Consider the following 72,089-nt stretch of genomic DNA (forward strand, 5'->3'; position numbering starts at 1 on the left):
TCTTGCTAAGACGCCTACTACATTTGGATAAGGATTGTGCTTAAAATTTTGTTGTTTAAGCTTTAATTAGACTTTAGAACTCTCAAAAATGAGTCGATTGGCCCCTTAAACTCAGTGTTACACTTAGAGCTACACCCCATTGAGTGGCTACAGGGGCTCAAAGTCCTAGTCGTTTTCTTAACGTGAGGTTCCACGAAGTGGTTATGGCTCTTAGAACGCTCCACAAATACGCTATAATGTAGACATGTAGTAGTGTTAGTGTGTATACGCGCTTCACCAGGGGCACTTTTCTCCCACTGGGTTTTTCCCCCTGGACATCTGGTATGAAAGGACACCTTATCTCTTAGGGTTTCATATAAGCTTTGTAGCTCTGAGTTTGTAAATACACTATTATTCTAATACAGAGAGAGAGAGACTACAGAGATCTCGTACGCAAGCTCTGTGTCTTCTCCTTCTCCATCTTCTTCCTACTCTGAGTTGTTGTCTTCCTTATGTTTTCTGTTTCATCATCTTCAAAAATTGGTATCAGAGTAAGGTGATTTCCAGAGCCTCTACTTGTGTTTTCGCATCCGCGCGCACAATCGCAGTTTTCAGGTAGTTTTTAGAAAATTTGCTCGTGGGAGCATCCTCGACGTTCCGGGAGTATTCTGAGCAGGTGACCTGCGGTTTTACCCCCCTTTCGAAGCCGTTCGAGCCCTCAGAATTTTGTTCTGAGCAGCGTAGCAGAAGTTACTTTTCGGAGGTGTTTAGATCAAGAGGGTGTGCTTTTTGACAGATTTTCTTCAGGTAAACAGTTCTTTTGGGAAGCAGCTTGTCTTAGCTTTGTGCTGAGATTTTGTGTAGAGTTTTGCTTGGATTGGAGAGGAGATTTGTGAATCTCTTGGAGGTTCTTTTGCTCTCTTGTGTGCATCCACAGTATGGCTCAATCTACGGAGAAAGAGATTTTTGGTGCGTTTACATCCGAAGACAAATTGGATGGTACCAACTATTCTCTTTGGTCTTTTATGGCCAAAAATGTTTTGGTTGGTAAAGGATTGTGGGATTATGTATCTGGAGATGAAGTTCGTCCAGGTAGCATTGCACCTGCCACGCCTGGTCGTGGTGCAGCTGTTGGTGCAGGACCCTCACAAGTCACTCATGAGCAAAAGAGATGGGATACTAAAGATGCACAAGGTATGGCTGTGATTGCCTTAACCATAAAGAGGACAATCACACCACATATCAGATCTTGCAGAACTTCTGAGGATGCTTGGAACACTCTGCAAGCTATGTTTGGAGGAAGAAACGCTGCTAGAATAGAGTTTTTGAAGAAACAACTTGACAAAATACAGATGGACGAAGGTGACGATATCGTCGAGCATCTTACAAAAATCAGGGATCTTAAAGAGCAATTGCTTAGCATTGATGAAGTGATTCCAGAGAAGGACTTGGTTTCCAAAACACTCAATTCACTACCACCATCTTATTTGACTTTTCAGACTTCTTTGACTCTGTCTTTGCGAGCTAATCCTGAGCCTCTTCATTTTGAAGAGTTAGTGGCTTTGCTATTGCAGGAGGATCAATCACGTAAGAACAAGTCTTTACAGGTGGATGGTATGGATCATGCTCTTGTTGTACAGAACAAAAACAAGGGTAAAGAGAGTGCTCATCACTCCAAGTCTAGTGCAGGACAATCTTCAGAGAAGTCTAAAGGTGATTCCGACAATTCCAAGAAGAAAGGTAAATGTCACTACTGCAAGAAACCTGGTCACTACATTAGTGAGTGTAAAAAGCGAATTGCTAAAGAAAAGAAGAAAGAGTCAAGTTTGGTTGTTTCAGCTTCTGGTGATTCTTCTACAGCTAAAGAAGATTTTGCAAACTTTGTGCAGGATTCTTATGCTTTTGTAGTATGTTCAGATTTTTCTGCTTACAATGTTGACAAGACACAAATGATTTGGTACTTTGATAGTGGTGCATCCAGGCATATTACTTCAAGGAAGGATTTGTTTTGTTCATTGGATGCAGCTCCAGCAGGAAAGAAGGTGACATGTGCAAATAATGCTTCTTATCCAATCAAAGGCGTTGGTAAGATTTTGATTACCATTTCAGATGGTTCAGATTTATGCTTGCCAGATGTCTTATATGTTCCAGGGATCAAGAAGAATTTGTTAATTGTATCCTCTCTTGCAAAAAATGGTATGCGGGTCATTTTTGAGGATGACAGATGTGTTTTACGAGATCGAGAGAATGGTTATTCTCTTATCACTACAGTTACGCTGGAAAATGGACTATTTGTGCTAGATCGTTATGAAAAGCAGATTCAGGTATGTATTGCAGAAACAAAGACTCAGGCCATGCAGGATGCTGAGTTGTGGCATGCTAGATTTGGGCATGTTGGTTATGGTAGTTTGATGACTTTACAACGTCATAATATGGTGCATGATTTGTCTTTATTGGAGATGCCACCAAGACATGTATGTGAAGGTTGCGTTCTTGGAAAGATGCACAGATTTGCATTTTCGCAGGATGGTTCAGTTAGAGTGACACGAAAGTTGCAGCTTGTACACAGTGATGTATGTGGTCCTATGAGGACGCCATCTATAGGAAACAGCCTTTATTTTGTGACCTTCATTGATGACTTTTCTAGGTTTTGTTGGGTGTATCCACTCAAATCAAAGTTAGATGTGTTTACAGTTTTTCAACATTATGTCGCCATGGTTGAAAATGAAACAGGTTGCAAAGTACAGACTCTTCGTACCGATCGAGGAGGTGAATACATGTCAGGTGCATTTAAGGATTTTTTGGGAAAGAAAGGCATTAAACACCAATGCACTATGCCATACACACCACAACAGAATGGTGTTGCAGAAAGGAAGAACAGGTCTTTAATGGAGACGGCTAGATGTATGCTCAAGGCTAAGAGTTTTCCTCATAAGCTATGGATGGAGGCAGTTGCTTGTGCAGCACATGTTTTAAACACGTGTCCTACTCGTGCCTTGAAGACCATTACTCCATATGAAGCTTGGTATGACAGAAAACCTTCAGTCAGTTATCTTCGTGTTTTTGGTTGTCTTGCTTATGCTCACATCCCTCAGCAGTTACGTGGGAAGCTTGATGATAAGGCAATCAAATGTATATTTGTGGGCTACAGTAGTGGAAGTAAAGGTTATAGACTTTACAATCCTGCTACAAACAAGATTTTTGAAAGTCATGATGTAATTTTTGCAGAAACTATTGCTCAACCTATGGTTGCTTTTGATGTACCTCATATGCAGACACATGATGTATTTGAAGGTTTGCTTCCTTCTTTTGTGGAGAATCAAGAATCACAACAGGTTGATAATCTTGATCAATCTTTTGATCAGCATGTGACACCTCATGATGTAGAGGAAATTGTGCGTGAAGAGCAAGAAGTTCTCAGGGAAGAAAAAACCTTGCCTAAATGGGTTCAGAAAACTTTGCAGAATAGCAAGTTGGATGCACCGTTGCCACGAAAAACACGTGCTGGTACTACTTTTGGCAGAGAGCAAGTAGATTTGGCTTACTTTAGCACTCTTTGTGATGCAGATGAGCCTGATTCATTTGAACAAGCTTTAGAGTGTGTTCAGTGGAAAGATGCTATGCAGCTAGAAATTGATTCTATTCATAATAATCATACATGGGATCTAGTGGACTTGCCTACATGTAAAAAGCCTATTGGTACAAAGTGGGTTTTTAAGGTAAAAAGGAAACCAGATGGTACTGTTGACAGGTACAAAGCAAGGCTTGTGGCAAAAGGCTATGCGCAACAGAAAGGCATAGATTATGATGAAACCTTTGCTCCTACTTCTCGTGCGTCCACAGTTAGATCACTAGTTGCAATTGCTACTCATCATGGTTGGAAAGTGCATCAGTTGGATATCAAAACTGCTTTTTTGAATGGTGATTTGCAGGAAGAAGTTTATGTAAGTCAACCCAGTGGTTTTATTGTAAAAGGTCAAGAGAAAAAGGTATGTAGATTGCGTAAAGCTTTGTATGGTCTCAAATAGGCTCCAAGAGCATGGTATGAGAAGATACATACTTATTTGATTGGCCAGGGATTTCAGAATAGTCCAACAGAAAGTACTTTGTATGTCAAAAAGAGAGATGGAGTTCTCATTATGCTAACACTTTATGCTAACACTTTATGTGGATGATATGCTTCTTACAGGCAATACTGCAGATGAAATTGAAGCGTTTAAAGATGCTTTGAGAAAAACCTTTGAGATGTCTGATCTTGGTTTGCTACATTATTACTTGGGTATTCAGTTTGTGCAATCAGAGGATGGCATATACATGAAATTTTGGACAAGTTTGGTATGCAAAATTGTAAGCCAATCTCTACACCCGTAGAAACTGGATCAAAGTTGAGCATGCATGATGTTGGAGAACCTTTTGATGTACATACTTATGCAGCAGCGGTTGGTTGCTTGATATATTTAGCAGGCAACACTCGTCCAGACATTCAATTTGGGGTTTCACAAGCAAGCAGATTTATGCACAGCCCAGGTATGCATCATTGGCAGGCTGTGAAGCACATACTTCGTTACCTTTCAGGTACCCCTAATCTTGCCATGTTCTTTCCAAGGGGGGATATGTATGGAAAGCACAGTTCTATGCAGCTTCCTGGTTACAGCGATTCAGATTGGGCTGGTGATTTTGAAACATGACATTCCACAAGTGGCAATTGTTTTTTCTTGGGAAATGCATGTATATCTTGGCTAAGCAAGAAGCAACCCACAGTGGCTACATCCACTTCTGAAGCTGAGTACAGGGCAGCTTTCACGGCAACAGTTGACTGTGTATGGATACGCAAGTTATTGGCAGATCTTTGTGAGTGTCAACAGGCACCCACTACCATTTTCACTGACAGTCAGAGTGCTATGGAAGTTGCAAGGAATCCAGTATTTCATGAAAGAACAAAGCACATAGAGGTTCACTACCACTATGTCAGGGAAAGGCTACATGCAGGGGAGATCACACTAACTTACTGTCCTACACAGGATAACATTGCAGATCTATTTACAAAGGCGTTATCACGAGAAAAGTTTGAAGCTTTCCGAAAAGCTTTGGGCTTACTCTCATACACATGATGATATGCTACCTTGTACGGATTCACACTATCACTACAGGGGGGATTTGTAGACATGTAGTAGTGTTAGTGTGTATACGCGCTTCACCAGGGGCACTTTTCTCCCACTGGGTTTTTCCCCGTGGACATCTGGTGTGAAAGGACACCTTATCTCTTAGGGTTTCATATAAGCTTTGTAGCTCTGAGTTTGTAAATACACTATTATTCTAATACAGAGAGAGAGAGACTACAGAGATCTCGTACGCAAGCTCTATGTCTTCTCCTTCTCCATCTTCTTCCTACTCTGAGTTGTTGTCTTCCTTCTGTTTTCTGTTTCATCATCTTCAACATATAACACCTACAAAGTGGTAGCTTTTTCACAAATTTTGCATCACAAGCTACTAGTCCATCTTAGCGATGCACTTTGTAACCCGTTGCAGTCAAAAAAATACCTAAAAAGGGTTGAATGTTCACTTTCCTTCGACACCATCTCGATAAAGTGCCTTTATTTAGCTTGTAGCATGCGACTGTTTAGACTGTTTGTAGCTCTGTGGGATCACCCCCTATAAAACCAAACAAAGACTGCTTTGTCTTGATCAACTTAAAAAGCTTATTACAGCTATCCATGCATGCACTACACGTGCTACCTCCCTCATTGTGATGTCATTTGCCATACGCTTTGACTATGCAATGGTGATGCCTGCTGCTCAATCATGGATCGCCCTTTTTGTAGCCCTTGGTTCATAACCCCTATGTCCCCTACGACATTCTTCCCAATTAGGTGGTCATGCAATTTATGGATTGAGGAGTAATTACAAAGACCACTTGTGTTGTTGTATCTTGCGTTACCTATTCCTAGCTATGGCAGCCTCCTCCCCTCATCCACACATACCACATTTTTCCCTTGGTCTTCCTCTTTCTTGCATTGGTGCTTTTGATCGTGGGTCTTGAATCACATGTAGACTCCCTCTCTCCAGATGATCGTACTCTCTTAGCATTTCTCCACACATAATACAGAACCCCCATCTGAATCAGCTTCCAAGCAGTGCTCATTTTTCCAAACATAAGAGAGAGAGAGAGAGAGAGAGAGAGAAAGAGAGAGATCCTTGCCTTTTGTCACATACACTATATATGTTGCCAATCCATACCCTACGGCCAATACATACAAATTTATTGTCGTTGTGTATCCTGGCTTGTTGAGCTCTAGCAACGGACAAAACGACCCGATGTCCACCGACCTGCCGTTCACTCACGTCAGAACCTGCAGATTCCTGATGTTGGCCATTTCTCTGCTAGTTCTGTAGAAACAACCACAAAGCACTGAGTTTTTTGACTGCAAGTTACCTGATTTAGGTGGCACTTCGACATAGCCAATCAGCCATTGACTACAGACCTTCCGTCAATTGGTCAATCATTTTTGTGTATCATCTCTCTCTCTCTCTCTCTCTCTCTCTCTCTCTCTCTCTCTCTCTCTCTCTCTCTCTCTCTCTCTCTCTCTCTCTCTCTCTCTCCCCCCCCCCCCCCCACACACACACACACACATAGGCACACGCACACGCACGGTGACAATGCACTGCCATGCCCGTTCCTGTTCGAGCTTGGAGCTTTGTCACACACACATAGTACAATTCTTCTATTCTCTGATCACAACTTGGATGCAAAGAGAAAAAGAGAGGCGCTACCTCTCTGCATGTCTCAAGAAATAGGGCAGGTAGCATGGAATGCACCTGTAGTCCCAACTGGAGAGAGAGAGAGAGAGAGAGAGAGAGAGAGAGAGAGAGAGAGAGAGAGAGAGAGGATTGTTGAGAGTGGAGTGAAAGAGCATAGGAAAGAGTGATGGTGTTCAGATGAATTGTGGAGAGCTTAGATGGGTCATGGGTGCAACTCTCTCTCTCTCTCTCTCTCTCTCTCTCTCTCTCTCTCTCTCTCTCTCTCTCTCTCTCTCTCTCTCTCTCTCTCTCTCTCTCTCTCTCTCTCTCTCTCTCTCTCTCTCTCTCTCTCTCTCACACACACACACACACACACACACACACATAATTGTAGTCTTACAACTGTGAGCAGATAGATACTTTTGCAGGATAATCATTTTGTAAAGTTGTCGTTGCTTCTCACAAGATCATGCAGATCATGCACAGACTCCCGTTTGTCCCATGGACACTACGTGCATGAACACGCACACACATTGACACTATATCTGTTGTGAAATGTGCACTAGACAACTTCCTCTCTCTCTCCAGTTTCACACACATGCACACTGCATGAGATGATGGACAACAAGACTTTTCACGCATGCACACACAGTATCATCTACAGGTCGTGACTTCTCTCTCTCTCTCTCTCTCTCTCTCTCTCTCTCTCTCTCTCTCTCTCTCTCTCTCTCTCTCTCTCTCCCCCCCCCCCCCCCCCCGCCAAGTTTCGCACACATGCACTCCATGAACATGATGTACAACAGGTTTCTTCGCATGCACGGACATGGATAGTAGGCGCAGTCTCTTCCCCTGCAAATGGTCGAACTCGTTAAATGGGAGCAGATCGTGATTGTTGTTGTGCAGTGCTCCTTGGGGAAGAAAGCAGAGATTGACACGTGGGGGGCCTCTTTGAGCTGAAAATTTTAGGCTCAATTACATATAATATAGAATATAAATATAGACAAAGCTTTCTCTTACAAGTCAAACTTAAGAACTTGTATTGAAGAGGGACTATGATGACCAATCTACCACACTCACAGCTTCTTATAATTTCCTCTTCTTATCATTGAGAGAGATCCAAACATTTCCTCGACAAGTCTAGAAATTTATGTGTATGTGTATGTGTATGTGTATGTGTATGTGTATGTGTATGTACATGTGTGTGCATACGTGTGCATAAATGCGTAATTGTGTGTGTGTGTGTGTGTGTGTGTGTGTGTGTGTGTGTGTGTGTGTGTGTGTGTGTGTGTGTGTGTGCACGCGAGAGAGAGAGAGAGAGAGAGAGAGAGAGGAAAAAGACTAGAAGTCTAATTGTCATAAGAACAGTCCAAACACACAAAAGATCTCAAGGTCTGATGTGTGTGTGTGTGTGTGTGTGTGAGTGAGTGAGAGAGAGAGAGAGAGAGAGAGAGAAAAAAAAATTATCTTTTTAAAGTGAATATAAGGACTACAATATCGACTCTCCTAGCTTGTGCATTCACGCACCCACACACACATACAAATAATTAGAGCTCTCTTTGAGCCTGCATTTTCACATAGGGAGATAAAGATTGATGGAGGGGGATAAAAAGGGTAACCGAGGGGCTTAAGCGCCTCTGTGTGTGTGTGTGTGTGTGTGTGTGTGTGTGTGTGTGTGTGTGTGTGTGTGTGTGTGTGTGTGTGTGTGTGTGTGTGTGTGTGTGTGTGTGTGTGTGTGTGTGTGTGTGTGTGTGTGTGAGAGAGAGAGAGAGAGAGAGACTCTGAGAGAGAGAGAGAGAGAGAGAGAGAGAGAGAATTCCAACCCACTAAATAAAAGAACTCCAACAAAATTCAAAGATCCAATTGACGAACACTTGAAACTATATTATATATATATATATATATAGAGAGAGAGAGAGAGAGAGAGAGAGAGAGAATTTTTTATGTCATAAGAACACATCAAAGATCTATCCCAAGTATTCAAAGAGGGATTTGTGATAACCAAACTTCCACACTCAAAGCTTATATAGTATCCTTTCTTCTTCACTGCGATAGATCCCAGAGGTCTACCTAACAAGTATTGAACTCAAAACTTTGTGCGTATGTGTGTGTGTGTGTGTGTGTGTGTGTGTGTGTGTGTGTGTGTGTGTGTGTGTGTGTGTGTGTGTGTGTGTGTGTACATACATGCATGCGAGAGAGAGAGAGAGAGAGGAAGAAGAAAGAATTGTTAGTTATAGACTCAATCCAAACATATATCAAGGATCTACTCTACGAGTCTTGATCTCAAGATCTAATGAAAAAGATCTACTCTATGAGTCGATCTTCTCTACGAGTCTTGATCTCAAGATCTAATGAAAAAGAAAGATAATTGCTATCTTCTTGGAGTGATTATAGGGACTAAAGTACACTTTACTTTCTTGCGCACACACCTATGGATATGTGTGTGTGAGTGTGTGTGTGTGTGTATGCATGCGCGCGCAAAACAAGGTTGTTTTTTTTTTGCATTGTGGTAGTTGCTCCTTTCACCCACACATACACACATGGAGTGAAAGCCTGCATTGTCAGTGAAATTAGCGTATGACACATAGGGTAAATACCATGTTTCCAATGGAAAACTCTTCTTGCTCGACATCATATTCCACCGCAGTTACTCCTTCCACCCACACACAAACAAGAAGTAAGTAGGCCTATAAGGAGTCCTAAACTCTCGTTGCATCACCTTACTCATGATTCATTGCCCACCATTTGCGCATTCTTCACTTGGCATTATCTCTAAGGTATTAAATCTAGTCAATCCAGTAGCAAGTGTTCCATTTGTTCAAACAAGTAGAGTAGAGCTTTTAAACCCTTTCCCAATTATTCATAGCTGCCACTATTATGCATGTCAAGCAACACAAATTGAAAAAGAGAAAAAAGTGCTAGCCAACTAAATTTTAGAAAAACTTTATGGATAGACACAGTCTAGCTCCATCATAATAAAAGAGATCTAAAACAATTAAAAAAATCACTATTAATAATTAAGAGACATTTTTCTAGTCCGGAGAGATGAGTACAAGCCCCATTGAACATGCTTTTGAACTACAAACCACCTTTTTGTCCATGACTACATAAATACAACTAGTGAGTGATTAATCCTTGTTTTAAAATATATCAAAGCTCAATTTCAATAGCCCTAATCATAAATTTCAAGTAAGAACCTATCATTCAAAAAATTGCACCTCTCATACATTCATGTGTAGAATAAATTCATCATGATTTATACATGTAAGCAACCTCTTGTGATCATCAGCATCCAAGTTCCAATCAAAAGCTAATTAGAATAAAGTATTTGTTTAATAGTCTCATGCAACTTCAACTAGAATTACCTTTAATCAAAAAGTGCATGTTTAAGATGAGCATAAGCTTCCAAAGCTCCTATATCCATGTACTTAAGACTCAAGGTAATTCAAATAGTGAAGGTTCAAGACTAAAAAACAATCTCAATCATTCAAAAGAGACTGTTGAAAATTGGTGTTGGATGATCCTGCAAGAGGTATATTACATTGTGTTTATTGAAAGCAAACTCACTAGTCAAAAACTGAAAAATAGATGAAATGCTTCAAAACATAAATACATTTTTTATTTGATTTTTAATCAGTGATTAAAAAAATGTGCTAAGATCTATTTTTTATAAAGGATTAATCACTCACTAATTGAATTTATTAAGCCAATATTAACAAAAGGATCGAAGTTATTTTCATATATACATTCATCAAATCCACAAACCCAAACATCTATTTTCCATAGTATTCGATTAAAATATATCATGAAACAAACGTGGTTTTTGATTTAAAATTTTTGCATGCATGCTAAAGTTAGTAAATGGTTCAAAATAGCGCAATCTATTCGAATTTATATATTTTTTAAACAATATTTTCTTACAAGGGATGTTTTATTGCAACCCAAATAGGAAGCTAAAAAGGAAAACAAAAACCTCATAAAATTAATAATCAACATATATTCATAGAGGAAATTTTTTAGACGATTGGACTAGCTAAAACAGAAAAAAACTAATTTGCTTGTGCTTAAAACATAAAGGCTACTGAAAAATGAATTATAACACAATAAGATCACTTCATCTACTTCATTAAACTTTGTTGTCGACAATGATAGCATGAAATATCACAATGAATAGTAGAAACGAGACATACTCACACAAAAAATCTACACACGCACACAATGAATCAATCTCTCTCTCTCTCTCTCTCTCTCTCTCTCTCTCTCTCTCTCTCTCTCTCTCTCTCTCTCTCTCTCCACACACACATATGGAGTCAAAGCCTGCACTATCAGGCTTTGCACTATACGTGGTGATTAGTGTGTGACACATAGGGTAGATACCATGTTGCCAATGTAAAAATCTTCTTCCTCGATAGCACATGTCATCGCAGTTGCTCTTTTCACCCACCCACACACATACACACATGGAGTGAAAGCATGCACTGTCAATGAGATTAGCTTGTGACACATAGGATAGATACCATGTTTCCAATTTTAAACTCTTCTTGCTCGATATCATATGTCATCGCAATTGCTCATTCCAGCCACACAAAAGAAGAAGAACGCAAGCCTATAAGGAGGCTTAAGCTCTCAGTCCATCACCTTACCGATGATTATTTGTCCACCATTTGCGCATTCTTCACCTGGCATCGTCTCTGTGGTATTGGGTCTAGTCAATCCAGTAGGAAGTGTTCCATTTGTTCAAACAAGTAGAGTAGTGCATTTAGACCCTTCCCCAATTATCCATAGCTTCCACTATTATGCATGTCAAGAAACGCAAATTGAAAAACAGAAACAAGTGCTAACCAACTAAATTTTAGAAAAACTTTATGGATAGACACAGTCTAGCTCTATCATAATAAAAAGAGATATAGAACAATAAGAGATCTAACACAATGAAAAAAACACTATAATAAATAAAAGACATATTTCTAGTCACAAGAGATGAGTACAATCCCCATTACACACGCTTTTGAACTACAAACCACCTTTTTGTCCATGTCTACCTAAATACAACGAGTGACTGATTAACCCTTGTTCAAAAATATATCATAGCTCAATTTTAATATCGTTAATCATAAATTCCAAGTAAGAACCTATCATTCAAAAAATTGCACCTCTCATACATTCATGTGTAGAATAAATTTATCATCATTTACACATGTAAGCAACCTCTTGTGATCATCAACATCGAAGTTCCAATCAAAATCTAATTAGAAGTAAGTATTTGTTTAATACTCTCATACAACTTCAACTAGAATTATCTTTAATCAAAAAGTGCATGTGTAAGTTCAGTATAAGCTTCCAAAGCTCCTATATCCATGTGCTTAAGACTCAAGGTGATTCAAATAGAGAAGGTACAAGACTAAAAAACAATCTCAATCATGCAAAAGAGACTGGTGAAAATTGGTGTTGGATGATCCTATAAGAGGTATATTACATTGTGTTTATTGAAAGCCAACTCACTAGTCAAAAACTCAAAAATAGATGCAATGCTTCAAAATATAAATACATTTTTAATTTAATTTTTAATCAGTGATTTAAAAAAATGTGCTAAGATCTATTTTTTATAAAGGATTAATCACTCACTAATTGAATTTATTAAGCCATTAACAAAAGGATCAAAGTTATTTTCATATATACATTCATCAAATCCACAAACCCAAACATCTATTTTCAATAGTATTCGATTAAAATATATCATGAAACAAACGTGATTTTTGATTTAAAATTTTTGTATGCATGCTAAAGTTAGTAAATAGTTCTTAATGGTACAACATGTTCAAATATTTGTTTTTTAAAATAATATTTGCTTACAAGAGATGTTTTATTGCAACCCATATAGAAACATAAGAAGGAAAACCAAAACTTCATAAAATTAATAATCAAAATATCTTCGTAGAGCAAATTTTGTAAAACACTTGGACTAGCTTAAACAAAAAAAATATTAATTTCATTTTGGTTAAAACATAAAGGCTAGTGAAAAATGAATTATAACACAATAACATTACTTGAATAAACTTCATCTACTTCATCGAACTTTGTTGTGGACATTGATAGCATGAAATATCACAATAAATAGTAGAAATGAGACACGCACACAATGAATCTCTCTCTCTCTCTCTCTCTCTCTCTCTCTCTCTCTCTCTCTCTCTCTCTCTCTCTCTCTCTCTCTCTCTCACACACACACACACACACACACACACACACACACACACGAGAAGTGAAAGCATGCACTATCAATGATTAGTGTGTGACAATAGGATAGATACCATGTTGCCAATGTAAAACTCTTCTTGCTCGACATCACGTCACTGCAGTTGCTCTTTTCACCCACACACACATACATGGAGTGAAAGCTTGCGCTGTTAGTGCGATTAGAGTGTGACACATAAGATAGATACCATGTTTCCAATGTAAAACTCTTCTTACTCGACATCATATATCATCGCAGTTGCTCCTTCCACCCACACACAAACAAGAAGCAAGCAGGCCTATAAGGAGGCCTAAGATCTTGTTCCATCACCTTTCCTATGATTCTTTGTCCACCATTTGCACATTCTTCACCTGCCATTGTCTCTAAGGTATTGGGTCTAGTCAATCCAATAGAAAGTGTTCCATTTGTTCAAAGAAGTAGAGTAAAGCATTTAGACCCTTTCTCAATTATCCATAGTTGTCACTATTATGCATGCTAAGCAACGCTAATTGAAAAAGAGAAACAAGTGCTAACCAACTAAATTTTAGGAAAATTTTATGGATAGACATAGTCTAGCTCTATCATAATAAAAAGAGATCTAAAACAATGAAAAAATCACTATTAATAAATAAGAGACATATTTCTAGTCACAAGAGATGACTACAAGCCCCATTGAACATGCTTTTGAACTACAAACCATCTTTTTGTCCATGTCTACATAAATACAACTAGTGAATGATTAACCCTTGTTTAAAAATATATCATAGCTCAATTTCAATATCCATAATCATAAATTTCAAGTAAGAACCTATCATTCAAAAACTTACACCTCTCATACATTCATCTGTATATTAAATTCATAATCATTTACACATGTAAGCAATCTCTTGTGATCGTCAACATCCAAGTTCAAATCAAAATCTAATTAGAATAATATTTCTAGTTGCGAGAGATGACTACAAGCCCCATTAACCATGCTTTTGAACTACAAACCATCTTTTTGTCCATATCTACATAAATACAACTAGTGAGTGATTAACCCTTGTTTAAAAATATATCATAGCTCAATTTCAATATCCCTAATCATAAATTCCAAGTAAGAACCTATCATTCAAAAAATTGTACCTCTCATACGTTCATATGTAGAATAAATTCGTCATCATTTACACATGTAAGAAACCTCTTGCGATCGTCAACATCCAAGTTCCAATCAAAATCTAATTAGAATAAAGTATTTGTTTAATAGTCTCAAGCAACTTCAACTAGAATTACCTTTAATCAAAAAGTGCATGCATAAGCTGAGCATAAGGTTCCAAAGCTCCTATATCCATGCACTTAAGACTCAAGGTAATTCAAATAGACAAGGTACAAGACTAAAAAACAATCTCAATCATCCAAAAGACACTACTGAAAATTGGTGTTGGATGATCCTACAAGAGGTATATTACATTGTATTTATTGAAAGCCAACTCACTAGTCAAAAACTCAAAAACAGATGCAATGTTTCAAATATATTTTTATTTATTTCTCTATTATAGTGATTAAAAAAATATGCTAAGATCTATTTTTTATAAAGGATCAATCACTCACTAATTGAATTTATTAACACTAGAATGGTAACCTAACAGGACATAAAAGTGTCCTTTCAGGGTTTTGGGAAAAAATTCCAAAACCATAGTAGATCCACTCATTTTGAAAAATTCTTTCATGAGCTTATAGTTCAATAACTACTACATATGAAAAAAATGAGAAACTTGTAATTTTTCTCATCCCTTGGTCACTACAAGCCTCCAAAGTTGATGGACCAGTGCATTTTACCCAAAACAGCAATTTCTTACGGTTGATTGCATATAAATAAGACTAGGGATTTTTGTAGGAGATGAGATAAAATGTCCCATCAACTTCAATGGGTGGGTGACCAAAACATATGGTTTCTTTTACCTCACTAATTTTTTTTTTGTCAAAAAAATAGGTACAAAAAAGTTGCATTTTTGCCATTCTGAGGACCTATCATCAAAGTTTTTATAGTGACGCTCAATAAAAATACTATATACATGTTTTCTTAGTTTCCTTTGGGCCTTTGAATTCAAAAGGAGCCATGGAGCATGTCAAAATGATAATGGATCTCTTACAATTGGAACCTTGGGGGCAATGATAAAGTGCTAAATACAGCAAACATGTAAAAACTGGGTTTAGCATTATGACCTCTAGAAACCCATAAAAACTACTCAATATCTAGCCAAGTTTGTAGTCTGTGATTAGATATGGTTACTACCTACAAAATACACACAATTGGCCTAAGAAAATAGCAATATTGAGAAAGTTATACTTGCTACTCTAAAATGTATCGTATTCTTCGGCAATCAAAAAACTCAACCATCATCATATACTATGCTATATAGCATATTAGGTCCCCCAAAACTCAAGGAAGATTAGCTTTATGTTGTACATTACACTTACACAATCAAAATTGAATTTGGATATCAAGAAAGCAACCAAAAAAATCATAAAAGTGCTAATTTTGGCCAAAAAACAGGATTATGCAATTCTTATAAATTGGTCATAACTTTCAATTTTAACACTTAGCTCTCCCTACAAGCATCAAAACATGTTGACAACTATGAAGGCCTAACCTTTAGCCATCTAAACCTCACAAACACGAAGTTTAGAGTGGTATAGTTGCAAAAATTTGAAAAAAGGCAAAAAACAGGACCCGTTTTTTTACATAGTTTAGGTTCAGAAATGTTGTGCAAGAGTAAGGTTAATGGTGAGATCGATACTCAAAAAAAAATGCTAAGTTTTTTTCAGCTCATAAGGCAACTTTGTGGATATATATAGCACCTGGAAATTCATTTTCATACTCTTCAAATAATTCAAGCAAAATGGTCACTTAACAGGACACAAAAGTGTCCAAGGACATAAAAGTGTCATGTTACCATTCTAGTGTTAAGCCATTAAAAAAAGGACCGAAGTTATTTTCATAACCGCATTCATCAAATCCACAAACCCAAACATCTATTTTCGATAGTATTCTATTACAATATATCATGAAACAAACGAGAATTTCAATTTAAAGTTTTAGCATGCATGCTATATTTAGTAAATGGTTCTTAATGGTACAACATAATCAAATATTTGTTTTTTAAAACAATATTTGCTTACAAGTAATGTTTTATTGCATTCCATATAGAAAGATAAGAAGGCAAACAAAAACTTCATAAAACTAATCAAAAATAATCTTCGTAGAGGAAATTTTGTAAAACGATTGGACTAGCTAAAACAAAACAAAAAATCATTGTGCTTAAAACATAAAGGCTAGTGCAAAATACATCATAACACAATAAGATTACTTGTATAAACTTCATCCACTTCATCGAACTTTGTTGTGGACACCGATAGCATGAAATATCACAATGAATAGTAGAAATGAGACACACACAAAATGAATCTCTCTCTCTCTCTCTCTCTCTCTCTCTCTCTCTCACACACACACACACACACACACACAAAGAAGTGAAAGCCTGCATTATTAATGATTAGTGTGTGACACATAAGGTAGATACTATGTTGCAAATGTAAAACTCTTCTTGCTCGACATCACATGTCGTTGCAATTTCTCTTTTCACCCACACACACACAAACATGGAGTGAAAGCCTACGCTGTTAATTAGCGTGTGACACATAAGGTAGATACCATGTTTCCAATGTAAAACTCTTCTTGCTCAACATCATATATCATCGCAGTTGCTCCTTCCACCCACACACAAACAAGAAGCAAGCAGGCCTATAAGGAGGCCTAAGCTCTTGTTCCATCACCTTTCCTAGGATTCTTTGTCCACCATTTGTGCATTCTTCACCTGCCATTGTCTCTGAGGTATTGGATCTAGTCAATCCAATAGAAAGTGTTCCATTTGTTCAAACAAGTAGAGTAGCGCATTTAGCCCCTTTCCCAATTATCCATAGTTTCCACTATTATGCATGTCAAGCAACGAAAATTGAAAAAGAGAAACAAGTGCTAACCAACTAAATTTTAGAAAAACTTTATGGATAGACAAAGTCTAGCTCTATCATAATAAAAAGAAATCTAAAACAATAAGACATCTAAAACAATGAAATAATCGCTATAATAAATAAAAGACATATTTCGAGAGATGAGCACAAGCCCCATTAAACATGCTTTTGAACTACAAAACCACCTTTTTGTCCATGTCTACATAAATACAACTAGTGAGTGATTAACCCTTGTTTAAAAATATATCATAGCTCAATTTTAATATCGCTAATCATAAATTCCAAGTAAGAACCTATCATTCAAAAAATTGCACCTCTTATACATTCATGTGTAGAATAAATTCATCATCATTTACACATGTAAGCAACCTCTTGTGATCGTCAACATCCAAATTCTAATAAAAATGTAATTAGAATAAAGTATTTGTTTAATAGTCTTATGCAACTTCAGCTAGAATTATCTTTAATCAAAAAGTGCATGTGTAAGCTGAGCATAAGCTTCCAAAGCTCCTATATCCATGCGCTTAAGTCTCAAGGTAATTCAAATAGAGAAGGTACAAGACTAAAAAACAATCTCAATCATCCAAAAAGACACTGCTGAAAATTGGTGCTGGATGATCCTACAAGAGGTATATTACATTGTGTCTATTGAAAGCCAACTCACTAGTCGAAAACTCAAAAATAGATGCAATGTTTTGAAATATAAATACATTTTTTTATTTAATTCTCTATTGTAGTGATAAAAAAATGTGCTAAAATCTATTTTTTATGAAGGATTAATCACTCACTAATTGAATTTATTAAGCCATTAACAAAAGGATCAAAATTATTTTTATATACGCATTCATCAAATCCACAAACCCAAATATTTATTTTCAATAGTATTCGATTAAAATATATCATAAAACAAACGAGAATTTCAATTTAAAATTTTTGCATGCATACTAAAGTTAGTAAATGGTTCAAAATAGTGCAATCTATTCAAATATATTTTTTTAAAAAATAATTTTCTTGCAAGGGATATTTTATTGCGACCCATATAGGAAGATAACAAGAAAAAAAAACTTCATATAATTAATAATCAACATATATTCATAGAGGAAATTTTTTAAACGGTTGGACTAACTAAAATAGAAAATTTTCAATTTGATTATGCTTAAAACATAAAGCCTAGTGAAAAATGAATTATAACACAATATGATTACTTAAATAAACTTCATCAAACTTTGTTGTCAACAGCCATAACATGAAATATCACAATGAATAGTAGAAATGAGACACACGCACACGATGAATCTCTCTCTCTCTCTCTCTCTCTCTCCTCTCTCTCTCTCTCTCTCTCTCTCTCTCCACACACACATACACATGCACGTACACACGGAGTCAAAGCCTGCACTATCAGTGGTGATTAGTGTGTGACACATAGGGTAGATACCATGTTGTCAATGTAAAACTCTTCTTCCTCGGCACCACATGTCACCGTAGTTTCTCTTTTCACCCATCCACACACACACACACACACACACACATGGAGTGAAAGCCTGCACTATCAGTGAGATTAGCATGTGACACATAGGATAGATACCATGTTCCAATGTAAAACTCTTCTTGCGCGACATCATATGACATCCCAATTGCTCCTTCCACCCACACACAAAGAAGAAGCAAGCAGGCCTATAAGAACGCTTAAGCTCTCGGTCCATCACCTTACCCATGATTCTTTGTCCACCATTTTCGCATTCTTCATCTAGCAGTTTCTCTGAGGTATTGGGTCTAGACAATCCAGTAGCAAGTCTTCCATTTGTTCAAACAAGTAGAGTAGAGCATTTAGACCCTTCCCCAATTATCCATAGCTTCCACTATTATGCATGTCAAGCAACGCAAATTGAAAAACAGAAACAAGTGCTAACCAACTAAATTTTATAAAAACTTTATGGATAGACACAGTCTAGCTCTATCATAATAAATAGAGATCTAAAACAATGAAAAAGTCACTATGATAAATAAAAGACATATTTCTAGTCACAAGAGATGAGTACAAGCCCCATTAAACATGCTTTTGAACTACCAACCACCTTTTTGTCCATGTCTACATAAATACAACTAGTGAGTGATTAACCCTTGTTTAAAAATATATCATAGCTCAATTTTAATATCGCTAGTCATAAATTCCAAGTAAGAACCTATCATTCAAAAAATTGCACCTCTCATACATTCATGTGTAGAATAAATTCATCATCATTTACACATGTAAGCAACCTCTTGTGATCGTCAACATCCAAGTTCCAATCAAAATCTAATTAGAATAAAGTATTTGTTTAATAGTCTCAAGCAACTTCAACTAGAATTACCTTTAATCAAAAAGTGCATGTGTAAGTTGAGTATAAGCTTCCAAAGCTCCTATATCCATGCGCTTAAGACTCAAGGTAATTCAAATAGAGAAGGTACAAGACTAAAAAACAATCTCAATCATCCAAAAGGACTGCTGAAAATTGGTGTTGGATGATTCTACAAAAGGTATATTACATTGTGTTTATTGAAAGCCAACTCATTAGTCAAAAACTCAAAAATAGATTCAATCCTTCAAAATATAAATACATTTTTTTTATTTAATTCTCTATTGTAGTGATAAAAAAAATGTGCTAAGATCTATTTTTTATAAAGGATTAATCACTCACTAATTGAATTTATTAATCCATTAACGAAAGGGTCGAAGTTATTTTCATATACGCATTCATCAAATCCACAAACCCAAACATCTATTTTCAATAGTATTCGATTACAATATATCATGATACAAACGAGAATTTCAATTTAAAATTTTAGCATGCATGCTAAAGTTAGTAAATGGTTCTTAATGGTGCAACATATTCAAATATTTGTTTTTTAAAACAATATTTGCTTACAAGAGATGTTTTATTACAACAAATATAGAAAGATAAGAAGGTAAACAAAAACCTCATAAAATTAATAATCAAAATTTCTTTGTGGAGGAAATGTTGTAAAACGATTGGACTACCTTTTTTTTTTTTTTATCAGTGTGCAAAATATACAGGCTAGTGAAAAATAAATTATAACACAATAAGATCACTTGAATAAACTTTATCCAATTCATCAAACTTTGTTGTGGACACCGATAACATGAAATATCACAATGAATAGTAGAAATGAGACACGCACACAATGAATCTCTCTCTTTCTCTCTCTCTCTCTCTCTCTCTCTCTCTCTCTCTCTCTCACACACACACACACACACACACACACACACACTCACACACACACACACACACACACACACACACACACACACACACGAAGTGAAAGCGTGCACTATCAATGATTAGTGTGTGACACATAGGGTAGATACCATGTTGCCAATGTAAAACTCTTCTTGCTCGACATCACATGTCACTGCAATTTCTCTTTTCATCCACACACACACACACACACACACACACACATGGAGTGAAAGCCTGCACTGTCAATGCGATTATCGTGTGACACATAGGGTAGATACCAGGTTTCCAATGTAAAAATCTTCTTGCTCGACATCATATATCATCGCAATTGCTCCTTCCACCCACACACAAACAAGAAGCAAGCAGGCTTATAAAGAGGACTAAGCTCTTGTTCCATCACCTTACCCATGATTCTTTGTCCACCATTTGCGCATTCTTCACCTGGCATTGTCTCTGAGGTATTGGGTCTAGTCAATCCAATAGCAAGTGTTCCATTTGTTCAAACAAGTAGAGTAGAGTATTTAGACCCTTTCCCAATTATCCATAGCTGCCATTATCATGCATGTTAAGCATCGCAAATTGAAAAATAGAAACAAGTGCTAACCAACTAAATTTTAGAAACACTTCATGGATAGACACATTCTAGCTCTATCATAATAAAAAGAGATCTAAAACAATTAAAAAACCACTATTAATAAATAAGAGACATATTTCTAATCGAGAGAGATGACTACAAGCCCCATTAAACATGCTTTTGAACTACAAACCATCTTTTTGTCCATGTTTACATAAATACGACTAGTGAGTGATTAACCCTTGTTGAAAAATATATCATAGCTCAGTTTCAATATCCCTAATCATAAAATCCAAGTAAGAACATATCATTCAAAAAATTGCACCTCTCATACGTTCATGTGTAGAATATTGTTCCTACAAGAGGTATATTACAATGTGTTTATTGAAAGCCAACTCACTAGTCAAAAACTCAAAAATAGATGCAATGTTTCAAAATAAATATATTTTTTTATTTAATTCTTTATTGTAGTGATTAAAAAAAAGTGCTAAGATATATTTTTTAAAAAGGATTAATCACTCACTAATTGAATGTATTAAGCCATTAACAAAAGGACCGAAGTTATTTTCATACATGCATTCATCAATCCACAAACCCAAACATCTATTTTCAATAGTATTTGATTAAAATATATCATGAAACAAACAAGAATTTCAATTTAAAAATTTTGCATGCATGCTAAAGTTAGTAAATGGTTCAAAATAGTGCAACCTATTCAAATATATAATTTTTTGAACAATATTTTCTTACAAGGGATGTTTTATTACAACCCTCATAGGAAGATAAGAAGAAAAACAAAAACTTCATAAAATTAATAATCAACATATATTCATAGAGGAATTGATAATCGACATATATGCGACAACATGAGATTGAAAGAGACTTAAGAGAATCTAAGCAGTTTAGATCCAACAATATCAAGCTCATTGGTAAATGATGTTTGAAGTCCCCTAGACTAGACCTACGGCATCAAAAATTCTCTCTCCTCTTTCTCTCTCTCTTAAGCATGCATTTAATTATTTATTTCCTATTAACAAAAATGTTGTAATGATTTTAGAAAGAGGAATGTGTATGCATACGTGCAGTGTAATTGTATTGACTTAGATGTGCAAGTGTGTGTTTGTGTGTGTGTGAGAGAGAGAGGGGGGAGGGGGGGGTTTGAAAATTTAATTTCTAACATCGAGATGTAGTAGATCGGCTATCCCAATCCCATTTTAGAAAGGATTCTTAAGTTCAAAACTTATCAAAAACTATTTGAAGTACCTTGTACTATATCTAGGGCATCAAATTCTCTCTCTCTCTCTCTCTCTCTCTCTCTCTCTCTCTCTCTCTCTCTCTCTCTCTCTCTCTCTCTCTCTCTCACACACACACACACACACACACACACACACACGTGCAACTACATTGTCAAGAAGTATGTGTTGTAGCTACGTGCCTCTGACTGTGAGAGTTCATAAGAAGATCAAACAAATCGCATAACATTGGAAGCAAATGACACACATAAGATGAGACTCCAGCCATGAAAGACTCCCTCTAAAAAAATCCAAGATCAACTCACAACTCTTGTGCGTGTGGTGATTTGGAGCAGTCTCAATTCCCAATTGCATAGATACAATGCTTCTTTGCCTTGGGATAAACCCTATCTTCCTCCTTCAATTCTTCATCGAGGACATTTCATGGAAGCTTGGGAACTTCCATCGAGAAGCCCACACACCTTTTTGAATAGAGAAAAACCCTAATTTGGAACCCTCACATACTCGAATACAAAGTAGAAACAACATGGGGGTTTGCACTAGCACACCATAGAAGAAGCTTGTGTATTCCTCAAAGAGGATTAAAGTACTCATAATCCTCTTCTAACAAGCTGCCCCCTTGCTTAGAGTCACCCAACCATTAGTGATGTAGAATTTTTAGCCATATTTTGCAAAAAAGGTATTTTTTACCAATTTTTAGTCCAAAAATGACTCTTTTTTTACTATGAAAAGACCAAACAATATGGGAAAATTCCTAAAACCCCCTTGATCTCAGTTTACATGTTGAACCTCATTTTTTCATTTTCTTAACCTCTAATCACTTCAATGATGACTACACATGGGTTGTTATTTTTGGACGATGTTCATCCACATTGAATTTTCTAGGCGAAACGAGTATGCTATCTTGATGCGCTTGACAAATGTACATTTTTAAACCAAAGTAGGTATTTGTTACTGTGAGAAAACACACAATAGTACCACGGCCAGGGCCTCACCTCCTAGGTACAATTACCACAGGTAGAAATCCGTCTCCTAGCATAAATGCTTGTCGAAACTCTTCTAGGAATACCCCTTATGCATAAGCTAAGGTTGCTTCCACAACTACCATGTAGCTTTTAAACTTTTTCTTCTTCAATGTGTAACACATCTCCGCCACACGATTCCATTATAAGCTTATACAGGTTGGATACAAATCAACCCATCCCTTTTTGGGACGACCTTACCATTAAACTCCTTCCCAACTGTCTCTATTGTCGCGACGCCAAGCTCCTTCATAGGCTCCAAGAAATTTCTTGTAGATGCCCTGGTAACCGCCTTCTGTTTCAATATCCAATTTATAAGTCTTTAGTTCAAGACTCGATCAATAGTTCTTCGAGATCTCTTGGGATTGTCCCTTCCATCGCTAAAACTCTCTTCTCTTCTTCTTGTTCCTACTTTGAAACTGACTTATTTAGATTTTTGAACAGCTTTAGGATAAGCTGGGGCAAGATTGGCCCAGATTGGTGAAAGGAATTTTTATGAGCATCTACCCCTTTCCATGGGTCCCCCTTGGGAGCAGAGCTTTGCCTCGTGTATCATATCGCTTGTCATGATGGGCCAAGCCTGATATTGGGCATTTACATGCTTCTAGACCATTTGAAGCAATGCTTATGATGAATACTTCTCTTATACACGAACTTACCAAGAAGAATACATTCCAAAGGACCAAGGTAAAAAAGTGAACCTTTGATAAGCTGAAAATAATTTTGTACTCATAATTGGTTCTACCTAACGATTTGTGGTAGAAGCAAATGCTTGTAGTACTCAACCAACAAAGACATGACATTGCCTTCAAAAACATATGCCTAAATGAGGTATAAAGAAGGAATAGCATCAATGGAAGATTTGTTGCTAAGTGGGCAATGAATTTGTAGTTAAAATCGTTTTTGCAATTACCCAAAAGCATGTCCTAAATAACCAAATCTGATCAGGAAATGTGGTTATCCACTTTCCTAAGAGTATTAATTGTTGGTTGTCTTGAGAGAGATGGGGGCAATATTCAACAACAGAGCTGCATCTTTGACACATCCCATCACTGACTTTGCATTGTAGGGCCTTCTGTCCACACCGCACCCCTTGTTTGTTGGCCAATGGGTAAGTCCAAAGACATTTAAATCTATACTCCCACTGCCTGTAACTCTATTGGAGTTTCCATTTCCTATTCAGCTGCTTCTTCATGTGGTCTTCTAGTCCTCCCATATCCCTAGACTGTTTGAAGATTTATGAAGAAATGAACTGAAGGGTGTTGTGTCTAGTAGAGGTTTCGTTGGGTAGCTCTTGAGTTTTGACATCAAAATCTTTGGCACTGTTAGGTTTAATAACCATGTGTCCGACCGCCCATCACTAACTGCTATTAACCCTAAGTGTACAGCTATAGACTTGTGTGAGCCACTAACACTAAGTACAACGTGTATTCATGTGCCTTACTGCATAAAATAGAGAAGAAAGAAAGGGGGCACACAGTGTGTGACGGCTCTCCCCCTCCAACCGATGTGTGTGGCTATGGGGTGTGTGTGTGTGTGTGTGTGTGTGTGTGTGTGTGTGTGTGTGTGTGTGTGTGTGTGTGTGTGTGTGTGTGTGTGTGTGCGTGCACGCGCATATTATTCTTCCGCTTCTGTTGTGCTCCCGGCTCCTCTCCTTCATCTGGTATCAGAGCTTTGGCGACGCGCTTGCGATGGCTTTCCGATAAGACGGATCACAGAGCTCGGCTATGGCCGAGACGGAGGTGGATACAGCTCGACGGTGTCAGATCTCCGCTTAGGCAGGTATATTTAGCTTTTGTAGCAAGCCATTGTTGAATTTTGCAGAGAAAGAGCAAAAACAAGAAGTGTTGCAGCTCGTTTTTGTTGTTTTTGACTCTTGAAACAGTGTTTTTTTGCATATCTCCATTACACGGAGATCGATGGATTGATCTAGGAGTCTAGGTTGGGGTTTTGGCACATTCCGGACACGATGGTGATGTCCCTTTTTTGAAATTATGCTTTGATACCAATTATGAGTGTGTGAATGCGGCGCGGGTGAGAGAGAGAGAGAGAGAGAGAGAGAGAGAGAGAGAGAGAGAGAGAGAGAGAGAGAGAGAGAGCACAACACAGGGATGTGGGTGGAGCTCCCAAAGCTCACTATACAAGCGCAATGTGAAACTTAGTGAGAGCTCCTTATTCTTTGTATGTATCAAGAATAAGGAGATAAATGTGGGCGACCGCACACTGGCTAGCAGACACGAGCAAAGCGCGATGAGGCACACCGCCTTTACCTAGCAGGCACCACCTGGCTCTGGCTAGGTTAATGTTGAATGTTTCCAGCAGCTCAGCTTCTTGATTCTTGCCTGGAAGCACTTGTCTGCTCTCCTTCCAAGCTGTAAGCCATATTTAGAGGCAAAATAACCCATCCAAGGGAAATCAGACATAACATAGAAATAATTTGATTTGAAAAGAGGGTTCCCAAGAGCTTTCGAAAGTACTCCAACTTTTCCATAGTTTGCAAACGACAAAAGAACCATAAGGTTTGATTGGAAGGGAAAAGATTATGATATCTCTACACTCTAGATTGGACCGGGCTTTATAACTTTGGAGTCTGAATCCCTTTTGATAAACAGAGCCCAAAAATCAAAAGATCTTGAAGCAATAATAATCCATTTTGTTGCCATCCTTGTAGCTATCTAGTCCAGCTTCAAAATACCAAGTCTCCCTTTGACTTTTGGCAGTTAGCAAGTATCCTAGGGGACCTTGGGTACTTTATTATGATTTTCATCCCCCCCCCGCAAAGTATTCATGGCTAAAGAAGGAAATTTTTGCATTTTATATTTGGTTGGGGACCAACATGACAAAAAAAAGACCATTCCTGGAAGAATAAAATGATTAAGAACAGCATCTCTAGAAGCTAGAAGGGCTGTGACTTTTCCACCTCAACATCTTTTGTCTAAATTTTGCCAAGATCCACTCCTTCCTTTGATTGAGAGATACTTTGAAGCCCACTGGGATCCCAAGTAGCCTGAACACTTGTCCATCCATTATTGGGGCACAACCTGCATCAGTGATTAGTTGAGGCATAGATCCAGTTGAGATTTTATATCAAGATTTAGAGTGTTTTATAATTGACCTATTTTCCAAACAAAAAGTTTACAGGCACTCCCAAAAGGTTGATAAAGACTGAACATCATTTCTCATTGTGACATATTTGTGTCATATGCAAATTGTGGCTAGCAATTTTTAGTGTCATTTGGTATGGCAATACCTCTTAAGATTTTTCTTCTCACGGGATAGAGTATTAGCCATCCAATAGCATCAGAACAAATAGCATATAACAAGGGGGAGATAGGGTAGCCTTGCCTGATGTAGTTAGTCAAAGTGAAGGGTTCAATGAGACCTCCATTGATGGCAATCCTGGCTTTGGCATTACCAAACAAGATGTGGACAAATCTAATAAACTTCTTTTGAAAACTCATATCAGATAATGATTGAAAAATGAAGTCCCATTGTATCCTCTTATAAGCTTTGTCAAAATCTAATTTAAAGAAGAAAAAATCTTGACCACTCTCTTGAGCATATTCAATTGCTTCCCAAGTGGTGATGATGGAGTCCAATATGAATCTGTCTCTAATAAAGCTTTCTGTTCAAAAAGAATGATTTGATCCATTAAGGGACTAATTCTTGTAGCTAGAGAAAGGGCAAAGATATGATAGATTGAAGTCAGACATGTATTGATCCTTCAATTTCTTATGCCCTTCTCTCTCCTCTTATGAATGAGCTTAATCACTCCAGTATTTATGGAAGAAGACAAAGTACTGACTCTAAGGGCTTCCATCCATATAGACAAGAGATATGGGACTAGGAACTCATGGTACTGATAAAGAACTCACTGGGTATGCCATTAATGCCAGGTGATTTACCATCCTTAAAGGGAAAGAATAGTTTCTCTAAGTTCCCCCTGTGTGAGATAGCTGATTCAATACTTTGGCCACATGTTGGCATGTAGTTTTCCCCCTTATTCTGGCTATTTTAGCCCTGGCAAGAGTCTAGTCAGCCCCTCTTTGAGGGGGGTTGGAGAAAATATTCATATAACAATCTTTAACCACTTGAAGATTCTGAGAGTGTGTAGACACCATTGTACCATCATTATTCTTCAAAAAGGGGATAAAATTTTTACCTTTTTTTAAGCAAGGCAAACATGTTTTTATCAGGTCTATCTATCTTCCCAACCCAGTAGTCTCTTGTCCAGTGGGGATGGAAGCCCTAACAACAAGAACTTCTTGTTTCAACTTTTCTCTAAGCACTAGGAGGGGGAGGGCAATTGAGAGGAGTAATGGATTCCATATCCTCTATCTAGGCCCCTATCATCATACTTCTCTCTGCCCTAATTTCCCTATATTTATTTTTAAAAACTCCCATAATGTACTGAGTTTCCTTGACAGCTACATCCCAAGATTTAAAAGCAGAAGTAAGCTGACTGAAAGCCCTTTCAAATATAACTTTACTTTTCAATTTAAAAGCTTGTAAACCAAATAGAGTTTGATCCATGTGAGGCCAATGAGCTCTGAACATACATTCCTCCCCTTGTAGTTCTAAAATCACAGGCATACGATCTGACCAATGAAGGAAAGAGTCTTTGAAGCAGCTTACCCGTCAATGATCTTGCAACAAGTTTGAAGACATGTACGCTTTGTCAAGTCTAGCACCCTTGTAGCAATCACCATATTGTTTTTTTGACCAAGTAGTTCCTGTATCGATAAAATTATCCATAAGGCATAATGAATTGACTAGGTTGAACCAGGAGTCCTTCTCTGAACTATTAACAATTTTACGTTTTTGAAACCATCTATCACTGATGTCTTCAACCATGTTAAAATCACCCAACAAAATGCAATGCTTGTGGAGGTTAGACAAATCTTGCCACAAGTCAGTCCTTTCAGAAGTGGAATTAGAGGCATAGATAGAAATGACAGTATAGTTAAAGGGACTTAACAATGAAATGGCAATCCAACTTCCATTAGCTACTTTGCTCACCTGAGAACACAATGCTTATAATGATGAGAGATAGAAATAGTTATGCCCCCTCTTACCATATGGATGTTCTCTACTGAACCAGGGGTAGTTACTTCCCAATCTCAAAAGGTTATTCATCATCTGATGGATAGTAGTTTTGATCTCCTATAAGCAACAAAAGTCAGCTTGAAAAGTAGATCCCAACATACAGGTTTTAATAATTTGAGCTCTGATGGGATTAGTTAGGGCTTTACAGTTCAAGTAAAGCCCTTCAAACTTGGGCACTTCAATTTTAACTATTTTTTAAGGGTTTCGCAAGGGACACTAAGACTATATTTGGATCATTTTGAGTTTTCCTTTTTCCTTTTTGGTTTACTAAATTTAGGCATTGGGAGACTTCCTTCTTCTGCTTGTGTCATAAAGATGTCTATTGATTGGTCAGGGAATGTAGCAGACTCATTCTTGAAAGCTTGATCATGATCCTCAAGCTGTTTTGCAAATTGTTCATCCTCATTATCTTCTTGCCTAAAAATAGTTTCTTATAAGTTAGAAATAGTTTCTCCTTCATCTTCAGAAGAAAAAGAGGAGGACATTCCTCTTGATTTGTCAACTGGGTTATCATGGGGTCTAGGTGTCTCAGCACCAGCTTTAAGGTGTTCCTCTTGGATGGGGTACTATCAATCAACGAGCGGGCAACGAGCTATTAAATGAGAGCAAGGGTAAGAAGTCAAGTAAGATCCCAAGGTTTTATACTGATCATAATCGTTGCATGGCTATGATGTATCAGAATGACTTGGTTAGTAAAAAGGCTAGCTAACCTGGCTAATAGAATACAAGTGAGCTACCTATTTGAATTCATCAATCCTCAACCATTGACAACCATCATTTAGAAATTTTTAGTATTGCTTTTTGAATGGTTACCAAATATGTTACTCAAAACTCATGGTAAGAATTACTAGACCATTATAGAAGAAAAAACACAAACAAGAAATGCCATGACAAAAGAAAATAGAACAAGCTATGCTTTGTTATCGGCATCCATTATTGATAAAAGAACGACAGAACTTGTTTGGATAGAGATGGGACGAAGAAGAAGAGAATTTTAACGTCGTAGGAAACTATTACGAGAACGAGAGAGAGAGAGAGAGAGAGAGAGAGAGAGAGAGAGAGAGAGAGAGAGAGAGAGAGAGAGAGAGAGAGAGAGAGAGAGAGAGAGAGAGAGTTTCTAGGATCCCTTAGAATTAGAACCTTATTTATTTCCCTTTTAAGTTGTAGATGTGACAAGTTTTTTGAATATCTCATCCCAATAATCCTATTAATTGCCTTGCATATCAAAGATGTTTGTTTTGAGATAGCAAGAGGGACCATATGTATTTATCTTTCCATTCTACCATTTCATCAGACCCTCTATTGCCTTACCATAGCCAGAGAAGGCCTAGTTCAGCCATAAAACAAAGCTTTCTCCTCACAACTCAAGGCAAGCCATACATCAAAGACCAAAGTAGCCTTAGCCACTCAAGCGACTCAATCAAGACTTGCATAGCACTGCAAAGGGCTCACAATAATTTTTTTGGTGACATGTACTTGAGTTTTATAAAGTTCTTTAAAATCCACTGTGTAAACAACGTTTTGGTGAGTAAGCACCAAAATATGACAAGGGATCTAGCTACATCTTTAGTATTGCATTCCGAGTGTGCTTGTCTGAATGCATCGAGAAATGGCCTCTAGCAAAGCAGCCTTGAAAAAAAGTTCATTGCAAGATCCACATGGAGAAATCTTTATCTTTGTCTTACTAAAATGCTCCATACTTAAACTTCAAACTAGGTCTATAAACCTATGTGATAGAGACATCCCACACAATAATAGTAATTTTTGTTGAATTTACGGCTTGTTGGGCAGATTTAGGTCAATGTTTGTGAGTTCTTAAGGGTTCATGAATGTCTCACAGTTTCTCATTATATTGGCATAATCATCTTGACTTACATATATTTGGTTCTTCGCAACATTCTCAGCTCCAAAGTAATACCTAGGTTTTTCTTAAAAGCTCATACTTTCAACCATACATACAAGAGCTTCTTGCAGTGTGTACACATCAACACTCATGAAATTGTCATAAACCATTAAGTGATTGGTCTAGGTATAGATATATTTGAGCTATGTTTAAGGTGAATGAGTCCTATTTTATTATATTTCCATTGTCCTCCACAAATGGAGGGCCAATAGAAAGAATAGCATAAAGCATGAATGGTTCAACACTTTTTTTTTCCAGAAAGCTCTCAACATAGACTTCGATAAGATGACCACTCTCATTCATGCTTATGGATTATCCCAAGGGTGTTGGAAAAGCACATGCCGCTCATCAATTTCTTTGGAGATGAGTCAAGAGTAGCAACAACAACAGATGGTAGGAATATCTAGGCATGTAGAGTAAAGTTCTTTAACTGCATAAGTTCCTTTCCAAGCGATTCTCTCTCTCTCTCTCTCTCTCTCTCTCTCTCTCTCTCTCTCTCTCTCTCTCTCTCTCTCTCTCTCTCTCTCCCCCCAATTCCACTTGAAATTAGTAGGTGTTGAATTCAAGCCTTTGGCTAGATCTTTGAGTCTAGAGGGATTAATCCTATGACATAAAACTCGTCTCCCTTAGTTCCTTGATGTGTTAAAGGTGAGGCATTGCCATGGCACGATTAGGGTCAACAAAAACTGCCTTTCCAAGGGGTAGTGAAATTGCCACTCTCAAAATGCTAAGGCACGGATTTGAGCAAGCTTGTAGCCTTGAAGCCATTAATGATCACAAAACTCTGTACTTACCTAAGCAAAGGCCTTTTCCTAAAATGAAGGTAGAGAATGAAGCCACTTGGAAAAATCACAATCATTGATCATAAGGTGATGGATGATGTACGTTGCCAAGTCAAGCCATGCTCATTTGAACAAGGGAGAAAGTGCCAAAAATGAGGCGCAACCGCTTTTAAAGCTTGCAATGAGCACGCCACACACAAAATGGAGCAGAAGCCTACGGCCCTACAAGCCTACAAGGTACGACACATCAACGCACTTGAAAACTTTAACGCACTTTTCCCTTGTTTCAAAGGTTCGCACAAAGTTGGAAGCCACATGGTCTGACAAAGTGTTAGCAGAGTTTCTCATCGACCTCATCCAGAAGCCTGAAAGAGTGCTGAAGCAAGAGCGTAAACAAGGAGAAACTCAAAAATAAGCATTCAGATCCAACCTTTTCCTGGCCTTAGTTATGGTAATCATTCAACAATGCACTAGTACTTCCACAATAAGATTGGAGGATCCGGGCTAGCCTTTTGTTGTCAATAATGCTAAGAAGGTTATCAAAGGTTTGGTCTCACAGGCCCCTCCAAACTCGCAAGTTGGTAGGGCATGGTGAAGATATGCGTATTAAAGCAGGGAGAATGCGGGCTCCTTAATTAAATTTAAATGGTGTCAGAGTTGATAATAAAAAGTTTTCATAGGTTTGGTCTCACGGGCCCCTCCTAGCTTGCATTTTGAAATGCAAGTAGGTAGGGACTGGTGAAGCTAGGTTTATAAAGCAGGGAGAATGCTATCAATAGGGTTTGCTCAATGAAACATTGAGGTGAGGGAGGTATTGGGACGAGAATGGGAGGAGTGAAGGGTGCTACTGCACAAACAGAGAATCAAAGCTAGGCTTACCTCAGCTACTGCAAGTGCCATCATCCTCCTCTTGGCACTCTAAAACAACTCACCCTCTCCAGTAGCGCCCTCACCATTTCTATCATCATGCTCCATTCCACTGCATCCAGTAAACAATAGGCTTTTGGAAATCATGATTTATCAAATGCATCAAGCGCAATAAGAAATATCGCTAACTGCAGATGGTCTGTGTATCCCATACTCTGCTCCATAAGTGCTTGACTAAGTAAGGACCCTCCCCCATGTCCAGGGCACTTGAGAAGGACCTGTTTGTCTCTGATCTAAACATCTGTCAATGAATTCTTGCGCAAAAAGCTTCCACCAAGCCAAGGGAGTGCAATATCTCTAAGCACAAGCCAAAGCCCTACGGATGTGTCGATGCCAATGAAATCAAACCAAGACATTGTCATTTTGCGGAGAAAGAATGTACAGCTGGCTAATTCCACAATCATGCAAGCTGATGAGAAGGAAGTGCTTGTTGAGTAAAGCAGCATGGATGGATAAGAGGTGGTCCTTGTGGCTAGACTCGACCTTGACCTCCCCCTTCAACAGAGCAAAGGGTGGACTGGCTAAGAGGCGGGGGTGCTCAGGGTATATCCCCACAATAGGATTTCAAAAAGAGAGAAGAGGGCTTATCCTCACCGGGTCCCACCAGCTTGCGTTCCCAAACGCAAGTTGAAAAGGGCCCATGAGATGAAACCCCCTCAAAGCTCAAGACTAGTTTTCATTCGCACCAACAAGGCTACCCATGGAATCAATGGCCGGGTGAAAATAAATTATGATTCCAATATATGTATATTGAGGCCACGCTTAAGATGAGAGTCTCTTAGAGGTAGTTGCTCAGTTCGTTGGTACATAAAACCAAGGGTGTGAAGGGAATTCAATCACTTAGGGAATGGGTGTGGTCAAGACGACGTAAATAATATTTTTTTCCAGAGACTAACAAGCTCAATAGCAAGCCCATCTTGGAAGAACGAAGGTAGAACATGGGGAATGTGCTACTGTGGTAGTGATAGCGTTTAAAAAAAGATTAGGATTTTTTTATAGTCAAGCCAACAAAAAATGGTTTTTTTCATCTTTTGCATGAAGTCAAACTAGATGCTTTTTTTGGAAGTAAGGATTTTTAAGTTTCATAGTTCCTCTTGTCCATGGACATAAGTATCATCGCTCTCATTACTAAGCTTTCGGGTTCTTGTTCTCCATGGATAGAATCACCACTATCGTTATTACGTCTTAGTTGGAAAAAAGAAGCTATACTTTGTTGTTTTAGGTGTATTTCCCATCTTTGCTAAAATATATACATGTCTATGGCTAGAGACAATAAGATTTTTCCCTTAAATTCATTGCCATAAGTAGTTTGCCTCTTCTAGAAAAAGTTTTGCGATAAAGCTAACAAAAGATGATAGCAACTGTACATGCAAAACCAGACCGCATGATTATTAAATCTATTACCATCATCTCATTTAACAAGCCTTGCAAATCCTTTTTGTAATTGCCAACAATTTATGTTTTTTTTAGGAGTGAAGAACAAAGCATATTTTGTAATTTCCAATAATTTATGACATTTTCAAGGAGTGATATTTATATTTTTTCTCAAATTCAACATTGTCAACAAATTATTATTCTTAAAATCTACTTTATCTACTTTGTTTTTACATACTTGCATCAATTCTGTTTTTGGTGTCTTTAAGAATTTTTAAAGATACTCTTCTCATGTTGCCTCTTTATGATCGCTAGTAAGCTTAGCTTTAAAAGATGCAATAAAACAATTGATAAATTTGATATAATAATTAGGTTGTAAGAAAAATTTATATAGTATGACTTTTAATACTTCTTAAAAGTCCTACCGACTTTTCTAAAAATTTTTATGTTTGCTCTTTCTCTCTCACACATTAAACTGTCTCTCTTATTTTCTAGATCTTGTTTGGGGCATGGTAAAATGTTGTGAATGTGTAAGAGTCATAGTGATGAACACAGGTTGTTTCTCCATGTACATAGATAAGAATATGATGTGAGATACTATTGTGTACTACCACACGTACAATGTACGCAAGGAAACACAATTGTACTTTCAACTAAATTGAATAGCTTTGTAGTTCAAGACAAGCGTAAAAATATATTAGTGTTGAAGTCAAACCAAAATTTCGATGAATGCATGAGTTTCATGGATTGCATTTAAGCACCACGCTGCATTCATGGCTACTTGGGAGAAGGAAATGAAAGGAACTCGATATGAAGTGTTAGTCAAACATAGCACAATTCATTAAGGAGGCATAGCACGATTCCTAGTTTGAATCAAGAAAGTTTATTTGTAAAAGTTTGTTGAGAATATAGATTCTCTCTCTTTCTCCTAAACCTATGTTCACTACTCATTTTTTAATAGCATAACAAAAAGAGCTTAGCAAATCTTGAAAAAGCTAGTAGCCACTTTGAAAATAGGTGCTTTTTTTAAATCTTCAATTGCTTTAGGTACAATTTGGCCCTAAAAAAAAACAACCATTTAATGTAATGCATACATGTAGATGTATTGTACAAGAGAAAAAATTTGCATGTAGAGACTATGTATAAGTAATAAATTTTTATGAATGAATGTATGGAAAAAAAAAAATCAAGAACCCTTCAAATGGGATTAAAATATCCATCTCTCTATTTTCTTTGCTCGATGTTTGTCCCTTGCTTGCTTTTCACCACTTGTTACGTGATATCCCCCTTTCTTTGGGATGTCATAGTTGAAGGGCTCAAAAACATTTTTCCCAAAGGGGGCTAAAAGAGTTTTTGAACCCGGTAGAGGTTTTGGTGCCTTTAACATAGTTTTTCTTTGAGACAATTTGAAAGCCTTCAGAAGAGGGTTTGGAGCTACTTCTTGAGTGGGTAAGGGTTTAAGTTGTGGGCAGTCTTTTATGAAGTGGCATTGCTTCATGCAATGAAAGCAATACGCATTGGAGAGATTCTTATAGACAACCTTTTGAAGGTGAAGGAATTTTCGAATAGAATCCCTTACAGGCCTGAGTGGGGAAATGTGCACCAGAGGTTGTACACCACTATGCACCAATGCATCACTTAGGGCATCTTGGAGTTCCATCACCTCCTCCTCAGAGTGGTTTTGGGGGGGAGGGGGGGCACCCCAGGACAAGAGGCACGGGTTGAGTACTACGAGGGAGGACGCGATGATGGATTGATGCTTGTATGGCCATTCACTCCCTCCTCATCCACGCTCGTCCTCTTCACGCTTTCCTCTGATCCTCACCCTGCTTCATTTTTCGGAGCTTCTTCTGTTTTGTCTATGAACCTCATCCTAATTACTCAATGAAAGAAAGTTATCTTCTAATTAATAACCGCCTTAGTGTCACTCTTCCAGTAAGAAGTTAAAGTTTACATGCATCTTAAGTGAATTCCCAATGTTACCGGCACCCTGCTTATTTTGTCTTTTCGAGATTTATTTACTTGCTTGACATTGTGGGGCAAGAAAACCTTACGGGGCGGTACTTAAGGACCTCCATATTGAGTATATAGATACACCTACCACCATTGTATAATTACTCTCTCTCTCTCTCTCTCTACGGTTCCACATCGACAACTTTGACATGGTATCAAAGCAGGTAGATGTTTGATCTTGGGAGGATTCACGGGCCAGGAAGAAATGCCCACAAATCATCAGTCATTGCTTACCGTTTTGAAATGCCCACAAATCATGTCATTTAGCCTCCAACTGTGTTAAGGCGTTTTAGGCTGGGTTCAGACTGCGGAGTCGCTGTGACCTGCACGGGAAGCATTGATAGGCTGCAAAAAATGAAAAGCGTTTCCGAACCCAACCTCCTTGCGGGCGGCTTCACCCCCTCGGACGTCACTGCACTTTTCAGCGGGCGTCATGGGCGAGGCTTGATCACGAAATCAGGAGGGTGGGCAGCCATTCGATCTAACCAAGCAGGCCCTGCTGCTGCTTGCTGTTTTGCAGCTGCAAAAACTGCAGCGTGAACTGGTGCGCCTGCAGAGTCCAGACTCGGGGAGACAACAAGCAGTCTGAACCCGCCCTTAGCGACTGACAAGTTTTTTCCATTATTTTGAAACGCTCCAGCACCGACTCTCTACAATCAGGTGCTTGTGGGCTTCACTAGCATAGTTTCATGCGGACATGGGGTAGTTTTTGTAGAACAAATTCAAACATCATGGACCGTTAAAGCGACCACAATTTTATAGCCTCTTAAAACCAGTATTTTGAAATGCCTTGGGCTGTGCTTCTCTAGAGATCCTTTGGAGACAACGTTGCCCTTCTCGCATCTTGAGACGACATAAAGTACTGACATAGATAGCATTCTGAAACGTAATTCCAATGGGCTGCCCTTTCAGATGCTATGAAAAGGACTTCAGGGAAACATCTTGAAATGCAAAAAAAGGGAGAACGTCCATACACTGAAGCATATAAATCAAGGTCAAACAAGGCGATTTTGTGGCTATGGCTAGTCCATTCACAACTGATATCCACAAAGGTTTTTGGAGGCACATGTGATCAAGACGCGTGGTAGTGAAACTACATGGAGTCCCCCATGTTTCACCAGTGGTGATCAACCGGCAACAGTGGAAAGTTCATTGCCTAGTGCTCAATTACCTGCCTCGACGCAATCGAAGTTCTCCCTTGACATAATCGGAGTTCTAAGTTGGCAATTTATTTGTCTCGAAATTACAAAGCGAATGGCAAACAAAAGAGCTAGGAACATGACCAAGGGAAAGACAAGCTTGACAAGCATTGTAGAGACAGTGATTTCACCTAGGAAATCTCCATGGCAGACGTGACAGCGGCCATAGTGGCCTCTGTTCTATATTTCTAGCCGGAGGAGAATACCACAACATGCTTCAACCAAAGAGAGACACTGAGCAACAAACGAGGGAAAAACAAGCTCTTGATTTGGACCCGTGTGTCAATAGCACATTGCATCTAGCAGGAAACCAACATAGCGTACACAAAAAACACTTTGGATCCAATCAGGAAATCCATTGTTGTTGGTAGGATAATGTACATGGTGTGTTTCAAATTTTAGGTGATGTGTTCATACTTAATGAATGGGGGATTCTTGAACGTAGTTTACTCTATAGCTCAACTTTCTAAGAGGCCACCAGTGTGCAGTCTGTTTGGTGACAAGTTGGTGGAGAAAATCTTAGGTGTATCTAGTATCCCAACCCGTGGTGGGTGTCCATGGTAGCTATTTCATCGACTTGGTCTTCCTACATATGTCCACTATGAGCTGGAAAGAGGGTGTTGAAGTTTATGCATCTCAAGTGGATGCCCAATGCCCACTGTCATACTCGCTCCACCTACTCGCTCTCTTCTTATTTTATTCATTAGTTATCAAGAATCCGTGTGATCCCATCTTTGACTCCTCCGAATTTGGACCCTCTTACCTTTACAAAAGAGAGGAGGAGGATTTGAACCTTAGCAAGGCAAATTGTACACCATCCAAGCGAATGCTCACGCAGTTGTAGGCACATTGCAATTCATCTATAAACTAACTCTCTCTCTCTCTCTCTCTCTCTCTCTCTCTCTCTCTCTCTCTCTCTCTCTCTCCCCCATTGTAATGCAGCCATCTTAATTTGCACGTTCACGGCCCAAGAGGAGAATCTCACTTGATTTTCCTCTTTCTTTTTTTAAAAAGAATCGTAGCACCTACTTATTTCATTTTTTGTGTATTAATTTTACTAATTTGACAAGAATGTGGATCAGGCAAATCTGGAGAGAGGGTACTTAAGGATTCCCATGAAGTATAAATACAGACCTTTACCCTCTTTGTATAATTATCAATTTATTGCCAAGTTGTGGTTTGGAGAAACTCTTCTTTTTTCTCTCTCGCATGCCTTCTCTCCAAAACTACGCTTCCGCATTGTCGACTTTCACAAAAGTAAGGTGTTGAAAGATTGCCATCAACCTCCATGTGGAGGTCACCATGAAAAGGCAGCAACCATGAAAGCATTCGAAAGGTTCTTCTATTAGCCATCACTTTGAAATTTGAGTCATGCATAGTGTGCTAAAAGAAAAAGTATAGCACACAAAAGACTGGGCTTATTGCCAACACAATATATTACCTATTGATAAAGCTTTCGTTGAGATAATATAACATATTAACTTGTCACCTTTGCCCGAAAGATGAAATTTTTGATACCGATAGATTTCTTTGGATCCAAAATCGGTGATCAAGAAGGTGCACGCTATTGTCAAACCACCAAACAAAGACAAAGGAAACAAGCCGACGGTAGAAAAAAGCATGTAGAGTTCAAAGAAGGTAATTGGGTTCTATTGAAATTCAACTAAACAGAGCAACCATTTCCAAAATGGCAGAAGACAACTGAATAAAAGCTAGGCAACCATCACAACTAATTAGAAAGAAAATTGAACCTACCCTCAACATTACAGTCCATCCTGTGTTCCACATTAGCTGTTTGTAGGAGCAGTTCGACAATAGGATGAACAAGTTGTTCATCTAGAGGAAGTCCAAGTTTTGAGGATACCAACTGTTACAATCCATTGGAACCTAAATTGGTTCTTGATCAAAAGGGCGAAATAGTCACAAAAGGCTTCTTACCTAATATTTGATAAAGTAGAAGCATCAACCAAGTCGAGTATCATTGGAAGTCAATTTCCCAGTTTCAAGAATCATTGGAAGTCGGGTTCCCAGTTTCAAGAATCATTGGAAGTCGGGGGGGGGGGGGGGGGGGGGGGTTGCTTGCTAGCACATTTTCAGATATTATGAATACATGTTCTTTTATCCTATGTGCATTCCTGCTAAATTTGTGGCCACAAGTCTTACACATTCAAACCTCAATGAGGTCTTTCGTGCTATCAATTCATCTACGTAGCGCCACTCAAATCCTTTCACCATATTGCAAAGAGGTCTGTGAGCATAACAAAACTATCTATTACAAAGAGGTCTGAGAGCATAACAAAACCATCTATCAACATTATACCGCAGATTATCTCAACCTATAAAAATCATTGCTACTCTATTAAAAATCAAATCATCACCATTGCTTCCTTATTTAAAAATCAACAAACATTTACAATGTCCACAAACATAAGCACAAACATTTCATAATGTATTATTATTTACATTTTAAAAATTATTTTTCATTGTGAGCTTTCACTCTACACATGATGAAGATCGCCTAATTTACATCTATATAGCCTTCAAGTGTGAGTACACTCTGCAAATAACATGCAATCTCCTAAATCTACTTGAATGACTTTCACATGTGAGTCAATCTCTACGTGAGAGATAATGTTACCTACTTAATCACTTCCAAATGTGAGTCAAACTCTACAAAAGGCAAGCGATAACTATTTTGCTTGCTCCACACTTAGCAGACAATTACTGAATAATTATACATGAGTTACTTTTAAGTGTGAGCATGGCTCTACACAAAGAAGTAACTACTAATTTAAATTAAATTAAATTATTTCTAACTATAAATTTTTCTACACATGGTAAGCATTAACTTAATTCACTCTAACTATGTTACTCTAAAGAAAACATATTAACCAATGTATTTGAATATCAAATTTAAACTCAAATTTAGTTTTTTATTGTCACTAAAATAAGCTTGATTTCTAACCAAACGCTCAATAAAAACAAAAATTTTACTTTTGGTGTTGGGTTTTAGAGTTCACCTCTAGGTTAAACTCAAGCCAACTTGTGAAATAAAGAAGCCCACAATGAAGAAAGGCCCGAGGGTTCATGCAAATATAGGAAAATTTATTTCGATCAATATATGATTCAATTGAAATATATTTCGTCCATATTATATAATTCGATTATAATATATTTCGTTCTTATTATATTTCGATGACTACTAAGAAATTAATCGATATGGTGATTTTACTGATGTGATTTTGCAATAAAGAGTTACAAGAAAGTAGTTTGTCCATAAGAGGAGACTATGAAAAGCTTTGAAAATAATTAAAGAGAAAATCTCAAGCAAAAGCTATCAAAAATGGAGCTCAAAATAAGAGAAGGGAAGAAAGTCCCCAACTTTCTACTCCACATATCACTTCATCACCATCTCCCTTCAATAAAAACCTTAAGGATGAAACTGCCAAACAATCTTGACCTGACAATAGCTTCCGAAGAGGAGACTATGAAGAGCAATAATGATGAAGCAATAACATTGAAAGTGGAGTCCCATAAAACAGATGTACCGCATCTCCAATAAGAAAAAGCACCAATCAATTGGATTCATAACAACAAATCTCTAGAGCTCCAACAACAAAGGCAAGATGCCAAACTTGAAAAGGATAAAGATGAGAAAGGGGATACAGGAGATGTATCTAATGCAAGGGACCAACCAAAAATCAGAGGGCAACTAGGCTCACACCAAGGAGAAGTAGTCGATATAAGATGAGACTACTTCACACATCTAAAGTGCATGCATGCCATATTCTAAGCATCATCTACGGTTGTTATGAATCATCTTAGTAGGCAACAAAGTCGAAATTCTATGGAGTGAGATTTTCCCTCCATGTTCAAACTCCATCACATGAACACTATGCAGGAAATTGTGGTCAACATATTCGTTGTGCCTCTTTTAAGCCCAAGCTCAACAAACTTGTTGAAAGAGCCTACTCTCGATGTCAAAGGCCAACATAACAAATAGATAGAAAACGAATGACAAAGCTTCCTTTAGATGGATAGCTAGACTTCCTTATATAGATAAATATATAGAAATGTTCAATGCCCTAATGAAATCCCAAATAGAGGCATGTCTATCAAGAGGCTAGCCAAGTATACTTGTTTGATAATCTAGAATGGCAGCTCATCAACACTCATTAAAAAACCAAAAAATTGTGCCTATTCATGCCATTCACAATCCAAACAAAACATTAAAAGCGTTGCTCGCAAATCATCAAGTGCAAGCTCTTCATAATATGAAAAAAATAGGGGTCATTGGTGTAATCCTCATCTAAGACGTCAAGTTCTTAAGGCGCAAGCGTGCGAAGGTGTGTTATCCTTCCTTGTAGTTGGAGAGGCATGGCCTCCACAAAGAAAAGGACGTCGTGTATGGAGTTAGAAGGTTACCTACGTACATAGATCAAGATAAACCAACCCTTGGGATATAAATTCACCAATGGTGACTCCACTAGAAGCTATCTATAGAGCAATCCCACACTAGTCGGAAAACTTTCATAACAATCCCATCTTCAGTAGGGGGCAACTAAGAAAAATAATTAGAACACCCACGCATTCTCAAAATTGAGGAAGAAAATAGAAAGTGGATATAGAATTACTCACCCACTCACGAGCCTTGTGAAAGGACCTTGTCCAAGATGCATCAAATTTAGTAATTAGCACAAGGACATAGATAATGTTGTCATGTGATTGTTTTTAGTGATAAAGGCCCACTGGCTCCCCTGAGTTATACCTCACTAGTGTATAAGCTCATTTATTCAATGTGTACACATTATACCCTAACTTAAAACGTAAAACGGACATCTTTAAACTTGAGTCTAAAATATTTTTTTCCTACTTTGCAACCCCTCTCTGCTCTGCTCTCATGCATATCTGTTGCAAGTACTCCAAATACACACCTTGTGGTAGGTGTTTTGGATGCGTTTTCCTCCCTTCAAGTGGTATTGGATTGAGATTTCTTGCAACAAAGTTGGTTGGAGTTGCTGCATTACAATACTTCCATGCTATGTTTTTCAATTTGGGGAGGTGTTTCTCATCACATTTAGGGTTTACAATTTCCCTAGTCCCAAAGATAGGTCGCAGCAAGTTTTTTATTAATGTTGTGACAATTTTCAACCATAAAAATAGGTCCATACAGTAGGCTCTAGTAGATATTATACTCCTCCATCAAGTGGGACTACTCTAAGGCAAGGATTTTATATGTAATCATTGTTGCAGTGTACTTCACAACTTTCAACGCTTTTTTTGCATTGTTGAGTTTTCTACATTGTATTTCTAAGAGCATATTATTTGCTCTTGGTGGATACACATAGTGCTTTGGTACTACAAAGGTAGTGGGAGTCTCTATACACATTTACTTTGTTGATTGTGCATCTAAATTAGCTTGGTATCAGAATTTCACTAGGTTCTCAACAAATTTTTTGACGTCCCTTTCTGGTACTATGATGTATCTATATTGTGGATAACGCCATAGCACTTTTGCCCAATAAAACAATTAATTTTGGATTGTTTTTTGACACATGCAATTCTGAATTTTCGACTATGGAGTGTTTTGCATCAAAACTCGTGTTTTGGTGCGTCTATTGTTGAACAAATTGGCACAAGTAGTTGGTTTTGTTTACAATAGTATAAAACCTTCTTTATTTGTGATTTTTGTTAGTCTTTCTCTATAATACCTATACTTGAATTCATGTCCACTAGTTCAAAGATCAAGAGCCTCTTTGGAATAAACAAGTTTGATGGTAGTGGTTTTGATCTATAAAAAAAAGGATTGCATGCAGAATACCTTGTTTTCAGATTGTGAAGATGACTTGAAAATGGTAAACCTGATACTTTTATACATGAGGAATTGGTTAGACTCAGTAAAAAGGCCATGGATTACATTAAAATGGTTGTGTGATAATATCCTCATCGATTTCAAGTCTTGCAGTCTACCTATAAAACATGGCAGAAGCTCAGAGTCACCTATGAGAATACCACACTCATTAATAAAGTGCATTTGATGCAAAAGTTGGTGAATATGCAATTAGATGATTGTAAGCCCTCCTTTGAGCATTTGAATGCTTTCATAGGTGTGCTAAGTCAATTGCAATATTCTTGATTGCAGTCTTTGATGATAAGCTGAAAGCTAGTTTTTTGTTGATAACACTGTCAACAAACGCATGTAAAACATTGGTTCTCTTTAGCCAATAATCCTACTTTTATATTTGATGGGGTAAGAGCCTTCATCTTGAATGAAGAGATGAAGAGAAAGGAAAATGGTGAAAGTTGTGGTGCATACAAATGTACGTGGTAGAAGTGCAAAGAGGAATAATGCGACCAATAGAGGTAAAAGTCATAGCAAAAGCAAGGGCAAATAATGTATGCTACTAATGTGGAAGAAAGGCCACAAAAAGCATGATTGTAGGTTCTTCAAGAAAGAACAAGGGAGAAAGAAAGGTGATGGCGAAAAGGAAAAGGATGTCGTAGATGCTTTCTCCTCCAAAGAAGTTGAAAAGGCCCATATTGCATCAAGTGTAGTGATCAAAGAGATTTCTAACGACGACGAGACATAGTAACAAGGAATGGCCATTTTCAAGTCCCCGTTCGCCTTTCCCATCCCAATTTCCCATTTTGAATCCCCGTTCCGTATTGTAAACATGAGTATCCAAAACAGGGAATGGCATTTCATGCATGTTGCCATTCCCCGTTCCCCGTTCCGATTTCCCGTTCCTGGTAACTATGCGATGAGATAATCGTTGTAGTTAAAAGTCTCATGCAATGCATTTGACAGGTGTACATGACATTTTCATTATTTGACAAGATGTCATTGATGCGTCAGTTCCTATACCTAATGGCTTGTCAGAGTCCCAAACAATGGATAGTGATACATCTTTTCATGTGACACCTTCATTGAAGTCTTTTGTTACATCCACCGTTGGTTGCCTTGGTAATGTTTATATGGGCAACAATTATGCATGTAAAATTGAAGGAAAAGGAAATGTACAGTCTTAGAGAATAGCCAAGAGCTTCTTTTGCATGATGTCAAGTATGCACTACACACATTAAAAAAGCTTATGTTGAACAATTGGATAGAAGGGGTTATGTGAGCACTTTTGGTGATGGTTTATGGGAAGTGAAGAAAGGCTCTAAGTTGATTGTAAAGGGTTGCAATAAAGGGACACTTCATTACTTGCACTCCAAAACTATGCCAAAAAAGTTTTTGGCGATGGCTGAAGTACAATCATATGTAGAATTGGGCATAAATCCCTAGGGCATAAGCGCCTAGGACACATGAGCCACAAGGTCTTACAAGTTTTGTCATTCCTTCGAAAGGTCGGCTTGAAAAGCTCTAAGCTTGAATTTTTCAATGATTATATTTATGGAAAGCAAGTGAAATCTTCTTATTATTCAAGTGTCTTGTAAGTGTAATGCTCTTGACCTAGTGCTTTCTGATGTATGTACTATGCCTGTGAAAACTTATTGTGGTGCACAATATTTATTCACTTTCATTGATAATTGTACTAGAAAATTGTGGATCTATTTGTTAAAAGACATGTGAATCTCTTGATGCCTTAAAAGATTTTTTGCTGGTAGTCTTTATCCAAATAGCTAAGAAAATGAAATGTTTTAAATACTAATCATGAAGGGGAATATATACGTAGGCCAGCTTTTAAGCAATTTTATGGAAAGGAAGGGATTAAGAGGAAGGATATCAGCCTTTCAATCCCCCTTCAAATGTCAGAGGCTTCCATGTATGTTGCCCATTCTTCATCTCCCTCAATAGTTCAAGGGAGAGGCAATGAAAGCCACCGTAGATATATGCAACCACTCTCCTAATAGTATGCTAAAAATGCCATCATTGATAGATTTGGAAACATGTCTCATATGATCATTTACATGTGTTTGGCTACAAATGCTTTGTTCATACCCCTATAGAGAAGAGGACAAAGCTTGACATGAAGTCTTTCAAAAGGATCTTCATGGGGTATGGAGATGCGGAAGAGATGGGCTTTAGAGTATGGATTCCACAATATGGGAAGATACTACATTACTGGGTGTAGTGTTCAATGAGGGTAAATTTCTCAAGAATGCTACACAAGGTCATGATGATAAAAGTAAGGTCACATTCAAACATGACCATCCATATGCGCATTGATGACATTATGGATGATCAATCCATTTTCATCCAACTAGGAGATGTTGGATAATCAAACATAGATCAAAATGTGGGGCACCATTTTGCTAAAAATGCTAGACAACCAATTGTTCAAGATGATCATAATGTTGATAATGAGCTGGTTGACATTCCAGCCAATGTAGATCCATTACCTATAACACACCATTGGGTTAGAAGATCTGTGCATTTAAAAAGCTTCGACAGAGGTATGAACCGGCACTTAACTAATTTCCTCAAGGTGGGGGAACCACTTACATACAAAGAGGCTTTGTTATGTAATAAGAAATGGAAATGGGACCTTGCCATGCAACAAGAGATGAAATCGTCGCAGGAGAATAGAACTTAGGTTTTGGTTCCATTGCCAAAAGGCAAGAAAGCCATTCCAAACAAGTGGGGAATATAAACTTTAAAAAAGCATTGAACAAGAAAAAATATACACATTAGTTGCATTCAAATTATCTCTTAGGAGGTAAGAGAATTTAAGCAGGTCATTGTTTATACACGAAAAAGGCTGAAGATAATAGCCTCGTCATTCTCTCAAAGAACATGCTTTTGCAATTTGGAGAAAGAGATCAAGGAATGCATGATTTTAGGTCACAACTTCAATTTTGCCCCATGTCCTTCAGTTTAGCATAATGGTCAAAACTCCTGTAAAAATGAACAATTAAACAATCTTATTTTCCATTCATTTCTAACATTTTGAGGTGAAAATGGTGTGAAAATATACATGAACAAAAGTGTAGACCTTATCGTATATACATGAACAAAAGTGTAGACCTTATCGTACTAAGCTGGTTATGCATCGTTGTGATAAGGTGATGATATACACTATTACCATGCTTGTGCACAAAGCATAGATAGAGATGCAAGCAAGGCATCTAGAGAGTAACATAAATAGAAAGGTCAAAACATCTTCTTGATGTTAAAAGAAATCCAACTCAATTATTGAAAACTTAAAGCTCTCCTGGTACATTGGAAACTATGATCCATAATCTTTTCACAACTCCACTCTTAAAACATGAAAAGTTTTATGGTTGCATAGTGTAGTAGTTATAGACCTTCATCTTTAAAACTTCCTAAGTTACCCACTTCGTACTTTTAGCACTTTTGCCAACCCAAGGTAAACCAAGAAAAGACATCCTTCCTACCATATAAGAGGTTATAATATGCACTACTATGTCTTGCTCACAATAAAGACGCAAGGATAGAAGCAAGTAAAGAGTGTAGAGTTGACATTCAATCCAATTGTGTTCCTATTGTTGAAACAAATTCTAGAGCCCACTCCATTTTCAAACAAAGTTTTATGATTACATTATGTGGATGATATGCTCCTTGCTACCAAGGACAAGGAAGTAATATGTGTCTTGAAACAAGAGCTGAAATTAGCCTTCTCTATGAAGGATTTGGGACCAATTGAACACATTTTAAGTACGTGATGGAAAACTGAAAAAACTTCATCTATCTCAAAAAACGTACCTCAACAAGGTGCTTGAAAGGTTTCATATGTAGGATTACTAAGCCGCTTGAGTTACCTATGGCTTCACCCTTGAAGCTTAGCAAAGTTAATGGCCCAAAAAGAGATTTAGCCAACACAATGAAGGATGGCCCATATGCTTCAACTTCTAACCCTAGGAAGGCACATTGGAAGGCAATGAAAATGCATGCTCCGGTACATCAAAGGTACAATGGACACATGTATATGTTATGGAAGCACTAATCCACTTGTATAGGGTTATTGTGATGCTGACATGGCTGATAATCTAGATAGTCGTAAGTTTACCAACAGATATGTATTTACTCTTGCTAGTGGTGTAGTTTCTTGGTGTTCTCGATGATCAAGGATTTTGGTATGCCTATTAGAACACCAAAGGTACAATGTGATAGTCAAAGTGCTAAGCCTAGCTAAGAATGTCGTGTTTCATGCTTACACGAAACATATCGATGTGCACTATCACTTTAGTAGGTAGGTAATTGGGATGGTCTATTCATGTTGTTTAATATCAAGACACATGATCATGGAGAACTCTAGCCTTAGAGATATTCTTTGCAAGAGACTTCAATTAATAAAATACACAGAAAGAAATGATGTAGTTTAGAGCAAACAAACAGCCTTCTCCAAAGTAAGACTATCATTGACTTTGGCTAAGGCAACACTTCCTTGCTAACAAAAACAAGATAGGCCAATGGCCCATTTGGGAGGATTGACATACAACCCACCATGTGCCTCCAAGGGAGGTAGTACACTAATTACACGACCCAAAGGAAAACACACACCGAATCACCTTCCTCATCATCCGGCCACTACCAATTGTGCACACTACAAACACCACATACACCTCTCTCTCTCTCTCTCTCTCTCTCTCTCTCGGGTCATTGATAACCACATCACCCCTCATCAGCACATTGCTCTTACCATCTCCCCGATCCCCCAAAAAAGAACGCAGCAAACCCACAAAATGGAATAAAATACTAAACGAAACATTAAGAGTGCATATAAAAATACGATGGATATATCTTCTAAGTAAGGTAGACTAGGAAATATACGAGATCAAAGAGCATTCTAGACTGTTTTCACAACTTTACACAAATCAATATCTATCTTTGATTGAAATTTAAGATACAAATTCACTTATACGAAAAAAATGAAGTTTTTAGTCATCAACAAGCGAGTATAACCACAAACTTCGGCACAAGTAACACGCACAATCACATCAGACTTTTGCAAACGCAGCAAACTTGCAAAATTCAGATAACAAAAACGTGCATGCCAAAGTTTTGCATCTGAAATAGCCCTTGAATCTGCAACAGCATTTGCAAAATTTTGTCCACACTTGTCATACAAAGTGAGCTTATACAGCCCACGGCACAAAAGCCCAGATGCAACAATTTCATCACCAAAACTGAGATCATGAACTGTATATCTGTCATCCACAAATTTGACTACAAGTCCAAGTCTAGCAAGTGCGGATACAGACAAGAGATTCTTCTTGATCCCAGGTACATAAAGTGCATCAACAAGTGTAAAGGAACTGCCATTAGCAGGAGTGAGCACAATCTTTCCAACTCCCTAAACTGGATAAGAGGCGTTGTTGGCAAAAGTGACTGAATTCCCATCAGGGACTGGCTCGAGAGAGGTAAACAATTCACGATGTGAGGTAATGTGCTTTGTAGCACCATTGTCAGAATACCACATGTGAATCTGCAGCAACTAACAAGCATGCATCATGGACAGCAGGATTGTAAGTGCACTCTGCGCTAAAAGCCCATTCTCCATCAACATCAACAACGTAGTCTCCTTTCACAGAAGACTCAACAATGGTTGCATTTGTAGTGGAACCAGCATTTGCAATGGAACCACCCTCTTTCTTCTTAGCCTCTTTGACCTTCAACTTAGGACACGACTTGATCAAGTGATCATTGGCTTTACAATAATGGCAACGCATCTTCTTTTTGCCCTTATCACCAGAATTGCCAGACGAAGTGCTGCCAGCAAAAGCATTAGGAACAGAATTTTTGCCACTCGCAGCAGAACCATAAGAAGTGGCTGCATTACTGTTACCACCCTTTCTTTGAGAAGCAATAAAAGCCTATTCGACTGCACATTGCCTAGTTCTGTTTTTTCTGGAAAGTGACTCTTGCAACAGCAATGTGCATAATGCGTCAAACTTGACAACTTCAGGATTTCCTTGGGTCATCAGTCTCCAAGTACTAGCAAAAGTCTGGTAAGAATCTGGTAAGGCATCAAGAACAGTCTGCACAAGGGAACTGTCTAAAATGACTTCACTTGCAGAAATAAGTTGCTCATTGATATCCTTTGACACTAGCAAGGAAAGTGTCCATATCATCTTCCTCATACATAATCTTCGACTCCAGCTCTCTACGCAGCAAAGCAATTTTAGCCTCATTGCGGCTTGCATAAAGACCTGCTAAAATATCCCAAGCCTGTTTTGCAGATTTTGCTGAACGGATGTGAGAAACAATGGTGCGCTTCACAGACACCGCAATCAATGCATGAGCCTGCGCATCCTTAACATCCCAACGAGCTTGTTCTGCCGTAGGCAAAACAACTCTAACAGCTGCAATCCTTGCAACAAGACCTGCAACATTCTCAACATCGCCTACATCCTCATAACCAGGACGTACATCAATGCCCTGCACAATGTTCCAGACACCCTTTAACACAAGAACATGTTGCATCATATAAGCCCACATTGAGTAGTTGTCCCCATCCAACCTGTCCTCAGCAGCAAACATCTTGAACACATCTGTGTTGTTGTTGTCAGCCATGGTAAATGTTGCACCTGATGTAAAAACTGCCCGAAAATAGGAGAAACGGAGCGAGAACAACCTGTGCTATATAGCACAACCCGTAGAAGACTATAAGGTCCTGTTATGTAGAAAACAGCACTGACACAAATTCTGCACAAAATGACGAAATAGCATGTGCAGTACTGCCTGTAGTGGAAACGGAGGCCGAAATGAGCTCAAATCAAAATTCTGAGTGAACCAAGCTCATCGAGCTATCCCAAAATTTTTGTCGACCTGCGAACGCTCACCAAAGCTCATTGAAGTCGGAGAAAGTGAGCAGGCGTGTGCTGGAGTAGCTGACGACTAAGCCCGGGAAGACATGACCTACTCTGATACCAATTGTTGGAATTAGGGTTGCAGAGAAACACACAGCTTGGAGAAGACGAAGGAAGCTCAAGGCACACAATAGAGAGTGTGTTACTTAGTGTGCAATGGAAAGATAGATAGCCCTAGAGTGATGGACGTATATACAATGCATGGGAAAAAACCTCCTAAAGAGGGAAAAAATGCCCCGACGGTCCTAGTGTGTTCACACACATCACTACCACATGTATATGGTAACAAGTATTCGAAACAAGGAATGGCATTTCATGCATGTTGTCGTTCCACGTTCCCCATTCTAATTTCCCGTTCTAAGTAACTATGGAACCAAAGGAAGCTACACAACGAATCACCTTCCTCATCATCCCGTCACTACCAATTGTACACACACCACATACCTCTCTCTCTCTCTCTCTCTCTCTCTCTCTGGTCAGTGATAACCACATCACCCCTCATCAACGCATTGCTCTTACCATTCCCCCGATCCCCCAAAACAACGCACCAAACCCACAAAATGGGATAAAATATAAAGGAAACAATAAGAGTGCATATGGTAATACGACAGATATATCTTCTAAGTAAGGTAGACTAGGAAATATACGAGATCCAAGAGCATTCTAGACTATTTTCACAAGAAAATCTTTACATAAATCAATATCTATCTTTGCTTAAGATTAAAGATACAAATTCACCTATACGAAAAAAATGAAGTTACAAACTCATTTTAGTCATCAACAAGCGAGTATAACCACACAAATAACACACATAGTCATAGGAGCGTATAAAAATACAAGGATGAGTGTCATGAGTTTTATGTCATGGCTCTAGAGTTTTAAAAGGAAAAAGGCTGGTTTTAAACATGACACAACTCTAGTGTGAGAATTGTGAAAGGCCCATCAATATTGAACTTCAACAATGGGCATCAATAGCACTATGCACTAATCCACAAGGGCTTGTTATTTGAAATCATTCGAGGCCCGTCATGCCTTGGACCTGTGTATTCCAGCGCATCAAGCAATCTCAACCGTCCATTGCATTAGCATTCTAACAGTGAACAGAACGAAAACAGTGCAGTCAACAAGATTCCACCAATGGAATTCACCTAGAGGAAATTCCAGCCAGTCATATCACGCACACAAAATTCTAGCCAATTAAATGTAAGATTGGGCATGACGGATGGGAATCTCCCTCACCCCCACTGTTCCGGAACACGGAACAGGCTTGGCCTCCGCCTCACCTATTTCGGCCCGGAACAGTGGAGGTGAGGGAGATTCCCCATCACATGTGATAACTAAACTTTAGGAAAGCTGGGCCTCTTCTTTCCGCACACACAATTAGAGCCCTATTGTTTAGAGGGCTATGTCAGACTGAAGCCCTAAACGTAGCCCTCCAAGATGCGGCCTTCTTCTTAGAAAGAGACAGCCTGCCTCCACAATCATTGAGTATCGTTGACAGCTAGCTGCTTATAGAGGTAACAACCCATACATGTTCTGATTATCAGGGTTGAGGACTTACCTGGAAGCTGGAAGAGCTTTCAATTTACGATGGAAACGTCCACATTTGCCGCCGCGCTATCTCAAGAGACAGCCTGCCTCCACAATCATTGAGTATCGTTGACAGCTAGCTGCTTATAGAGGTAACAACCCATACATGTTCTGATTATCAGGGTTGAGGACTTACCTGGAAGCTGGAAGAGCTTTCAATTTACGATGGAAACGTCCACATTTGCCGCCGCGCTATCTCGACAACAACGTAACAATTTCCCGCAGATCTAGATCTGAGAGTTGGGTCAGTGCTGGGCCAGTGCCATATTCACACACAGACACACACACGACACACACACACACACACACACACACAAACAACAGCCCGTTAATTCGTGAGACAGAAGAAAACAAAAAAAGAAGAGGAGGCCAAGGCTCGTGAGTTGCCTGCAGAGCTAACGACTGCTTTCCTTGGACGCGCATCTACGATCCATGAGCTTCCGCATCCTTCTGCTCACTTCTAGCGCTAGGGCTGCTCAACAAAAGGCTTCCCTTTCCTGTGACCGATGTGAATTGGACTTTATCGCTCTGCGTGGGTAGATTGGGTGGAGCAAAAATTGAGATTTTGTTATTGGCTAGCCTATCTCAAAAGAACGCTCTACAAACCCAAACACCCCCCCCCCCCCCCCCCCCCCCCCCCCGACGCCGCCGCCCTCAAAAAGAACACCACCCTAGGGGCGCCTAGCCTCATCACTAAAGGGCACGGGAGCAAAGAGATGGGATCTACGGTTGAGGGTGTGCGCACGAATCTCAAGGAGATTTGAGGGGTCAAAAAAATGGGGCGTGGGGGGCTGCTCGCACGATTCGAACCTAGGTGGGCACTGCGCAATGCGCATGGCTTATCCAACCCCCCATGCGCATATGTTGATCATGGTGGGCAACAAACGCATGATAAGTCAACGTGGACAGATGTGCCCATGTCCAAGTTTACTTTTCGACGTCCTAGTTTACTTCTGGTGCATCCTACGGCCCTGCGCGCCTCTGCTTTTGTGCCCGAGCTTCTCAGCCGTAGATCCCACCTCTGGGGCTTCATTTAATGCCCCGTGCCCTTTAGTGCTGAGGGGCACCTAGCGTGTCATTACCTGAGAAACAAAGAACCAGAAAGAAAACCACATAGGAAGAAACTAAGGCCTGTCTCACACAAACAAGCATTACAAGAAATTATCTATATTACTTATTAAGGCAACCTAAGCCACGTGGTTGCACGAAGAGAGAAAAGGGATGCAGAGTCGGAGAAGTGGAGGCGGGACGGGATCAGACAGGAGGTTGGACTTGCACTAGACGGGAGGCCAAACTCTCTCTCTCTCTCTCTCTCTCTCTCTCTCTCTCTCTCTTTGAGATTATACAAGGGATGTTGGAGGCCCTAATTCAAGACAGTCCCGCCTCCTACTTGCTAGCAGTCTCAACCGACATCCTCCTCTTGCTTGGCCAATTCAATTGCTGCCGTGAGCTACAACCCACCCTCCCCGGGGGTGGCACAAATGCACAGGGTCTGCACTAGAGGCCACATTAAAGGGATGCTACATGAGTAAAGGTTTCTTTTTTTTCGGCTTTATCTCTCCAAGATTTCAATTTTTCAACCATAACTCTTTTCTTGCATGCTGATGAGGAGGCTTGTTGAAGCCTCCCGCCCGCCGTGGTGCAAGAAAGTTGGGAAGAGGATGCAGGGTCATCAAACCTTCTCTCTATGTAGGCTGCCAATTGTATCTCCACATGCAGGGTGCCTGTTGTTTGCTGCTCATAGCTTGAGCCGATAGAGGCTTCCCCTCCTCTCTCTCTCTCTCTCTCTCTCTCTCTCTCTCTCTCTCTCTCATCTATATATATATAGGCCACCATTTAAATAGCAGGAGAGGCAAGTTTTGAATCATCCATTGCCATGAGCTGAACACACGAAACGCCATGTGTGGTGTAAGGACATGGGTCCTATAGGCAAGGCCACCGGCACGGCCGGACAGTGTGTACGCTAGGGGGTGAAAGGACAGGGGGACTAGAACATGTTAATCTCCACCCAGCCATGCCCTATATAGGCCCTTGGCCGGCTAAATATAGGGACCCCCTTGACTGCATGTCCAACCCTAGCCCTTGGCCGTGACTGGTCCTACCCTTGTCCAAACATTACTCCCCCCTTGAGAAGCGTTTTTGTCCGCGAAAACACAAGCGATGGTATCTTCATAAGAACACTACTGTTTTTTACCGTAACATCCCTCATGGATCCAACGGTTCATTTGAGTGGAACCCGGTTCAGTAGGAGGTTCAATGAAATCAAGAGTAACATCTTGATTTTCTACATTGTAGTCCATTTGTAACCATCTGATGGTACCGGTTCCTATCCAAATATAGTGTGTAGACTCCATTTAGAACGCTCATCAGCATGGTAAATGAGTTTATCACAACAAAGGTGTACCGAAAAGAGTACCTCTTGTCACTTTCCATGAAAGTAACTTGCTGACATAACTCATCAGCCAAGTTTAAGTTCTTGACTTGTTCCCAATTTTCATCATCAGTAAACAACCCCACCCTAACGAGTGTGCAAGGTTGAGAACCTGAGTTATACATGAAGAGACTACACCTAGTTGCAAATATGCTTCGACTTATAGTAAGCAAACTCTAAGTAGAGCAATAAATGCTTACTGATTGAATCGCTTGGTGCTAATGTACGCACTTTACATATCCTTCAACACCAGATTACACTTTATAATCTGTCTATCCCCTTGGATAACTGATAGTACTGAGGTGTGTTTCCCTCACACTTTGTAATATGCCTATCCCCTTGGATAACTGACAGTACTGAGGTGTGTTTCCCCCACGGTTTACAGACAGTCTTCCCAGATGACTGGTAAACGGGGAATCACAATAGCGTATAACATTGTTGAGGAATCAACAATGTCCGAAATAACCATCGTGGTTAACTTGAAAAATCCACAAACACCCAAACCGAGCGAGCCATTACCTCTTTTGGTGATTAGTAGACCCAAAAGGAATCTCATAGAGATAGTGCACATAGAGTGCAAAATGCTTCATAAGCAACAACTTGAGGAATATGCATGCCGTTCCAAATCAGCCTTTGCTAAACACTAGGGCCCATAACACCTAGTGTGCATGCATTTAGCAAAAAACAAATCCGAACCTGTATATCCATGGTGATCGTTGCCAATACTTATGGAAAATGTGATGCGCCTAGCACACATTAAAAAGGAATGTAAATAGTTATGAAAAGAAAGTAAATACTTTCAGTTGCAATCTCTTGCAAGCCTTGTCGAAATATCTGAATCACAATAGAAGGTGAAACATTGATCACTTCTTGGTATAGACAATGAAACTTTTTCATTAACTTATACCCTTGCTATATGTATAAACAACTATCTGTAATGTTATTTAGCAATACTTGTAGCTGAACAAGTCATTCTAAGTATCCGACAATTTCTGGCCACTGAAATTGCTCCTGATACGTCGTGCTAAAAAATGGTCTAGAAAACAGATTTGATCAGCACGTAGGGACTTTGTCGTGACACATATTTGAAATAGGGGGTGCCAGTGTCAGTCCCAGAGACTCATATTCACCACATGTGGAATATGTATCAACTAAGGATGTTTGAAAAAAGAACATCCTTCAAGTACAAGATGTAATTGTGTGTGGAGGTAACTCTAAACACTCTACGACAAGAGTGAGAGGGACCCTCATTCATTGCTCCACACTGGCTAAACCGAACTCCTTGAGTTCCTAGATCATGTTGTATCCCATGTGACAACATGTGCCAAATTGAACCCTACAAGTAGGTTCGTAACAGCATAAGGCTGAAAGATAGATTGGATACTTGACCCAAAATACTTTGTGCCAACATGCCCTTGGCATGGCTTTGTAACATTCAAGCGTACTTATACGTCTTGAAAAACCAAGCAAAGCATATTAAAAATGGAATAAAACCAAATCAATAGATGCGTACCTGGAGATTTGAATGTAATGTTCACTTACCCGTATTCAAATGGAGAGGAGCACGTCCCCTACCTGAAAAAACAAACAGCATTGCACTTGGAACCCTAGGTGTTGCCTTTGCAATCCAAGCCCTTGGATTAGAATCTACATAGTCAAACCCCTTGGTAAGACTCTTTGTAGAAACTGCTCAACTAGCAGATAACGGTAACCAACATAGTCAATCATGTACAGAATGATTGGAATCAACTTGAAAAGTGTGTTCGTCCGCTACCACGTGGTAGATTGCGGAATTATTTCCTTGAAAGTATAACTAGGAGAGATCAAATGTGATCCTCAATGCATATCAAACTGTGATCCTTAATGCCTATGGGGTGATTTGGTAAGCACTCGCTGGGTCGTACCCCAAAACTGTGATGCCATAGACAGTCATAGTGCTATAGAGAGAGGAAGAAATCCACACAAGTGAGATGCCTAGCTCGTATTAACAGCCATGCTGTCTCAACTATTTGTTGCCTATAGACTCCATGTTATAGATCAGTTGATGTAAGTGCAAGAGTATCAAAACTCAACTTGAGCGTCGCACTAGAAACATATAGTGCAAAAATGACACCCCAATCCTCCGAAATGACAAGACTCTTGCTCGTCCATTAACGTCGATATGTTCGATGTGTACTCCACTGGGCAAATCTGTTCGATCCTAAGAACAATCACCCAAGGAATGCCAATAGTTGGGTCTTACCCAAGATCTGACAATGGCTCTTGGCCAGCATGTGTATGGCTCCTAGCTCTTACGGCAATTAGTGTTCAATCGATAAACCAATGAAAACTAATGTGAATGGCATCTTGGCCCATTTTTAGCTGAGAGTTAGAGCACCTTGGCTTATACTGACTTCCAAACAAAACATGTATGAAAGACGTCTTAGAAAGTTTTCATTATTCTTGAGAGAAATAAGGGAAAGAGAGAGAGAAAATGCTGGCTGAGGAACTTTCCTTAAGTGACGACTTTGTATATGTTGTGCCCAATCTGTGTGCTCTCATGCATCTTATGCCTGACTTGCAGCTTATCCTATAAGCATGCAACAATTTGCCTGTATAACGCTCTCATCGAGAGAGGGAACAGAAAAACACAAGTCACAGCTTGACCCACTTACCATGTATGGGGTCGTGACTTGACAAAAATGACTTAATATGGCACTTTGCCTGTGAAATAAGTCCTAGATTTAGGTTCCATTTAGTGGTATTGTGCGTTGACAGCACCAAAAATTTAAACAATCTAGAACTTAGTTTGTCCGTGATGACAGAGTGTCTGGTGTGATAGCGGAAGCATAATCTCTGAAGCGGTGGAATTCATGCCACCTGGTTAGCATGCCTTGCATACAGGTTTTTAAGCCCTTGGCGAGAGTGATGGCCTCAAAAGTGAGAGCCAAAACCATTTGTGCTTTGCACATTCTAAATTGGTAGGGATTCAGTGAGGTGATATTCCCTATTTTGCCAGTTTTTCAAACTTGTGTGCCACTGCCAGTGATTCCAAGTCATTGGGCAGTACCTTGGCACAAGGGAGAAGCCTTGCTTCATGTAAAATTGTCAAAGAACTTTGCTTTGCACAAAAGCATTAGTTCCCAATGTAAATGTATAAACAACGAAAAATAAACAATATTGAACATGGTCTAACCTGGTCATCCTGCTATAAGCAGTTGTCTCGAGATGTTGGAAGAAAAACTCGCTCAAATGTAGAACAAAACCATCTCTATTGCGTGAGAGAAAGTTGGCCTAAAATATCATGCAAGCACATGGAGAAATTCCCCAAAGGCATGTGCTCATAGCATACCCCAAACGAAAAAAATAATCTCCATGCAAGAGTGGTAAATTGAAGCCTTGCTTCACATAAATGTGTTTGTGCTGAGAGCCAATGGATGTGGCGGAAGATATCATGACAAAAATAATCGATCGTGTCGAGCAATTTCAATTCGAATTAACCAATACTTTTGTGGTAAGCATCCTCCGTCAGCATGGAGAAACCGTGACAAGAAGTCGGCCATGCCGAGCAACTTGCTTCCTTCGACAAGTCGAGTAAGAGGCCATGCATGTCTCCTTGAGATACTAAAAAAATGGCCCTTTCCATTAACGTATGCAACAAAATTTGAGTGCTTATGTGAACTGTCAGAAGCCGTGTCTGTGCTTGGAGTGGAGAAAGTGCATCAACCTTTGATGCATGTTAGAGATATGCAACAAAGGTGATACATGCTCCATCTAGGTCAAATGCTTCATAAGCAATTGATAGCTGTGTTATTACATCAATTCATGGTCGACGATCAAAAAATGTATGCTAAGTGCCTCATGCCAGTCTCATACATTACCTTATGTAGAGATACGGCCAAAATTATGTAACCAATTATGCAGATGACAATAAAAAAAAATCATTGCATACCTCATTAAGCACACCTGGCGACCAATCTTGCCGACCCAAAAATCGAATGATACAAAAAATGAGAAATGATTTTCTAGACATTGTTGCTTGGTGCAATAGATGATCGAATCCTGTTGGTCGGGCCTTGCTCGTTGCGTCCTTTGGAATAGTTGACCAAAAGCCTCGATGCGATGCCCTTACTGTCAACCTTTTTCTATTGGATGTATCATGAAGCATCTCCCATATACCAAAGAACCTTTAACCTATACGGAATTCCGTCAAAATTCCTTGAGTCTACGACCTTGTTGTGCATGATGCTCGTTGAGTGTTCTGCAACTATATGAAATTGGTGGCTTGTCAAACATGTGTCATAATCTTGTCGAGATGCAGCACCTTGCCGTGCTCAACGAAGATTGTGATCGACCTTATGGCGCATGTACCCCTTGTTCATCTTGCATGATTGTGCAAGACCCAAGGTCGGCATATTCAGAATTTTTTGATTTTGTCGATGTTGCAGAAATTCTACAAGAGTGTGCCTTGAAGGTCTTGTCGAAGCACGAAAGAAGAGGATGGGGGCCGAGCGTGGGCACCCCTCCCTAATCGTATTAATCAATGGCTCTGCCAACCGTGGGCGGCCAAGGTGAGAACACCAATAAAATAAATACTCGAAAATACCTACTTGCCTGCACAACAATGGCGAATTCGAACTGCGCTTGAAGGGGGAAGGAGACAGAGCGTTGTCCCATCCTCTATGCATGGTTGAGTAGTGACGAAGTTTGCAGCTCTTCTCAGCACCATGATAATGAGCTTTTCTGTGCTCAATTTCATCCCGGTCGACTGCCGACCCAATCACCAACAGAGGGTTTGTTCCCGCCTTGTTTCGGTGTCGTGAGCTTGCCATGAAACTCCCATGTAAGAGGTCACTCCTACGGCTCTACCCTCGGCTGGCCCTTCCATGCACGCCCTTCAGTTGGAACGAGAGAGAGAGAGAGAGAGAGAGAGAGAGAGAGAGAGAGAGAGAGAGAGAGAGAGAGAGAGAGAGAGAGAGAGAGAGAGAGAGAGAGAGAGAGAGAGGGAGGGAGAGAGAGAGAGAGAGAGAGAGAGAGAGAGAGAGAGAGAGAGAGAGAGAGAGAGAGAGAGAGAGAGAGAGAGAGAGAGAGACCATCTACGGCCATGCATCCAGGACCTTGCCTTTCTCCTTCCTCCCCCCTGAGCTCTGATACCAGTGAAAGGACAGGGGGACTGGAACATGTTAATCTCTACCCAGCCATGCCCTATATGGGCCCTTGGCTGGCTAAATATAGGGACCCCCTTGACTGCATGTCCATCCTGGCCCTTGGCTGTGACTGGTCCTACCCTTGTCTTGACATTGCTCTGATACCAGTGAAAGGGCATGGGGACTGAACATGCTAATCTCCACCCAGCCATGCCCTATATAGACCCTTGGCTGGCTAAATATAGGAACCCCCTTGACTGCATGTCCATCCTGGCCCTTGGCTATGACTGGTCCTACCCTTGTCCTGACATTACTCCCCCCTTGGAGAAGCGTTTTCGTCCACGAAAACACAAGTGGTGGTATCTAATTAAGAACACTAATGTTTTCTACCGTAACATCCCTCATGGATCCAACGATTCATTTGAGCGGAACCCGGTTCAGTAGGAGGTTCAATGAAACCAAGAGTAACATCTTGGTTTTCTACATTGTTGTCCATTTGTAACCATTTGATGGTACCGGTTCCTATCCAAGTATAGTGTGTAGACTCCATTTATGACACTCATAAGCGTGGTAAACGAGTTTATCACAACAAAGATGTACCAAAAAGAGTACCTCTTGTCACTTTCCATGAAAGTAACTTACTAACATAACTCATCATCCAAGTTTAAGTCCTTGACTTGTTCCCAAATTTCATCATCAGTAAACAACCCCACCCTAACGAGTGTTCAAGGTTGAGAACCTGAGTTATATATGAAGAGACTACGCCTAGTCACAAACATGCTTTAACTTATAGTAAGCAAACTATAAGTAGAGCAATAAATGCTTACTGATTGGATCGCTTGGTGCTAACGTACACACTTTGCATATCCTTCACCACGAAATTACACAGGGGGGAGGCTATAAGATAACACGGTTGGGTGGAGACTAGCACACGCATTACCACTGCCCTTTCACTGGTATCAGAGCGTCACGATAGTGCAAGTGCTGGTCATCCAGGTATCCGTAAGACGTATGCCTTAGTTCGACGGCAATTTTATTGGCCGGCTTACATCATGATGTTCAAGAGTACGTACTAAACTGCCAACAGTGCCAAGTTAATAAGGCAGAGCGCCTCAAGGTATGTGGCCTTTTACATCCTTTAGAGATTCCACAAGGTAAGTGGGAGAGTATCTCTATGGATTTTGTAGTAGGACTACCTACTACAAATCGTGGCCATGATGCCATTTGGGTAATTGTAGACCGTCTCACAAAGATGGGTCGATTCATTCCCACTAAGACTACTACGGTTAAGAGCCAAAAGTGTTGGTGTAGGCTCTTAGCTTCTCAACAAGCTTGGATAAGGATATGGAGCACTTGCACTTTGCACTCCACACAATGAGAGAGAGAGAGAGAGAGAGAGAGGGAGAGTATAGCCCCCCCTTTCAAGCTTGGTCCACCCCCCTGTCTCTCTCTTGTATTATTTAATTAGATATGTGTCCTCTTTTTTCTCTTTGAGAGAAAGAACTTAATATTTATTTTTATGCATCTAAATTCTCAATGGACCCCTTTAGCAGGCTATTTGTAGAGCATATATATAAACTCTATGGTCTTCTAGCTAGTATCATTAGTGAAAGAGATCGAAAGTTCGATAATCACTTCTGGAGAGCCGTGTTCCAAAAGTTGGAAACTAAACTTAATCTAAGTACGACTGATCATCCAGAAACGGATGGTCAAATAGAAAGAGTTAATCAAGTGCTAGAGGATATGCGACAAGCATACGTTAGCAAGAAGCAAACCAATTGGGAAGACTACTTACCTATATTGGAATTTGCTTATAATAGTTCAAAGCATGTGACTACAAGGTTTAGTCCATTTATGCTTTTGTATGGATTTCAACCTGGATCACCCATACAGTGGGGTTGGCTAAGGAGAAGATACAACAAGCGAAGGATTTTCTCCAAGACCATTTTGACATGCTTCAAGTTGCTCCACAGAATGTTAAGCAAGCTCAAGATCGATATAAGAAGTACGCAGATGAGCACCAACGTCTTGCTACTTTCGAAGAAGGAGACAATTCAAAGTTCCGAAGCATTCAGAAAGTCTGAAGGGAAAAGTTGCTAAACTTTCACCACGCTATTGTGGACCGTTTACCATTCTCAAACGTATAGGTCAAATGGCCTATAAGTTAGCTCTTAAAGAGCACTCACAAGTTCATCCTGTTTTCCATGTTAGCCATTTAGGAAAACAGCTAGGACAGAATGATAATGTCATTGACACAGATGTGCTGGTTGACCTTATCGAACCACCAAGCATTCCTCATGAACCCGAAAAGATTTTGGATGCTCATGAGATTCGCACCAGACATCATGTTAGACGACAGGTGTTGGTAAAATGGCTAGATAGACCTGAAGAAGGTTCTACATTGGAGAATGTCTCCGCACTTATAGAACGTTTTCCTACGTTCGTTTTCGAGGACGAAAACGATTCTCCAAGGGGGGGGGTAATGTAAGGACATGGGTCCTATAGGCAAGGCCACCGGCACGGCCGGACAGTGTGTACGCTAGGGGGAGGCTATAAGATAGCACGGTTGGGTGGAGACTAGCACATGCATTACCACTGCCCTTTCATGTGGCGTTTTGGAAACAAACAAGACCTGACTTTTTAGGAGGGCATGTATCGATTCTATCTGAGCACCTCTGGGAGATCAATGCATCTTGATTCACTCCCTAATGAGCACATTCACAACAAGGCGTGAGCCTGCCTATGAGGTCTATGAGAGCCCGGTCTTCTAGATCCTTCTAGATCTTCTTAATATGAGAACCAAGGAGCAAAGAGGGCTCGCCTCCTTGAGAATGGCCATTTCTTGCTCCAGTAGTTCTAGGGCGATGGCAAGGAGAAGTGGTTTCGACAGGGAGTCCATCAGAACTCCGGGGACACTTTTGAGCAAACGCCTTGATGGATGCCCACTTCTCTTGGGTCAGGGGCTTAAACTCCATGCTGTTGCTACTACATTCGGCACTACCAAGGAGAGGTGTGGGAGGAGATTGGACTGATCCAAAGCGTTGGTTTTGGCAGGGGAGAGCACCTCTGTTGGGATTTTGTGCTACCTTGAATTATAGTGTGCTCTCTCTCTCTCTCTTTCTCTCTCTCTCTCTCTCTCTCTACCTATAGTTAAGTGCACCCTAGACTCAAAGAGGATGAGTGTGCATGAAAATGAGAGTGCTTTCTTTCTAATCTATTATGGAAAGCGCTATTCAGGAAATTCCATGTGGCCGCTACACAAGGAATGAGTCAGGAGTTTGAAGAGGGATGACTGGAGTTGGGAGTGGAGGTACCCGAACAGGCAAGGATAGTGGAGGTACTGTTCGGGAGTGGAGGTAGCCGAATAGGCAAGGAGTGGAGGTACGATTCAGAAGTGGAGGTATCTTTCTACTCTATTATGTGAGGCCAAATTTTGGCAAGTCCACGCGGCTACAAGCAGAGGTGGTCAAGGTGGACATGAGCGAGGAAGACATCCGAGGACCTAGAATTTTGCTTGGTTGAGGGGATGGGAGGTGAACAGGCGGAGGAAAATGAAGAGAGAGAGATTCCTTGGCAGTTAATGCTTCTCTCTCTCTCTCTCTCTCTCTCTCTCTCTCTCTCTCTCCTCTCTCTCTCTCTCACTCTCTCTCTCTTCTCTCTCTCTCTGAACTGCAACCCTAGCGCCTCATCCTCTTCATCCTTCAGCCTCAGCCCCACCCCTGGGCAAGGGGCTGCCCTGAGGGGGGGGGGGGGGGGAAGCATCGACAGTCAGCCCCGCTCCCGCTCGGCCCTGTTCGCGCCAGCCCAGCTCTCTCCAAATAGAGTTGGCCCTGCTCGCGCTCGTGCACCAGCCGGATTCGCCCTCCACAGGCTCACGCGCTTCTGCAGGCCTCAACGCCAAACAGCTTCTGCAGTGACCGACCTTGATCTACAAGCTCGATTGCAAAGTTCCTCTTCATTAATGACTTGCAGCGTTATCTCCTTCTCTCTCTCTCTCTCTCTCTCTCTCTCTCTCTCTCTCTCTCTCTCTCTCTCTCTCTCTCTCTCTCTCTCTCTCCCCATTAAACAGGTGGTGAACCCAACAACATAGTACCTGTGTTAACATAAACAAGCAGATTATCAACAAACAAAGAAATGTCTTCCTTTGGTACCCTAACCGCCACACGTAAGAGCTTTCTTGCGATGGCGGTGGTGAACCCAACAACATAGTACCTGTGTTAACATAAACAAGCAGATTATCAACAAACAGAGAAATGTCTTCCTTTGGTACCCTAACCCCCACACGCAAGAGCTTTCTTGCGATGGCGGTGGTGAACCCAACAACATAGTACCTGTGTTAACATAAACAAGCAGATTATCAACAAACAGAGAAATGTCTTCCTTTGGTACCCTAACCCCCACACGCAAGAGCTTTCTTGCGATGGCGGCTGCGCCAAGGAAAGACCCCCTTGCCCGCCAACATGCACGGATCATAGCTTTGGAGGCTTAGATTCAAGAGCTCATCAAGGAGAACGAAACACTCAAGCAACGAGTGCATAAGCTTGAGGACAAACAAGCAGTAGAGAACCAAGCTCTACTTGCAAAAACAAACGTAGTCGAAGCCTCCCTCACAGAGACAGTCAAGGAAGTTCAAAAGGAAGTTCACAAGGTGACACATACAAAGATTGACACCACGATACACGCGGCCTTACAAGAATGCAAAAAACAAGAATCTCTAGGTCTTCAAGTTAGAATCAGGGGGCTCCACACACCATGGTGCATTGAGGAGGACACACTTGAAGACGCAATCACCAAGCTCAACGACATTCTTCAACCCATCCACATCAAGCCTAAAACCATTTCTTGGATAAATGACACACATCGACGTGTTCACCAAAGCAGTGCATCCTCACATTCAAGGACAAAGAGGAGAGAACAACGCTATTACGACAATCGCGCCTTCTCAACGGAAGAAAGATTTGGATAGCCGAAGAACTGACTATAAATCAACTCAAGGCTAAGGCAAGCAAACTCTTTACATTTGCTTGTAAAGAAGGCAAATGGGCAGTCTACCAAGGCGGAAAAGCCATCATTCAAGAATTTCGATCTCCCAAACCAGCCCCCTCCCCACCTAACCCTCCCTAGGCTCTTTCCTTTTGCTTTTCTTTCCCTCTCGTTTATCCTTTGACGGACCCTCAGTCCTTAACTGACATGTATCCCACACACTTAACTTGACGAAGCAGTTGTAATGTTTTGTTCTCGGTCCCATAGGTCATATCTGACCTCCGTGGACGATAATTCAATCTATCTATCTACCTATCTCTCCCTCTCTCTCTCTCTCTCTATGTTGTGGATTGATCATCATGCAAGGTTGGGATGACTGCCCCTAGGCCCCAATATGGTTGCACGAAGAGCACTCACACCTTCTCTTTCATGCATACTTCTAGACGGGCTAAAATGGTTCGTTGCTAGAGTGGAGATTGAAAGTTGCAACATGCAAGAATCGATTGGGCGCCCTTGGGGATCTATAAGCAGGGCAGGCCCCGACACGGCTATAGAGACCATGACAAAGAGGATGAATACAGAAGGGATCATAGTCACCTTCAACTGCTTCTACTGTTATAGGTATACTTATATTCCCTACTCTTTCACGTGCACCTATAGACTAACCAAGATTGTGCGTTGCCAAAGTGATGACCAAAACACCGAGCTAGAGGTGATCGAAGGCCTCACATAGAGCATCTATGTATCCAATTATAGGGGAGGAGATTTCGACTTCCAGGTGGTATCCCATCCCATCTCCCACATAGTGCATTACAGATGCGCGGTGCTCAATCTTCTAGAGACGGTGGGCTGCTTTTCAGGCAACCCACTCCACTAAAATATTAAAACTTGAATATAATTAATTCACCTCTAAAAAAGTTAAAGATGAGAAACACAAAAAAATCTAGATAGGTTCACTGGTAAAATCTTTAAATATAATCATTGATTGTCGGAAAATCTCTCATGCAGTGCTCAAGAAAAGCCTAGGTTTAGTGTAATGCCACTTACAAAATACCACGCATCTTCGAAAGGTGAATTCGGCTACGAGGGCCAATTTGTGGTCGAGGATGGGGAGCTAGGGAGCCGAACCTTGCAAGAAAACACATAAGGGTTGCTAACCCTTCAACTCATCTTGCAAGATATATATTCTACTCTATAAGGGGAAGCCCTTTTTAGGGTTACCATGGAAGAGGTTTGCAGGATGGAACCATCGTTTTGGCGCCGGGAAGGGAGGAGACTCTCCCAAATTTGTGAGCAGGCCAAGCCCCCTACAAGAGGGAGCTAAAGAGTCAGCCTGAAATATAGCGGTGGGAGAGAGAGAGAGAGAGAGGAGTGCTCTGCTAGTGACATCGCCCCCCTATTGCATGTCTAGAAGTTCTTGCAAGAGGCTTTGATCCCAGTGTTGCGTGGGCGATGTGATTTGCAGGTGCTCTGCAAGTGACGTCACCTCCCTATCGCATGTCTAGGAGTTCTTGCAAGAGGCTTTGATCCCAGTGTTGCATGGGCGATGTGATTTGTATGTCTCTCTCTCTCTCTCTCTCTGTGTGGTATCCTAACTTGTTGATAGATGGCCTCACCCATCAGTTGGCCATATCGCTATCTTTGACATGAACTGTACTGCTTTAGTCTGCATGAGCCAGGCTAGCCAGCACATCAGCTCCCTACATTAGCCCTTTCCTAGAATCTAACAAGCATGTAACAACCCTGGCATTTCGTCGCTATCCCTCAACTGAGTCTCAAGGGGATCTCCAAATCAAGCTTGAGTTTTCGATCCCTCCTCACTGCTGCATATTAGTTGAGCATATTACAAGATACACAAACTATGCCTATATTGACCCTATGCTCAGGAGTACGCAGCTCTCCTACAAACACATGCACACACACATCTCCAGATGGTGTTTTACTATATCATGAAGATAAAATATATTTATGGGTGTAAGCAATGTATGACACTTCTCAATTAAAATGCTATTGTAGGCATGATGCCTCACCGTGCGATTCATGATTTATTACAGTGTTTGTAGAAGTGTCACAATTAGAAAAACCAATCCTTAGAGCTGCAAAGAACTAGATTAGAGGCAAACCATGAGGAAAAATAGTTGTTGCTTCTCACCTCCCCTCAATCTGGTGCACATAAACCACCCTTTTCTCTCCTTATGTGTATCTACACATAGTCTATGGTCAAAAGTGGGCATGTTGTCAAATTAGCTAGCTGGGCAAAAGGGTTAGTTGTGTTGGGTGGACTAAATTGGCTACAACCAAGGGCGGATTTATAATTGGCTCAAGATGTAATAAACCTCATTGGAGTCGAGTGAACAAAAATACACATGAGCATCAATAACGTAGGATGCCACACAAACTCGCACAGGTTTGAACACATTGTCATGCAGAATCCCTAATTAGCACTTTGCTACTATGATCTCACATCTAAAAATGGCAATTTTAATTTTGTCAATAAGTTGGTTTTCTATATCTGTGTGCTTAATGTAAAATATAGATGTGTAGTGTTAGATGAAAAATCTAGCTTTGACAAATGTTCCCAATCTCTCTCTCTCTCTCTCTCTCTCTCTCTCTCTCTTCCCGCTCCCTCCCCCCCCCCCCCCCCCCCCCCCCCCAACACACACACACATTTGAAACCTTTGGTAAGAGCGAGTGAGACTCGCTGTAGGTGGGTCTCACGAGCTTGTTATTTTTAGAAGAACCTCACTATTACTATATACCTAAGCCACTATGTACCATGATGACTACTTTGAGACCTTTAATTTTAAAGATGCGGGATGCCCTTTGTATTTTTTCCTCGTACCATCATGCTTCTCAAAGGGGGAGTATAAAAACCTATAATATATAGTGCATGTCATAACTTGGCAAAACTATGAAGTTGGTAAATTTTAAGGTAGTATTATGTTTCACTATAAGAGACTACTAGCATGTGACCCACGTGTGGCTACGGCAAGGCTACACTTTGTGACACTCTCCTCCAGTTCTTAAAAAAAACTTAGGTTTATTATAATCTCACCTATAAATTTTATGATTTACTTCTAAATTTTAAACTTGAAGAGGGTCAAAAGGCTAAAAGTGGTGGTAAGAGAATCCATATCACCAGAGGCTAACGGTTGCTTGAAAGGGATAGTATTCTCCGCACCCCCTGTCCAACCAAAAGGTATGATTGGTGCCTTCCCATTCCACAACCCCTTTGAAGTGCTTCAAGAAAAGAAATCCCCTGACCCTGAGGAACCTCTAGATTCTCCTAGGTCCACAAATGCCGAGACCGGACAGGGGTCAGAGGTTGAAGAGTTTGTTCCCCTTTCCCAATGATGGAAGTCCCGACTATTTGTTCAATGGAACGTGACAGGTTGAAGACCCGAAAGAAGCAAGCCCTCTTCTGGGAGGAAGTTAGAAAGGAGAAGAAAGTTAATTGTTGGGCCATCCAAGAACATCTTCTAAATGCTCACAACAAAAGAAAATACTATGGAGAGGGAGTGGATGGGTTTAGTGGAGTCCTGACTATTGTGGACAAGGACATGGAGCCCAAAGTGGTCCTTAATCACCCCTGGGAGATCCCTAGGAGTAAGAATCATGTGGGCAGACCTATAAGGAGTTGGGGAGACCAGTTGCTTAGACAAATTTACAATTCCTCATAGACTTCACCATCAATAGGTCACCTTCTCTTCCAAATTTAAGTACACACACACACACACACACACACACACACACCTAGACTATAACAGCGCGCGCGCACACACACACACACACACGCACGCACGCACATACACACACACACACAAGAGAATAAATTGACAAGGAAAAAGTGTAAGAGAGTGTAAGAGGGATTGTAAGAGATGTAGAGATAATCATGGAGTACACAGAATAACACACATAGTATAAGAGAGAGGGAAGGGAAGATTAAGAAAAGCCTAAAGATTGCAGCCCAACGGCACCTCTTGTGGATTTTGGTGTTTAATTTTTTATATTACTTGTTGGTGCCAAAAATTGGAGGCCCCTCTTTTACACTTAGTCCCACTTTAGTTATGAGTGGAACACAATACTTATTGCATGACCCTCTTAGGGTGAGTTCTCACTGTCCTACTTACAAGGCAGTCATAGTGGCTTATTGATAAAAGATCTAAAACACTATGAAAAAGTAAAATGATCGAGATGATTATTATTTGACGGTGCCTCCTTTTCAACTCTCAAAATTCTAATATACAAATCATCATGCACTCACTATTAGTAAAATCAAATAGACAACACATAATTAATCATTAAGCCAGCTATCCCAATTGCAGTTAACCACATACAACAGGATGGTGCCCAATCTCGTAACATCCCTCTCACCAGAGATAGCAAATGGCCTTAGTTGCTCAGTAGAGAATCAATTGGACCATGGTGATGGAAAGTGTGGAGAAGGTCTAGGAAGTTGGCAAAAAACTTTTCAAGCATCCATTTGGCATCCTCTCAAAGGTGGCCCTTGAATGTCAAAAGTTAGCGGTTATAAACTATGCTAGTGCATGTGGTGGTGGTCTCATGATCAACTATTTGTGAAGGGATGAGTTGTTCTTCTTGGTCCACAAGTGAAGGTGGATCGTCATAAATGTGATGTGTAGGTAGGGGTCCTTTGAAAGGTCTTAAAAGACTAATGTGGAATGCATTGGGTGTTAGGAAATAGGATGTAGCTAAATAGATATTTGAGTAGCTTACTTAATGGAGAGAGACAAATTTTCACACACGAGAGATTGTAGAGGAGAGAGAGAGAGAGAGAGAGAGAGAGAGAGAGAGAGAGAGCACACAATATACGTGGTTCACCCAATGTGGTCCACATTCACAAGAAAGAAGCCACTCAATGGCTTTAGTACTTCAAACAAGAAGTAGGTTACAAAGGAATTACACCCTTAATAGAGCTCCCGCCTTGCTTCACTCTCACTACCTCACACCCATCGTGTTGCATCAACTTCACACTCCAAAATGTGTGTAGAAAAGGCCTCATTTTATAGGCCAAAAGGGTTTCCCTCTCTCATGAGAGGCAGCCGTGTGTAGCCGCCCTTGTGTAGACAAGTTCGAGTTGAATTCTCCCATGCGCCCATGTGTGGCCGCCCTTGAGAAGACAAGTCCAATTTGAATTCAGACACCGACCATTGACTTTCGGCCACCGGCCATTGACTATCGGCCAATCGGCCAACTGATTGGCCATTTTTCGATCACTTTTTGACCGTCGTCCAACCATAATATTTCGACGAAAAGGAATATTCAAGCGAAGCTCGAGACTAGCTGTGAAAAGTTTGGCTTTCGGTAAGTGATTTTTCTTCACGCACGATGGTTTCTCCTCATAACGGGTCATACTTAACAATCTCTCTTTTGGAGACTGATCTCCACACCAAAGCTGTGATTGCTTTCGATCCCGGCTTCTTATCCTTGGATGCCAATTGAAGATGAGCAAAAGCTCAAATTTCCCTTGTTGACAACCTTTGTAAACATGTCTGCAGGATTTTCACTTGTATGAACCTTTCCTAGTTTTAGTTGTCCCTCTTCCAAAAGAGTGTGTATGAAGTGATATCTCACCTCAATGTTCTTTGTCCTTGGATGAAAGGCTGAGTTCTTTGTGTTGGGATTCAAGCCCTTTGTCTGGTGTCTAGCCTGTGGGAATACCCTCATACTGCATGCAATTAAAACCACTAGTTCAATGGAGTTTGCATGACATGGCCACCTTTTATATTGTAAGTAACAAAGAAATGAAAAAAAAGCATCGTGTGTCTTTTTGCTCTTGCAGTATCGACTCTCTCTCTCTCTCTCTCTCTCTCTCTCTCTCTCTCTCTCTCTCTCTCTCTCTCTCTCTCTCTCTCTCTCTCTCTCTCTCTCTCTCTCTCTCTCTCTCTCTCTCTCATTTCTGCACCTACACCTCGCCATGGCTGCACGCCATCATCCTCCACAGCCACCCTCATCAACTGGTATTAGAGCCTCTTGGCGGCCTCGGCTTGAGTCGAGACGGTGCGGGAGCAGTCGCTTGCAGAGGGGGAAACCTGTATGTCGACCTGCATCAACCCGTTCATAGTCGGCATCAAATAGCTCACGCTGGGTTGAGACAAACTTTTCGACACTATAGCTCCTGCAAATTCCACCTTTTTATCCTACTGCAAGTGTGATGCATCATCCACGCCATCGTCGTCGATTGTCTGCAGGAGCAGAATTCGTTAAAGCTTGTGTTCTTACTATATTTAAAAGGGTCACCCCATTTGTCTTAGGCCTTTAAGCAAGAGGGATTTCACACCCCGTAGTTTGGTGCTCGTCGATGCTCATAGTCGTCCAAGATCAACAAATTGTGAACTTCCAGATTGCAGGATATTGGCAAGCTGTTTCTTAGAGGATACAAGCTACAATCCGAACGACGTCACAATAAAAGGATATCTTAAAACGACTTGTAGTTCTAAATGAAGGTGTGGCAAACTGCTACCGATTCAAGAACATCTTGAGATTCTTCCATCACCTTGGCAACGGTAATTGTATCCAACAAAAGGCGCTTCAATATGGCATCGAAAGTGGATAAGTTTAATGTATATGGCTTCCACACCTAGCAAATCAAAGTGAAGGGGTATATGATGCGCAAGAGTTTGTGGAGTGTTGTCAAGCCGCTATCACCCAACGAAGCAGGCACATCCGTTGTAGTTACCCGAGCGTTACGCAAGGATGAGCAAGCATTAGGTATTATTTTGACATCTCTCGAGGATGATTTTATTCATTATCTGGATGACACGCAAGCTGCCAACAACTAGAGAAGGTTTTTGGTGCTAAAGCTAAGTATTCACATGATGAGTCTAAAGATGGAGTTGTACTCTCTTGATATGCGTGCTGATGAAAATATTACATCTTTAGTTAATTGTTTGAAGAGTATTAAAAATCAACTTGTTTATGTTGAAGCCCTAGTACCAGAAGAAGATCTCATAGCCGTTTTGTTAAAAAGTTTACCTGACAAATTCCATCAGATTGTTACTATTTTAACGGAGAAAGATCCGCTGCCCTCCTTGGATGGTATTATCTGTTCATTGCAAGAAGAAGAACCAAGGGTACCTCATACCAATTCTCCTATTATTCCTAGTGTATATACAGTCTCCAATGTAGTATCCCCTATCAATTCTTTTGATACTTACAGTGCCTATGCATTCACTAATTGTGCTTCTACCTCAGCTTCATCTCGATCATCCATTGGTACCAGATCTTGTGCCATTTGTGGGTGCAACAATCATCAAACAAAAGACTCTTTCAAGAAGAATCCTTGTGTTCACTATGGTAAAACAAATCATCCTTCAAATAGATGCTTTTAAAAGGGTAAAAATAAAATTCATATGATTGAGGGAGACACTGAATCTCCAATATATTCTATTGACAATGAAGCTTTTTAGTTCAACTCTTTCATGTTTTTTTTAGTCAAATAAATTGTACGGGCTATAGATACTGCCACTCATGAGTGGTAAGACCTCCCAAATTATCAGTTTTTTGTTCTCAAGGCCTATTTTTTTCTGCTTCTCATGAGGTTACTGGTACACCTTAAACCCAAGTTTGGTAGTCAACCAAAAACTCCATTTATTGGTAGCCAATTTTTTGATCTACACCCTATTTGTTCAAGGGGGGGTTACTATCATAGCACCAGGTTATGGATACACTAGAAACCCTTGGTTGTGAGAGAACCTAGGGGGTATCGTTGGGATTCAAGCCCTTTGTTTGGTGTCTAGCCTGTGGGAATACCCTCATAATGCATGCAGTTAAAACCACTAGTTCAATGGAGTTTGCATGGCATGGCCACCTTTTATATTGTAAGTAACCAAGAAATGAAAATAAAGTGTAGCATGTCTTTTTTCTCTTGCAGTATTGACTCTCTCTCTCTCTCTCTCTCTCTCTCTCTCTCTCTCTCTCTCTCTCTCTCTCTCTCTCTCTCTCTCTCTCTCTCTCTCTCTCTCTCTCTCTCTCTCTCTCTCTCTCTCTCTCTCTCTCTCTCTCTCTCTCTCTCTCTCTCTCTCTCTTTTCTGCAACTGCACTGTGACGCCCCACCTTCTGGGCGCGTCGGGGAGGGGGCCCGGCGGGGATTCTTACCCGCACGCGGCCGAGGGAACTCTTCTACCTTCAAGGGCCCGTCGGGGATTCTTACCCGCACGCGGCCGAGGGACCAAGGTGTTGCTTCAAGGGGTCCTGGCACGGACGGCACCGGCTCAGGAGGGCCCGGCTCGGACGGGGCCGGCTCGGGTCAAGTTGCCTTCTCGGGGGCCCGGCTCGGACGGGGCCGGCTTGGGCGTGGTTGCGTTCCATGGGTCGACGGCCGTTTGTGTTTCGCGGGTCTTCGCGGGTCTCGCGTCTCGGGTCCCTAGCCCCACGTAGCCTCAGGCTCCGCCGCACCGCCGACGGGTCATAGCGTGCCCCGGGGAACCTTGCGTGGAGTCCCCACGGTGCGCGAGTGCGTGGAGTGAGGCTAACGTGCCTAGGTGGGGGGTCCCCTCCCGTGGCCGGTCTTCGGGAGGCTCATACCCCTTATATACACCCCCGTTTGAAGAGAGTTCGACGACCGCGTCGAACGTGGGAAAAGAGTGCTCGGCTATGCATGAGGCCGTGGGGACAAAGGGGTGCATATAAATGCAAAGTGATCAAAAACTGTTCCCAAATGCAAGTAAGTAGGCATGCTTTGTTTTTGTCATTTTTAGAACATGAGTGAGTGAGTATTTTTGGGGTTTTGGCAGAAGGCTGAAAAAGTATGCTTTGAACACCCAAGTAGAATTCCCCGTACTTGAGCGTTCCCCGAATAGGTAACCCGATG

General features: G+C 40.1%; 1 protein-coding gene across 12 annotated transcripts; it reads right to left on the reverse strand.

Annotated features, from left to right (window-relative positions):
- Positions 1 to 16,814: 16,814 nt before the first annotated feature.
- Positions 16,815 to 51,329, reverse strand: LOC147449761 (uncharacterized). 12 transcript variants are annotated; one of them, XR_015189472.1, is made up of 4 exons: positions 51,104 to 51,317; positions 50,853 to 50,967; positions 27,681 to 27,778; positions 16,815 to 16,829 (listed from the first exon to the last, which is right to left on the reverse strand). XR_015189472.1 is itself a non-coding variant. In XM_086522118.1 (3 exons), the coding sequence occupies exon 3, from the start codon at positions 48,828 to 48,830 to the stop codon at positions 48,345 to 48,347; it is 486 nt and encodes a 161-aa protein (XP_086378244.1). In that variant the 5' UTR covers positions 48,831 to 50,165; positions 50,853 to 50,967; positions 51,104 to 51,329; the 3' UTR covers positions 46,382 to 48,344. The 12 variants fall into 12 exon arrangements, 4 of the variants coding, with proteins under 4 accessions (XP_086378244.1, XP_086378245.1, XP_086378246.1 ...); XR_015189470.1 differs by lacking the exon at positions 16,815 to 16,829 and adding an exon at positions 20,329 to 20,743; XR_015189469.1 differs by lacking the exon at positions 16,815 to 16,829 and adding an exon at positions 20,329 to 20,663 and having other exon boundaries at positions 51,104 to 51,316.
- Positions 51,330 to 72,089: the final 20,760 nt, after the last annotated feature.

Source organism: Adiantum capillus-veneris, chromosome 10, assembly GCF_014529385.1.
Source record: "Adiantum capillus-veneris isolate H3 chromosome 10, ASM1452938v2, whole genome shotgun sequence".
Taxonomy (NCBI): Eukaryota; Viridiplantae; Streptophyta; class Polypodiopsida; order Polypodiales; family Pteridaceae; genus Adiantum; species Adiantum capillus-veneris.

Bases quoted from the DNA above. Each gene is read 5' to 3' on its own strand.
- LOC147449761 (XM_086522118.1), bottom strand. From the start codon at position 48,830: ATGGCTGACAACAACAACACAGATGTGTTCAAGATGTTTGCTGCTGAG.